The following is a 71,553-nucleotide window of genomic DNA, read 5'->3' as shown; positions in this document are numbered from 1 at the left end:
CGTGGGCGTTCCGCAAGGCCGTGTACCGCATCCAGCACCAGCGCCGGCGCGGCGGCACGACGCTGCACGTCCCCGCGGGCACCTGGCTCACCGGCAGCTTCAACCTCACCAGCCACATGACGCTCTTCCTCGCCAGAGGCGCCGTGCTCAAGGCCACCCAGGTGCGTAGTAGCCTAGTAGGTAGTACGAGCCATTGCCACCGTGTGCAATGGATGTGTCGATTTCGAGTTCGTTGACGAAAGTGATGTGTGCAATGCATGGGCGGCCGCGCGCGCAGGACACGAGGAGGTGGCCGCTGATGGAGCCGCTGCCGTCGTACGGCCGGGGCAGGGAGCTGCCGGGGCCGAGGTACGCCAGCTTCATCCACGGCAACGGCCTCCGCGACGTCGTCATTACAGGTGACCTGAGCCTCCCTTGCTCGCTCGGCTACCTCCTCTGCTTACTGCGCTGTTGCTTACTGTGTGCCCGTGAGTATCTGGGAGGACAAAGGCAGACAGACACCAGGTCTCCTCATCGGAGAAGACCGAATCCTGCAGACCTGCACAAACAAATTTGCCATGCTACTGACATAGTGTGTACCGCGCGTCCACGCAAAAGGTTCACAAGGCAGCATGAGAGTTCGTGACAACAAAACTGAAGCTTACTCCTATCGAGGAGAAGTTACAAACATCTAGGGTTTTTAAAACTAAAATGCGCACTGCATGAAACTGGGCGGATTAGGTAGCACAAGTTCAGATGGGAGATGTCTTGTGGTATGGTACCCCTGATTAAATTATTTACTACTGGATCACAGTCACAGACAGCACTTTTGTCAGTGGCTTGTTAAATTATTTACTACCGGATCAAAGTCACACCCTGTTCGTTTGATCGTATCAGCCATGCTTATCAGCCATGATACAGTGTTTTTCTCTTACAACGAAACAACATCAGCCGATTTATAAGTTACACCGAATATGTGTAAGCTTCAAGCCCATACTATAGTACTGGCAGACAGCAGAGCCTAAATTAATTGTACTATCATGGTGCCATGCTGAATTGTTAACTCGCACCAATTCTGAGAACTGAAATGGTCAAGTTAATTCACTATCATCTGGGATTGTGATTCCGCCCCTTTTTCTCATTATTTTTAGGTGACAAGGGAGTCATCGACGGGCAAGGTGAGGTGTGGTGGAACATGTGGAGGCGGAGGACTCTTGAGCACACAAGGCCAAACCTTGTGGAGTTCATGCATTCCACCGGCATTCACATCTCCAACGTCGTTCTCAAGAACTCACCGTTCTGGAACATCCATCCTGTTTACTGCGAGTAAGCGCACTTTCTACTACCTGAAAATATTTACTTGTGGTGACTTAATTTCAGCTTTTACTGTCAGTGTGGTTCTGGAAACAGAATTTCTATTCAGCCAGCCTTGCACGAAAATTCCACGAGCAAACAAAATTGGAATTTTGAATAAAGTCCATGGCCAAAAATCAAGAATCCTGAACCATTGCTACCAAAATTGGACGATGTTCGGTTCCAATCCATACTACCTTTTGGTAAAATAGAGAAGAAACACTGATGCTATGCATGCATTTCTTCTTTCAGCAATGTGGTTGTAACCAACATGATGATCTTGGCGCCACATGACTCCCCAAACACAGACGGAATCGATCCAGGTAAGCTACGCATCTACAGCTCCTGTCTGTGGCACATGCTCAAAGAAACTTGCATGGTGCCTAAGCCGGCATGACAATTCAGACGACGACAGCAACACTGAAGTTCCTGGTGCATGCAGACTCTAGCTCCAACGTGTGCATCGAGGACTCGTACATATCCACCGGCGACGACCTGGTGGCGATCAAGAGCGGGTGGGACGAGTACGGGATCGCGTACGGACGCCCGAGCTCGGGCATCACGATCCGGCGCGTGCGGGGCTCGTCCCCGTTCAGCGGCATCGCCATCGGCAGCGAGGCCTCCGGCGGGGTGCGCGACGTCCTGGTGGAGGACTGCAGCATCTTCGACAGCGGCTACGGCATCCACATCAAGACCAACGTCGGCCGCGGAGGCTACATCCGGAACGTCACCGTCGACAACGTGCGCATGAGCGGCGTGCGCGAAGGGGTCCGCATCGCCGGCGACGTCGGCGACCACCCCGACGCGCACTTCAGCCAGCTCGCCGTGCCGCTGGTGGACGCCGTGCGCATCAGGAACGTGTGGGGCGTCAACGTCCAGCACCCGGGGTCCCTGGAGGGCATCAGGAGCTCGCCATTCACGCGGATCTGCCTCTCCAATGTGAAGCTCTTCGGGTGGCGGAACGACGCGGCCTGGAGGTGCAGGGACGTGCGCGGCGCCGCGCTCGGGGTGCAGCCGTCACCCTGCGCCGAGCTCGCCACCAGCTTCGCGTCCGCGGGCTCGTCATGCAGCTAATTAGTGATGCCTAGCTAAGTGCTGACGATGGGTGTGCTTTTAAGTTTGGGCTTTGTTTTACTTGTCTGTGAGACTGATGTCTGTCTGTCTCTCCGTGCCTCACTGGATTACTTTAGGCTTCCTCTGCTAATCGTTCAGAATGCTTAATTAACTGCGGTGTGTGCTTAATCCTAGTACAAATATCTGTGGTACACTGATGGCAATATTGTTCTGAATGATAAAGTACATCATTGGTGTGAGCTTGGGATCAAATTTGGGTATTGAAGGTGCACCTTGCTTCTTTGTTTAATTCTGTTCATGAGGATTATTCAAGTCCTTGAATGGTTAATATTTTCACGAGGGGTGTGCTCAAACCACTTTCAAGTTTGAGATTAAAGGCGGGTGCGTTTGGCACCGTGAATCCTTTCCAATTCTTACAAGAATCGGTAGAATCATGGCCAAACAACATAGAAACAAAAAGATTCAGCTCTGAACGGTTTGGAACGATTCACGATACGCCGCCTACCGATGTGAGACTGTCTCCAATGGATGACCCATATGGAGACCCAAACCCAAAATGAGTCATGGATGGTACTGTATTAGCCTCCAACAGAATACCTATATACGATACCTATTTTGGGTTACAGCAGAGGCACAATCCAAATATGAGTATCATCTCTCATGGAGACTCATTTATAGAAAGAGTTCTCTTTTGAGTCCTGTTGCTGGAGATGACAAAAAATGGGTATTAAATCCTTTGCCCGTAGCGCTACCCAAACATGGAATGATTCTTGTATTTTGTGTGATGTTGTTGGAGATAGTCTGAGGCGGTGAAATATGGTTTCATAGTGATTGAGATTCTTCCTTTTCACATCGTATTTTTCTTTCAGTTAATCAATTTTAAGTACAAGAAGTTAAAATGGGTTGTATTTATGTTGTTTGTTTGTCAAAAAAAAGTTTGAAACTCTTTTGAAGCATATTTTCATTCATATGATTTTTTATATGAAAAACCATTTTGTGAATCAGAATCCAGCATACATATTCTGATTCATCATTTCAAACGTTTCCTAAGAGAATCTTGATCCAAAACATTTATAGAAGAATTCGAATCCCTACCAAACGGACCTTAAATCTGCAAATTAATAGTTACTAGCAAATATGCCCGTGTGTTGCAACGAGAGAGAAAACTATTATATATTCATGCAAAACGATAATATAAACGGTATATATCTTATGTTTTATGCTTTTATAATTTATTTTTTGATGACCATCATATCCATAATATAAGTTAATGTTGTCAATAAATAACAATGTCCTATTAAACATATATCGAATTAAAATACAACTTGGCATATTTTTTTTCTTCCGTTGCAAAGTGCATAAATATTTAGATATAAATATATCATAACTTTATTTTTTCATACTACCCATATGTTTCTCTGACTCAATATCGACATTTGTAGCCTTTTTGACGCATCATATCAACCTCCGTAACTTTTTTTTATCAATATGCCAAGGATTTGTCTGCCGCCCATGATTATGAGGGAGACCTCTCTTGATTTTTCACACGGCAACCCTCGTCACGAATTACATAAATACATTTGTTTAGATTTCATTAGACAATAACCTGCCCAAAATTTCGGTTGATGAAATAATTAGTTGTACCATTAACTAATCCATATTTTAATAAAAAAAAGTTTTGTTTCTAATCAAAACTATATCAGATGGTGTAAATCTTTCTTCTCAAAACTTAATGAGCAAACAAACATAATAATTGCCCAGAAGTATGGGTTATGTACCGGGTCTTGCCTTGGGCAGGAACCGGACAACTGAAAGCTCTAGTTTGATTTTGGTGAATTGATGAAACCCTAAGTGCTAACTCTTTGCTCTAAGTGATCATGAGATAGGGTAACACATTCCAAGTGATGGAGCAAATGATGATGATCATGAAGATAGTGATGGCCATGGTGATCAAGTGCTGCACTTGGAAAAAAGAAAGAGAAAAACAAAAAGCTCAAGGCAAAGGTATAATTGATAGGAGTTTTTATTTTTAGTGATCGAGACACTTAGCGAGTGTGATCACATTTAGAATAGATAGTCGTACTATTAAGAGGGGTGAAACTCGTCGTGAAATGCGGTTATCAAAGTGCCACTAGATGTTCTAACTCATTGCATATGCATTTAGATTCTAGTTTATGCTAACACCCTTGAAAATATTTGTGAAAATATGCTAACACACGTGCACAAGGTGATACACTTGATGGTTAGCACATTTGAGCAAGGGTAGAGAAGTTGGAGTTTAAAAGGAGTTGATCGCGCTGGTCACAGGTTGACCGAACGCGTCCGGTATTTGGACCCGAGGTGAGCGACTAAGGCAGAGGTGACCGGACTCTGGCGTGCGTCCGTTCAGTAGCGATCTAACACGTCCGGTCATGCTCTGGACCTCTCGGTGTAGTTTTTCGACGTGACCAGACGTTCAATACTTTGAGTGACCTGACGCTGAGCGTCGCGTCCAGTCAGAGGGGGCAACACACGCGAGCGTGTGTGACCTAACGTTGGTTGCATCCAGTCGGCAATATCAGACGTGTTCGGTCGCTTTCGAGCAGCTCTGGGAGCTCTCTGGACTCGACCTAACGTTGCCTCCCCTGCGTCCAATCACTTTCTAACGGTGCGTCCGATTAGTTGTGTCAGAGCGTGACAGAGAGAGCCGTTGGGGCGCCAACAACTAACTCATTTGAAGGGAACACGTGGCTCTCGTGGAGCGACCGGATGTTGCGACCGGACATGTCAGGTCGCCACACCGGACGCATCCAGTCAGTGCGTAGACTGCTCAATAATTGAGCCAATGGCTCTATTGTTTGGGGTGTCTATAAATATCATTTGGCCGGCTTGGACTCACTCGCTTATCCATTTTCATTGACATAGCAACATAGTGATCTCAGCCAAAGCCCTCCCACTCATCTACATCATTGATTCATTATCTTTGTGAGATTGAGAGTAAATCCAATTGCATTGCTTGAGTGATTGCATCTAGAGGCACTTGGTGATTGTGTTTCGCTACGGGATTCGCTTGTTTCTCTTGGTGGTTGCCACCATCTAGACGGCTTGGGGCAGCGAGGATCATCGAGTGGAGGGTGGTGTTTGTCTCTGGCTCCGATACCACTTGAAAGGTCCTAATGGCTAGAGGAGGGGGTGAATAACCTATTAAAAATTCTACAACAACACTTAAGCCAAGTGATTAGTCAATTAAACGGCGAAGTGAGTGTTGCGCTATTCTACTAAAAATGCAAGCTTCTTATCCACAATTCTAGTTGCTATGATATCTAATTCACACAAAGAGGCTATGTCACTACAACTAAGCTAGTGAGCTCTCAAAGACTAACTAAAGAGCCTCACTAACCATTGGACATGACACACACAAGCTCTCTAAACTAATTACACTAAAGAGCTTAGCTACACTAAGAAAGATAAGCACAAGAGTGAGGTAGTGAAGATACACTACCGTGGCAAGAGACAATCAATCAATCACAATGAATACCAATGAAATCCTTAGAGATAATAATGACACAATGATTTATCCCCGAGGTTCACTTGCTTGCTGGCAAGCTACGTCCTCGTTGTAGCGATTCACCCACTTAGAGGTTCATGTGCTAATAGGCATCACACGTCTAACCCACAAACGGGTGCCGCACAACCAACACAAGATGGGGATCCATAAGCTATGAGCAATCCACTAGAGTACCTTTTGGCTCTCCATCGGGGAAAGGTCAAGAACCCCTCACAATCACCACGATCGGAGCCAAAGACAATCACCTTCCTCCGCTCGATGATCCTCGCTGCACCAAGCCGTCTAGGTGGTGAAAACAACCAAGAGAAACAAGCGAAATCCCACAGCGAAACACAATCACCAAGTGCCTCTAGATGCAATCACTCAAACAATGCACTTGGATTCAATCCCAATCTCACAAAGATGATGAATCAATGATGGAGATGAGTGGGAGGGCTTTAACTTAGCTCACTAGGTTGCTATGTCAATGAAAATGGCCAAGAGAGTGTGACAAATGCGCCTAATCTAATGCCTCCTAGGAGTACTCGTCTTCCATTAAACACTAAGTACTCAAGGGAGGACACCAAATTACGCAGCTCCATCGAGCACACCCCAGGGGAGAACCCGAAGATCCACATTTTTCCATTAGGATCACAAATGAGGGAATAAAGCTTACATTATTATTAGCCATTTCTTACATCACTTTTCAAGCAACATCAGAGTATAATATTTATTATTTATAATAGTGAAATATGAACATGTGATCAGAATTATAGCGGAAATAAATATCTATTCATGATATGATGAAGCATTGATATATAAACTATGACAACAGATTATAAAACTTCCATTTGTAAAAACATTTAGGGAGAGTTATAAATAAAAACTATGATCGCAGCGTAAAGGAATCCTCTCTGAGCCCACTAGGAGGAATCCACACACAAGGGTCAGCTCTAGCATCCACCTATCACCTACAACAGAGGGAAATAAAACCCTGAGTACTTAATTGTACTCAGCAAGACTTACCCTACAGGAGGAAAGAAAAAGACTCTAAGGGTATGCAAGGCTATCTGGCTTGTGGGTTTACTGCATCTGCAGAAAGCATTACTAAGTGTGGGGGTATTAACCCCTATACCCTTACGGCTAGGCTTGGGCCAGCCCGAATCAGTGGGTTCGGTCCACCAAAAGACGACGCGTGGCCCGGCCAACCTGATCGGAGTCCCGCGCAAGGAGTCAAGGCAGATTTGGCGATCAAGCAAGATCCTGGTCGGTTAGAATAGGAATCCTTATCCAGCCACATATGGCAGTTGTAACTGGCTAGGATTAGTTTCTAGATCTGTAACCCTGCCCCCCTAGACTATATAAGGCGGGCAGGGGACCCCTCTAAAAAACATCTCTCATTGACATACAGCAATACAATCAGACGCAGGACGTAGGTATTACGCCTTCTTGGCGGCCGAACCTGGATAAAACCTCGTGTCTGTCTTGCGTCACCATCTTGTTTAAGGCTTGCGCATCTGTCTGCCGACAATCTACTACCTTGGGCATACCCCTAGGTAGACTGCTGACCATATTTCATCGACAGTGGCGTGCCAGGTAGGGGGTGTGCGTACTGCTCTCCAAGCAAACAAGATGGTCATCATCTCTAGCCCCATGGCTACGCCAAACGGCCTCATGTTCACCGTTGGCTAGATCACCTGGACCACCGGCTCCGACGACTTCATCGCCATGACCCCGGAGGAGGCGTGGATTCAGTCTGTGCCGACCACTGCTTCACCTGCATCAGCTACGGCTCCGACCACGACGGATACGGCTCCGACCATGATGGATCTGGCTCCGACCACAACACATCTGGCTCCGACCACACCTACACCATCTTCAGCCACGCCGACAACTCATCATCCGCTTCCCCGCTACAAAGGGAAGCAGATCGACAACACCGACCTGCTCGACTCCATCGATCGGGTCAGCACCAAACTCGCTGAAACCCTAGCTCTGGTAAGTATGATTCAAAGTCAACCTAATGAGCAGGTAACCACTCCCCACAATAGATCTACCCGACCTGCTTGGACCAGTCGTCCTGCACGACTTGGTACAGATCTCGTGGTCATATCTACTCCTGAAAGGCGCTCCGCTCGTCGTCGGCTAGCCTTCGCGATGGGTCTCCGGCTCTCTGAGTACGAAGCCTCAACAGAGAACCACCAGGTCTAGCCCTATGGCCTACAAAACGCTACCTCCAGCTATGCGTATAACCTACAACGCCGCTTGGATCTGTGTTTTATGCACCGACCTTGGCCGAAGCCACGCAACTTCGTCAACATGATCCGGATTGAAGATTATCAAGAAGGATCCGTCCACATAGTCCAAGAGGGCGACTCCAGCTCCTCGTCTGGTATTGCATCTAATGCATCTGTCCACACCGAGCTTCAGCATCACAAAGATGAAGGTGTCAAATACGATCTGGATATCCCAGACCATGCCCCAGGGTTCTCACAATTCTCGTCTTTCCCGCCAAGATGAGGGGATTTGATCCATGTTGTCAGCAATGATGAACCGCCAGCAGTTGGCGAAATAGAACAAGAAAGGACTGCATGCGAAGCACACAATATTGACCGGTTTAATTGCCGACAAATCGAAGCCGAAGTAGACCAGGAGGCACGACGCATATGGGTCCAGCCACATGACCTCAATGATGTTTCGATAGGGTGGGGGACAAATAGGTCTTCAGGACTCCAAGCGCCAACATAGCCGTCGCCATGGCGACAATGCAACGGCTACCCAACACCCCGGAAACCCAAGTGGTTCACGATGAAATACAAGCCTATCTGACAGCTGCTATGGCCCGGACCATAGAGATTGTAAACCAAGCCCGGGCTCCATCCGTCTCAGTCGAGTCAAGCCACAGCCGCCAGCACCCAAGTCGCTCACAGCCACTCAACCAACGTGGCTCGCGCAACAACGACCCATCAGACAACTGGCAAGGCAGAAACGGTGGCCATGATGGTGGCCAGGATGACAACCGCCGTCGGGACGACAACCGCCGCGACGTCCGGGACGATAACCGCCGAAACAACCACGACAATCGCTGCGATAACCACGGTCACAGGGCTAATCCAGATGGCAATCGAGATCGCCGCGATGGCAATAACGATCTCCGCCATTACCTCAATGGACGCGATCTGCGCGCTCGCATCAACCAGAGAGCCAACGATCGAGCATCCCACAAAAGTTATCGCCGTATGGAATATGACACTGCCCACGGCCCACTGGGTTTGAAGTAGTTTACTCCACACCTTCGCCAAGTCATATGGCCCAAGAATTTCAAGCTCGAGAAACTTCAGAAGTACGACGGTAAGGAAAACCCCGAATTATGGGTCATGCTCTATGAAACTGCGTGCAGATCAGCCATGGCTGACGAGCACGTCATGTCTAACTATTTCCTAGTCGTTGTTGGCCATGCAGGTCACCAATGGCTGGTTAGCTTGCTGGCAAACTACTTTGACTCTTGGTAGGAGCTCAAGCAAGCCTTCATCGACAACTTCATTGCTACTTGTGAACAACCAGGCAACAAATACGATCTGCAACGGATTCGAGATCGAAAAGATGAGCCACTGCGTGAGTACGTCCGACGTTTCTCGGAGATGCGCATCAAGGTCCCATCAATCTCTGACAACAAGGCAATCGAGGCTTTCATCACTGGCCTCCGCTTCCACGACGCCCTAAGGGACAAGCTCCTTCGCAAGAGATCCAAATCGGTCACAGCGCTCCTGGCCACCGCTAAGAAATATGCGGACGCCGACGACGCTAAAAAGATAATTATTGAAGAAGCAGCAAGGGTTTCACGCTCCGACCACCCCCCACACCGCGACGACTACCACGGCAACCGTGGTCGGAACGACAATTTTGACCGCCGCAACCAGCGCAATGACTCCCACGACCATCGTGACCAACGTAATCAGCGGCGTAACCGCCGTGACGATTATAGGAGCAAGCATGCTCGGGAAGACGACAGCGAGGTCAACACCATTAAAAAGGGTGGTGGACGTCGTAACTACGAAGACGACTACGCCAAAGCATTGAAAGGGCCCTGCCAGCTCCATCCTAAGTCAAACCATACCATGGAGAATTGCCGCGTTCTCAAGTCTATCTACACACATCAACAGGCTCCGGATACATCCGACAAGCCTAACGATATAGGGGAACAACGCAACGAGGATAACAACGACGACGATGCAGACCCTCGTCACAAGTACGTCAAGCCAACCGATCACGTACACACCATCATCGGAGGCAAGGTGTCCATCGAGACCAAACGAGAACGCAAGCTGCTCGCCCGCGCTTGCTTGAACGTTGCCAACACCGACAACCTCCTCACCGATCCGTGGCTCCCTCCGTGGTCTGACCGCGAAATCTCCTTCAGCAGAAACGACCAGTGGGTCGCAATACTTGAGCCAGGGTGTTTTCCCCTGGTCCTCGATCCTTGTATCAACAAGGTTCAGTTCGACAGAGTACTAATCGACGGCGGTAGCTCCATTGATATACTATTCAAGAATAGTCTGCCCACCCTGAAGATAGCTCAGGCGGACCTCAAGTCGTATGAGGCACAGTTCTGGGGTGTTCTCCTCAGATAGAGCTCTACACCTCTCGGGCAGATCACGCTACCTGTGCAGTTTAGGACCTCGGACCACTTCCATACCGACTACGTCAACTTCGTGGTCGCTGACTTCGACGGCACCTACCATGCTATTCTTGGTCGACCGTCGCTCACCAAGTTCATGGCCATACCTCATTACAGGTATCTGGTGCTCAAGATGCCTACCAAGAAAGGAGTTCTAACCCTCTGAGGCAACGTGTACGTAGCTTATACCTGTGAAGACGACAGTTTCAAAATAGCAGAGGCTCACGACCTCTCTATTCGCATGGCCGAGACCATGCACGATGCCAAGAAGACCTCGACCAACCACCTAGAGATCCCGGAGCTCGAGGCTCCATGCAAGAACATCAAGTCCAAGGAGCACAAGGTGATCCAGCTGGTCGATGGTGATCCTAGCAGAACGGCCCTTATCGGGGCCAACCTGGATCCCAAATAGGAAGACGCGCTCGTCAGGTTCCTAAGGAGCAACGTGGATGTGTTCGCATGGAAACCTGCTGACATGCCCAGTGTACCTCGGAATTTGATCGAGCACTCCTTGAATGTCAATGGCAAGGCCAAACCTATCAAGCAGAAGCTACGATGGTTTGCTCGCGACAAAAAGGAGGCGATTAGGGTAGAAGTTACACGGCTTTTGGTAGCTGGATTTATCAAAGAAGTGTATCATCTAGAGTGGTTAGCCAACCCGATTCTTGTACGCAAAAAGAATAATGAATGGAGAATGTGCATTGATTACACTGATCTCAACAAACACTGCCCTAAGGACCCCTTCGGCTTACCTCGCATAGACGAGGTTGTAGATTCAACCGCAGGTTGCGAGCTCCTTTCCTTTCTCGATTGCTACTCTGGTTATCACCAGATCGCTCTAAAAAAGGATGACCAGATCAAGACATCTTTTATCACGCCCTTCGGCGTCTACTGCTACACGACCATGTCGTTCGGGCTCAAGAACGCCGGGGCTACCTACCAACGCGCTATACAAGCTTGCCTCAAAGATGAGATAAAAGACGACCTCGTCGAGGCTTATGTTGATGATATAGTTGTCAAAACCAAGGAAGCTCATACCCTTGTTGACAACCTGGAACGCACCTTTGCAGCCGTTAACACATTCCAGTGGAAGTTAAACCCAAAGAAGTGCATCTTTGGTGTTCCTTCTGGCATACTACTTGGCAATGTCGTCAGTCACGATGGCATACGCCCTAACCCGGAGAAAGTCAAAGTTGTCTTAGACATGAAGCCACCCAAAAAGGTGAAGGATGTTCAGAAGCTTACCGGATGCATGGCCGCCCTCAGCCGTTTCATATCAAGACTAGGTGAAAAAGGATTACCATTCTTTAAACTACTCAAAGCATCCAAAAAGTTTGAGTGGTCAGAGGAAGCAGACGCTGCCTTCACACAGCGGAAACAATACCTTACATCACCTCCGGTCCTCACTGCTCCAAGAGAAGACGAAACACTCCTGCTTTACATTGCGGCTACTAATCGAGTGGTCTCCACGGCCATGGTGGTCGAGCGAGACAAGCCCGGCCACATCTACAAGGTACAGTGACCAATCTATTTCATCAGTGAGGTACTCAATGAGTCTAAGACCAGGTACCCACAGATTCAGAAGTTGATCTACGCCATACTGATAACATCCCGAAAGTTGAAACACTACTTCAACGGATATCGTGTGGTGGTCATGACTGAGTACCCTCTGCGAGACATCATTAGCAACAAGGATGTGAATGGGCGCATCGTCAAATGGGCAATGGAGCTATGCCCTTTCTCCTTGGAGTTTGCAAGCCGCACTACAATCAAGTCTCAGGCACTCGTCGATTTCATCGTCGAGTGGACAGACTTAAGCATGCCTGCCTCTCCCGGATCCGACGAGTATTGGACGATGTACTTTGACGACTCTCTCAACATTGACGGTGCGAGAGCAGGAGTCCTTTTCGTGTCACCATCCAAGGAGCAGCTCTGGTACGTCCTCAGGATTTATTTCCCAACATCTAATAATGTCGCCGAGTACGAAGCATGCCTACATGGTTTGCGCATTGCGGTTGAGCTTGGCGTTAAACGTCTCTACGTCTATGGAGACTCTGCTCTAGTCATCAACCAGCTCAACAAGGACTAGGACACAACCAGCGAAAAGATGGATGCATACTGCAAATCGATCAGAAAGCTGGAAGGCAGGTTCTATGGCATCGAGTACATACACGTGGTCCGGGACAAGAATCAAGCAGCGGATGCACTATCAAAGTTAGGATCATCCTGAGCTAAAATCCCACATGGCGTATTCATCTAAGACCTGCTCATGCCTTCCATCGAAGAGGAAGATTCCATGGCAGACAAGCCTCCAGACCAGCAATTAGTGGCTACGGTTCCGGCATCAAGTACCGCCGAGCCGCCTCCGACCACTCATAAGCCCGACTGGAGAATACCTTTCATCAAGTACCTAACAGATGGCAGCGGTTACACTGATCGGACAGAAAATGAGCGCTTGATGCGTCGCAGTAAGCAATACCTGCTCGTCGATGGCAGGCTATGGCGCAAGAACGCAAAGGAGGAAATCTTGATGAAATGTATAACCTAGGAGGATGGCGAACATCTCCTGGACCAAATCCACTCTAGCTCCTACGGCAACCACGCGGCCTCAAGAACGCTGGTCGGTAAGGCTTTCCGAGCAGGGTTCTATTGGCCGTCAGTAGTAGCCGACGCAGAGAAGCTAGTCCGCCACTGTGAGGGTTGTCAGTTCTTCATCAAGAGAATCCACGTACCAGCACATGAGATCTAGACAATACTGGCCTCTTGGCCCTTCGCATGCTGGGGACTAGATATGATCGGGCCCTTCAAACCGGCTCTAGGGAAGTTTACATGCGTCTTTGTGCTGATCGACAAATTCTCTAAGTGGATAGAATACATGCCTTTGGTACAGGCATCCTCAAAAAAGGCTGTCACGTTCCTCAACCAGGTCATCCACCATTTTGGCATACCCAACAGCATCATCACTGATCTGGGTACTCAGTTCACCGGGAACGCTTTTTAGGACTTCTGCGATGAAAGGAGCATAGTAGTAAAATACGTCTCGGTGGCGCACCCTAGAGCTAATGGACAAGTGGAGCGGGCAAATGGCATGATCTTGGATGCATTGAAGAAGAGGATGTATAGAGAAAATGACAAAGCTCCTGAAAGATGGCTCAAAGAGTTACCAGCAGTGGTCTGGGGCCTCAGAACTCAGCCCAATAGAAACACCGGCGTCTCACCATACTTTATGGTTTACGGCACTGAGACAGTCCTCCCACCAGATATAGCTTTCAGATCAGCACGGGTAGAGAATTTCAACAAAGGCAAGGTCAATGAAGTACGGGAGCTAGAAGTGAATAGCGCAGAAGAGAAGCGGCTCGATTCTTGTGTACGTACGGCCAAATACCTTGCTGTTTTACGCAGGTATTACAACAAGAACGTTAAAGAGCAGTTCTTTGTGGTCGGGGACCTGGTCCTGAAGTGGAAGACGAACCAGGCTGGTGTCCATAAACTCGCTACCCCATGGGAGGGGCCCTTCGTGATCAAGGAAGTCACACGACCAACGTCTTACAGGTTAGCTCACCTGGACGGTACGGACGTACCAAACTCGTGGCACATCGACAAGCTTAGACGTTTCTATGCTTAACTACTAAGATATGTACTCCTCTTGTACTTTTGATTTACTTCAATAAAACTATTATGATTTCTTCGACCACTCTAATGTGTCACTTCGAATTTTATGGTTATTCTAACTTAGCCAGTAAAAGCCGACCACCACTCCTTCTATGGTTTTCGGAGCAGGCCCTATCTCTGGTTCCTCCCAACACGTGCATGGGATCCGCTCTCTACATTACGGGTGATCGGTAGGTCCCCCTTGGCTTGACTTGTCTGCGTCTACGTGTGCACAGGTCACGCACCTCACACTCCGACCACATGGCAAACTGGGGCCGCACAAACTTTTTCAGGATGATGTGTCGAGCAAAATGGTACAACTAAACAGAACGTTAACATGTTCTCACTTAGTTACACCAACATGAGTTGCAAGCTTAAATACGTTTTATACAAAGCAAACAAGCTTATGATGATATACAGTTACGCTATTACAAGCTTGCCTGAAGAGGCCTAAGTTTACAATAACACAACTATGTCCTCCTTCTACAGCTCTAAGCCTATTACATTGGCTGGTTGGGGCACGCGGCACCTACTGCTCGCTGCTCCCGATATCCTACTCGAGTCTCGGGGACTCTTGTGCTGGTCGAGCTGAAGGGGATGGCCCTGCCGATGCCTGGCTGGTCGAGACCGCAGGCTTTGTCGGTTGGCTTGCAACTGATGGCGTTCCTAGCTGACTTGTCGATGGCGTACCCTGTACAGGTGCTGTCCTGCCTCCACACAGGTTAATGTCGCCAATTATCTTTGACGATAAGTCTAGCTAGGCCATCCGAAGTTCCTCAGCCTTATCTGGGTTTACCTCCTTCGGGTATCCACCCTCCAGGCGCTTGAGATCGGTCAAGGGGTAGTGGGCATGCACCATGCTTAGCACATGTGCACCCGTGTACTCACCCGCCTCCTTCATGAACTCTTGGAACCATCCCCATGCTTTTATGCATCTCTCGACCAGTCCGAGCTGGGGCATCCTTGGCTCTTCTTCTGTGAGCGCCGGGTCGATAAGGTCGAGGACAGGCAAAATACCAGTTGCCACTTCCTGGCACCGGTTCTTCCATGTGTCCTGATCCTCGGTGGTCTCTAGGCATCGTGCCTTCCAGCCATCACGCTCTTTCATCACGGCTTCTACATGTTTCTTGGCATTGACTTTTAAAACTGCAAACCGTACAAGACATCAAAATGTAATGGCACGACAAGATAAGGTGGGCAACAGTATGAGAAAGGTGGTCTGGAATACTTACTTCTTAGTTCCTCCTTCATCTTGGTTGTGCGGTCCTAGAGTTGAGACTGGTCGTGCGCCAGTTTCTCGTTGTCCTCCTTCAGGCAACCACACTCGGCGGCTATTACTACCAACAATGCAACAATACATGTCATGCACTTGCTATGATAAAATGAAAACTTACTTGTTTTTTCCTGCTCTTTGTTACTGAGCTGGCCGACCAGGTTCTAGTTTTGTGCCTCTTGCTCTGTCCTCTCCTGGTCGGCAGCTTCAAGTTGGCAGCACAAGCATTCCACCTCGGTCGCCAGTTCTCTCTTGTTGGCCGTGATTCCCTCAATCTGGTCGAAGCACCTCTTTCGGTACTTTGCGGTCTTCATCAAGTCCTGCATATAAACAAGCTAAGTCAAACAGTTCAACTACATAGCAGGGTCAAGTGGTCAAGCCAAACATACCTGGACTTCTGTCACCAGATGTTTTGCCGCTCGTTCAACTTTTAGGGTCTCTTCGACCTCTAGGATTTCCTCATGCATAACCCACTCATCGTTTCGCCAGCGCGACACATATACATGTTGTCGCTTGTCTTGGGGGAGGCCCAGGATCTCTTCTACTTCATCCTCTTTGGCCTCTTGTTTAGGGGGCGGCGCTGGTCTAGAGTCTGTAGTCTCTGCGACCACTATGGCTTTCCCACGAGCCATAGCATCGGCAAGCGTGCTCTGTGCCAACTCCGGTTGCTGCTCCTTGGCTTGGTCTGGTTCCCTTGGCGCCAAGGTATCCACCTCAGCAGGGTTAGTGCTTGGAGCACTTGTACTTGGCTTGGCTCTCTTCTCGACCAACTGCTCGGGGACTATCGTCTGGCCGCTCGTCTGCTGAGGTTCCGGTGGAATTTCTTCTACAGGTTCCTCCATAGCTGGCTGCTGAGCAGTTCTTTTCGCCAGTACTGGCGAAGCCATGCCACACCTGGCTAGCTGGTCGAGATTTTCGGTGGACGCCGACCTAATATACCAGAGAAAAGTTCAGAAGACAATAGTATTCAATGCAAATTATAAGCATACATCAAGGTTACAGATACTTACAGCTTGGAAGCACGGAATGACATGGCAAAAGAGCGTCTCTTCGACCGCGCCTGCTCCATGTGCTCGGTGGTTTCCACCAGGTCTTTTTCCATGACCGGTACTAGCGCCGGGGTTTGGTGCTCGACACTTCCTCCGCTTGTCCTCTATGTCATAGTGGTCGGTGATGCGATCACTGCTGGCACAGAGGAGCCACCCTACTCTGTCGACTCCATTTGTCTCCTCCTTTTTCGAGGGATGAGTCGGAAGATGTCCGCATCCTCTGTTTCATTGTCTGAAAGGGGGAAGATGGCCTGACGATGTTTGTTGGCCACCGGATGCTTGCCAGCAGCCCTGGCCGTTGCCTCCTCCCCAACCCCGAGTACCGCCCAGTCGATGTCTTCGGTCCTAGCACTGGTCTGGGCGGTTGGGCCGGCAACTTGCGGCCAATCCACACCAGGGGGTGGAGACACGAACACTGCTGCCCGGTCACGACCATTGCTCTGGGAAACATAAAGGATTCAACATAGTCAAATTTTGTTACAACATAACTCCGCAGGTACAAGGAAGTATCATTTACCTTTGGGGGAGGTCGGGCTAGCTTGAAGGCATGCTCGATGTCGCTTAACCTGACATAATTGGGATCAGCTAAGTTGAATAGCTCCCCAATCCTGGCCTTGACTTCGATCTTGTCAAGCGCCTCTTTCCTGGTCCTCGTTGGATCTGTGCTCCCCTAGTATTCGTATCTAGGATGCACCCTCTTCTGGCAGGGCTAGATCCTTCAGCTGATGAAGTTCCTGACCACGCTTGGACCATCCAGCTTTCCCCACGGGATCATCCTGAGCAGTTCTACGATCTGCTCCAAGTTCTCAAGCTTCTCCGACCAGCTGTTCTTCTTCTCCGGAATCAACCCCATGTCGCATAGGGTGATCGTGTTTGGCTCTTCGCGGATGTAGAACCACTTCTTGTACCATTCATCCAGTGAGGTGTTCCAGGGGCAGTGCAAGTACTGGGCCTTCATACCATCATGAAGATTGAGGTATACGCCTCCGGCTATCTTTAAGCCGCCGCTCCCTTTCTTCCACAGACAGAACAGATGGCGAAAGAGGTTGAAATGGGGCTGGAAGCCACTATAGGCTTCGCAAAGATGGATGAAGGTGGAGACAAGAAGAATCGAGTTGGGATGCAGATTGCAAATCCCAATCTCATAATACAAGCAGAGCCCCTGAAGGAAAGGGTGAACTAGAACCCCAAAACCCCGCTTGAAGAAATCCTCAAAAACCACAATCTCACCTGGTTGTGGATCGGGGAAGCTTTCTCCTTCCGGTGCACGCCATCCTGCGAGTGCCTTGTTGTGGAGCACTCCCATGGCGATGAGGTCTTCGATGGTCTATTCATTGCTCCTAGACTTCCACCACTCCTTTGCCATGACTCCGCTTTTCTTCTAGGCATCTCTCTTCGCCATTAATCTGCCCTTGCTAAAGGGGTGGATGCAGTGGAGGGGGGATTGGTGATGATTTTTGGAGGAATAGGGTTCGGCAAGAGGAAGAAGAAGGTTGCGGCGGCGAATGACAATGGGGATTGGTAAAAAGTAACTTACCAGTTCTATATTATAAATAACCAAGAGCTCTGTCATTTCGTCCGCCCGAGATTCTTGGGAGACGTGTGCACACGCCGTAGATGGTTGTTTTCACAACCTCGAGATCTACGCCAATAAACGCGCCCCTTCGTTACCAGTGTACTCTTCGTTGGTAATGTGAGAGGGCCCACACTAACGCACCTCCATATAGGTGACAAGCGACTGTTTGCCAGAAAGAGCAAGAAAAAAGAGTGGCATGTTATATCCATCTACTTTTTTGACCAGACGTGTCAGATTAGACTTGACAGAGTAAGGAGATAAATAAATACACCAAATAATAATACATGCGGCGTTTGCTTTTTCGCTGCATGTCTTGTGCTCAATGATGGACCAGACCACTGCCGTGATTGAGGACTACCTAGACCACTGCCGTGCTCGGGGACTACCTAGACCACTGCCGTGCTCGGGGACTGCCTAGACCACTGCCGTGCTCGGGGACTGCTCCGACCACTGCCGTGCTCAGGGACTGCTCTGGCTACTAATGTGCTCGGGGACTGTCCTGGCCACTACTCAGAGATCGCTTTCCTTGGCTACATGTGATTTGTACTCACATATAGTTGAGAGACATTTATTTAGACCTTGCTACAAGGCTCATACTTCACCTTCCAGCAAGCTCGGGGACTACATCGGTACGATGCACCTGCCGGTGCATCTCGTATTGCCTGCACGACGATTGGATTCTTAGTTTTGATAGAAATTCTTTTAGACCCTGGCACCACATGCCTGCGTCACCTACTACCAGGCTCGGGGACTAAGTGGGCACACTTCACCTTGCGGTGAACGTGTTTATTTAATCGACCCTTATGCTTTGACTGATTGTAAGGATTACTATCGTGCTCGGGGATTGTCCCGACTACTGCTCGGAGACCGTTTTTCTCGGCTACATGTGATTTGTACTCACATACAGTTGAGAGACATCTATTTAGACCTTGCTACAAGGCTCATACTTCGCCTTCTAGCAAGCCCGGGGACAACATCAGTACGATGCACCTACCAGTGCATCTCGTATCGCATGTACGACAATTGGGTCCTCAACTTAACTGGTAATTCTTTTTAGACCCTGGCACCATGTGCCTACATCACCTACTGCTAGGCTCGGGGACTAAGTGGGCACACTTCACCTTGTGGTGAATGTGTTTGCTTTTTCGACCACTACATCTCTGATGATCAAGGATGCTACGCTTCAAGATTCACTTACATTTCTTTTCAGAAATACAAGTGGGCACACTTCACAGGATGGAAATCTTTTTCTTTTTTCTTAGAAGCACCATACATTCTTCGGACAACCTACTTCTACGGCGACAATGGTGGTCAGAGATGTCAAGGACTCAAGCCTTACTTGTCGGAGAAGGTAAAAATGGCGTGTCGTAGCATAATACATGGTGCTCGGGGACTAGCTGTGGGGGTATTAACCCCTATACCCTTATGGCTAGGCTTGGGCCAGCCCAGATCAGTGGGTCCGGTCCACCAAAAGACGACGCGTGGCTCGGCCAACCTGATCGAAGTCCTGCGCAAGGAGTCAAGGTAGATTTGGCGATCAAGCAAGATCCTGGTTGGTTAGAATAGGAATCCTTATCCAGCCACATATGGCAGTTGTAACTGGCTAGGATTAGTTTCCAGATCTATAACCCTACCCCCTAGACTATATAAGGCGGGAAGGGGACCCCTCTAAAAAACATCTCTCATTAACATATAGCAATACAATCAGACGCAGGACGTAGGTATTACACCTTCTTGACGGCCGAACCTGGATAAAACCTCGTGTCTGTCTTGCGTCACCATCTTGTTTAAGGCTTACGCATCTGTCTGCCAATAATCTACTACCTTGGGCATACCCCTAGGTAGACTGCCGACCATATTTCGTCGACACTAAGCGTGCGTCCTTCTATTCAATTTTATTAGCATTCAGTATTAGTTCATTAACTAACCATTCTATGTAAGCACATGTGCTACTTTCAAGCAGGTGGCAAGCAATCAGATTTCCTTTTACTATCTTTCATCTTCTAGTTCTTACTATGGTGCTAGATTGTAGATAAGTCATAATGACACGGCAGCAATCCGCGAATCAATGAGCCCAGCTGGGTACCCCGAAACACATGCCCCACTTGTACCCCAGGCACAAGTAGGACCAATCCACTACCCTCCTGTCATGAGGTCCAGGTCCCCATCCAAACTTGGACTCCAAGCCCCCGCCCCTAAGTCCTGGACTCAGTGCGGTGCTAGGACCTCCACCTAAAAACCACCCTGAAAGTCGGTCCAGAAAGAGCCGGAACCCATGACAAGAGAATAACAAGCCTTCCCTGCGCCCATACACAAGTATGTGCTCAGGATAATAAGTCTGTGACCTGCCTAGAGTCCAATGCAATGGCCGGTCCTTAACCGACACAGACAGGAAAAAAGTATAACCAAGCTATGCCCTGTTAGCCGCAGGACACAACCCATTACACCCACCATTACCCAAATCATATCCCTGCCCAGTCTCCATTTTTCAATCACATATATATTCCAAGTGATAATAATATAGTAACAACAATAATATATTTCCTATCTATCGCGAGTGACAGGCAATCACTCGACTTCTACTGGAGTCCTGTAGCATAGCAATCTACACGATCTTGTCATTCTAGTAAGACTCATAGGATAAAGATACATTTATGCAAGTGGGTTTCATTCCACTCCTTAAAACTTAGTGCACAAATATAATTTAAAGTGCAAAAAAGTAGGGATTACGCATCGGGGCTTGCCTGGGTAAAATATGACAAAAAGTTAGCATTCCATCTTGGCGACACGATCTCCAAGAGTACCATTTCACCAGCAACTCCCGATGACTCCACAATCCATCAACGTTCCTATTATGGTATGCAATGCGATGCAGAGATTATGCAACAGTTAATTAACAAGGCAACAACAACTCTTAAAGCAGAGTACATACTACGAACTAACAAACTTGCTCTAATGACTAACGTTCTAATCTACGCATCAACATCATCAAGAAATGTGTCATTTCCCAACGAGCGTTTTAGTTATACAATTCCAAGGTGTTTCGTTATTCCATTCTATCGATTTAATCTTTATTCGAAATAGGACATCATTATCTATCTAGCAAACTAATTATTCTGGAGCTATAGAAATTACAGTGAGCAGATAATAATATTAATACTTTACTGTAAAATTTTTAGGGTCAACACTATCACCATTTCCCCACAAAAATTCCCAAAAGTTCACATTTTAACAATATTAAACATTTTAAAATGATTAGAGCAACCTTAAAAATAGCACCAACTAGACGAACCAATACGCTAATAGATAGATCATGATTTTAGGAACTCAACGAAATTTGTTCCATAATTTTTGGACTCCTAAATAATTTTATCTTTAAATAACAAAATCAGCTCAGAATTTATTTTAGGAAATCTTCACTAATTCATTGGAAAAACAAAAAGAACACCGCGGCCCACTCAGCCCACGGCGAGCGCGGCCTCAGCGTGGCCCACAACCGGCGAGCGCGGCCCAGGTGCGTGCGGCACAAGGCGGGCAGACAGGCCATAGCCTAGGCAGGGGCAGGGCGCGCGCGTGGGCGCGAGGGGCCCAGGCGCAGCGACGATAGGCCGGCCTAGACGGGGCATGTGACCAGCGGCCCAGGCGGAACAATCAGCGGCCCAGCGACCGAAAGCGGCCAGCCCACGCGTGGACGAGCCCAGCGCGATGGCAAACTTGCATGAGGCCCCCTGAGTTTTCCTCAAATCAACCCATAATACCAAAGCACTATTCATGTGAGTCACGTATTTTACACGTAGAACCCTATCTTAGTTTCTATTCACCTTTCTCACCTTTTCTCCCTCCCCAAAAGAATAGCACAGAACAGAGGAGCACCAGATGGCGGTCAATCCCGACCGGGGAAGGCACGACGGTGGAGGGAAACCTGCCGATGAGGTGCACGGGAGCCCGCGAGATGTCAAGCTAGCCGCGGCAAGACCTGAGCCAGCCCTCGATAGCTTGCCGTGTGAATCGTGGTGGCGGGCATGCTAGCTACTATGGCGCGGGCCAGGCGGGCGGCGGCATGGGGCATCCAGGCACGGGTGGCTACTCAACGGTGGTGTGTGTACGCGGGGAGGAGTGCACGGGCAAGGCGGTGGCAGCCATGACCTGACGATGGGCAAGGCAGCCAGGCAGCGTGAGATGACGCAGCAATAGTGGCTGCGGCGCTGTGGGGGTGCAGCGGGGCCAGAAAAGGAGCACAGAAGGGCGGCGCTGGCAGGGCGGCTACTCAGCACCATGCAGGCATGGCGCGCTCGCGCACGCGATGGTGGCGGTGGAAGCGGCCATGGTGGGGCACGATGGTGGCGCGGCCACGGCAGGTGCTGTGGGGTAGCGAAAGGAGCCACAGGGTGTGAGGAAGACTGAGGCGAGGTGGAGCCACGTGCGGGCTTCGGTGAGAGGGAGGAGAGCGGCGGCATGGGGGTTGACGCAGCGCGGACACGAGGCAAGCGGCCACGACCGTGAAGTCGCACCGGCACTCAGCCTCGTCGACCCACGTGAGGAGCCCGTCCACGGACACGGCGGCCAGGGACGCGCGTACAGATGTAGCTCGAGCGCGTCCTAGCGCGGCAGTGGCAGCAGTAGCTTGGCCTCGGCGTGGACAAGAAGGAGTACAGGGAGAGGGAACAGCGGGGCGTGGGCACGACAGAGCAATAGCACGGTAAGGACGGTGCTGCATGTGCTCCTCTAGAAACAACGTGCACTACTGATCAAGCGATGGGGAGGGACGAAGCAACGAGAACAGCGATAGCAGCTTGGTGAGTAGGTGGGATGAACGGTCGAAAGCGAGCAGGGAGGGAGAAAGCAGCTCAGAAATTTCCTTTAAGACGCTCCCGAGCAAGGACGCGAGGGAGCACACTGCAGCCGAACACATGGGCATCGCGTGGCTTTGCTGGTTGTGTGCCTACGCGTGAGATGACGCGGCGCGGATGTGAACAGCGATACGTTGTTGGCAACTCCAAAAGATCTAAACCCTATTGACTTCCACCAGTAACATTTCACGCGATAACTCATACTTCATACCATGCCATGGAACAAAATATTAGGGTGTTATGTTATTATTTTGCGCAAAACAAATCACCACAAACAACGCTTTAAAATATAATTTCCGATTTTTACCATTGACACGAGAAGCTAGTCTTTAAATTTTAAATTCAATTTTTGAGCCGGCAAAAACCCTAGTTAACAATATTCGTTCTCCAAAACCAAAGTTGTGTTTTTCCTCTACACAACTTGTACTTCAATTTTTACTTAAGTACCAATTACAAGTCATACTCTATTTTTGTTTATAAAAAATGTTTTTCGTGCCAAACGATTAAAACTACCCATCTATTTCCTTGTCGGGATTTTTATTAACACCTATATACGAGTTTTAACTCTAACACCCGAGAAACCAGCCTTGATAATTTCTCTTAGGCCTTAATCTAGGTGCTAAGCAAGCTCGTAACACCAGAGGTGTTAAAGAGAGTGAGCTAGAGCTGGCCATAGGGCTTAAATAGAAGCCCACATGAAATAGAACCGTTGGGCTCCTCACTGCCTGCTTTCATGGGGCGACCAGACACGCATGTCCAACTAACCGGATGCACGGTCTCCAGCATCCGATCGCTAGATGTCGTCCATGTGTCCCCCGCGTTCAACGTCATCAGCATGATCTCCACGGTCAGATTCACCCACGCCAGCGCCCAAGTGATGACCGACGCATAGCTGACAAGACCGGATGTGCCGGTGCCAGCCCTGCCCGCGCACACGTGCCCATGCCACCAAGCACTGACCGGACACACCGGTCACTTCACCTGACACTGCGCCACCTCACATTAGATCACTTCTAGAGAGGGTCTAGAGCATCAAAAACATGACCGAACGTGTCCGCTGGACCCTGACCGGACGCAGGCCAGCGTCCGGTCCTCACACACCACGTGCACCACCTTACATCAGTGTACGTCAGCCTTCACCAATTATCCTTATTGGAAGTCTAAGATGACAACATACATCAAGTCAAACAATAGAAAGGTGTGAAAGGTGGTAGAGACCAAGATTGAGATAGCCGATCCAGAGACTCCCACCGTCGTCGAAGAGGTGCTTCTCCAAAACAATGGCATTACTCTTAGTGCCATTCATGATGCATTAGAAGAGGGAACATTTGAGCAAATCAAGAACATTGAGATGGCTCATGAGGCATGGAAGAAGTTAGAGGAATCATTTGAGGGCACACAAGCGGTGAAGGGTGCCAAGGCATATATCCTTAAGGAGAAGTTTGCTAGCTTTAAGATGAAGGAAGATGAGAGTGTGCCAGAGATGTTCCATAGGCGTTAAGTGCTTGTCAATGATCTCAAAGCACTTGAAGAAGAGGTGAAGGACAAGGACTTCTCCCATAAGTTCTTCAGATGCTTGCCATCAAGGTTTGGCACATTCGTCACTATTCTAGTGAGGAGTGGTTTGAACACCAGGACACCAAACCTAGTGTTGGGTGATGTGATGACCGATGACACATATAGAGATGATGAGAAGGAAGAGAAGAAGGAGAAGAAAGATGAGAAGAAGGATGAGAAGAAGAAGAGTGTGGTATTCAAGGCCACATCATCCAAGGGCAAGGGAAAGCAAGAATCAGCAAGTGAAGATGAAGACTCAAGCTTTGATGAGTTTGATGATGAGAAGATGGCTCTCTTTGTGTAGAGATTTGGCAAATTTATGGTGAAGAAGGGCTATCATGCTAGAAGGAAGAAGTCATCATCCAAGAGCAAGGATGAAGCAAGAAGGCGCTTCAAGTGTAGTAGCAAAGATCATCTTGTTGCTTAATGCCCCTACAATAGTGAAAATAAAGATGATGATAAAGGTAAGAAGAAGGATAAGAAGGAGAAGAAGGACAAGATGACCTTCAAGAAGAAGAAAGGTGGTTCATATGTGGTCACTTGGGATAGTGATGCTTTCTCAAGTGATGATGATGATGTGATGATGACAAGACCACCAAGAAAAAGGCCCTTGCAAGCATTGCCATAAATGAGAAGCCTTATCTCTTTGACACTCCATCGACTTGCTTTATGAACAAGGCCACTAAGGTACAAACTTATAATGATGGATGTGATGAGGAACATGATAATGAAAGTGAAAGTGATGATGATGATGAACCCACTAAAGATGAACTAATTGACATGTTAGAAGATGCTAAAGAATATTTTGACATCAAGAGAAGGGAATGCAAAGGCTTGCGTAAGGAACTAAAAGCCCTTAAGCAAGCCTTTGATGAGCTCAATGCATCTCATGAGAGTCTAAAGGAAGAACATGAGGAGGCTCACAAAAAGCTTGAAAAAGCTCATTCCACTCTTGTTGACCAAAATGAGAGGGTAATTGTAACATGTGACATAGGCTTAACATGTGACATAATTGATGAATCATTCTATAAGCCTATTGTTGTTGTTCCCACTAACCCTTCTTATAGCACATCCACTTCTACCTCATCTAGTAGTGATGGTTTCACTTATGATGCCTCACTAATGGTTGAGAATGAGACCCTCAAGAAGGAGGTAAATAAGCTCACTCGCGCCTTAGGCAATGCCTATGGTGGTGAGGCCGCTTGCTAAAGTGCTTTGGTAGCCAAAGGTTTTCTCTCAACAAATAGGTATTGGGCTATACCCCCAAGAAAGGCAAGGCAGCATTTGCTCCTCACAAGACTAGTTTTATGAAGAACAATGGTCGGTTTTTGCAATAGATGTAAACAAGTTGGGCATGTAGAGCAATATTGTAAGAATAAGAACAAGCAACCAAATGTATCCTCAATTAAGTTTGATTCTTGTTACGTGCTTATCAAGGGTGTAAATAGAGTGAAGGTTAAGTTTGTTGGTACACCAATTGTGGGCTCAAAAAAGAAAGTCATTTGAGTGCCAAAGAGCTTAGTAACTAACCTTCAAGGACCCAAGCAAGTTTGGGTACCTAAAAAGAATTGATTTTATTTTGTAGGTCAATTATAAAGCCAAAGGAAGGCATTGTGTTCTTGATAGTGGGTGCACTCAACACATGACCAGTGGTGCAAGAATGTTCAACTCAATCAACACCAATGATAGCAATGTGTATGATAGTATCATATTTGGTGACAATGGCAAATGCAAGGTAAAAGGGCTTGATAAGATTGCAGTATCCAATGACTTGAGCATATCTAATGTGTTGCTAGTAGAGAGCTTCAACTTCAATTTGCTATCCATGGCTCAATTGTGTGATCTTGGATTCAAATGCATATTTGGAGTAGATGATGTAGAGATCATAAGTGTAGATGGCTCTAATTTGATCTTTAAAGGTTTAGATATGAGAATCTATACTTGGTTGATTTCAATACTAGTGAAGCTCAATTGTCAACATGCTTGTTCACTAAGTCTAGCATAGGTTGATTATGGCATAGAAGGCTTGGTCATGTTGGAATGAAATAATTGAATAGATTGATTAAGCATGATCTAGTTAGAGGCTTGAAAGATGTGGTATTTGAGAAGGACAAACTTTGTAGCTCTTGTCAAGCCAACAAACAAGTTGAAAACACCCATCCTAAGAAGAGCATAATGAGCACTAGCAATTCTTTTTAGTAGACAAGAGTGATGTGTTTGCAACATTCAAATTATTTTTCAAGGGCATACACAATAAGTTTGAGACAACCATCAAGAGAGTTAAAAGTGACAATGATAGTGAGTTCAAGAACACTAGAATTGATGAGTTATGTGATGATTTTAGAATTAGACATCAATTCTCAACCAAGTACACTCGACAATCAAATGGCCTTGTTGAGAGGAAGAATAGAACCTTGATTGACATGGCAAGATCAATGTTGAGTGAGTATAATGTGAGTCAATCCTTTTGGGCCAAAGCAATCAACATGGCTTGCTATTATAGCACCACCTCTATTGTCAACCCATGATGGAGAAGACACCATATGAGCTGTTGAATGGTAGAAAGGCCAACATTGTATATTTTTGGGTCTTTGGTTGTAAATGCTACATATTGAATAAAGACACTAGATTGGGTAAGTTTGACTAGAAATGTGATGAAGGATTCTTGCTTGGTTATTTCACGACAAGCAAAGCATATAGAGTTTGAAATTTGGCTAGTGGTACTCTTGAGGAAGTTCATGATGTAGAATTTGATGAAACCAAGGGTTCCCAAGATGAGAATGAGAATCTTGATAATGTTAGAGGCATTCAACTTTCAAATGCCATAAAGAACATGGATATTGGTGAATTAAGGCCTAGACAAGTGATTGATGATGAAGATGATCAAGTGCAAGTGCTCTCTAACTCAAATGTGCAAGATGATACAAATCAAGCAAGTACAAGTGGCACTCATGATAATGTGCAAGATCAAGTGGCTACCTCATCATCTCAAGTGGATCAATCAACTAGCCAAGCAAGTGCAAGCAATCAAGTTCCAATACTCCAACCAACCAATATTGCAAGAGATCATCCATTGGACACTATAATTGGAGATATTTCTAGAGGTGTACAAACAAGATTAAGATTTGCTTCATTTTGTAAGCACTTCTTATTTGTGTTATCCATTGAACCAAAGAAGATAGATGAAGCATTATTGGATGTTGATTGGGTAAATGCCATGCATGAAGAATTGAACAACTTCACTAGAAATCAAGTATGGGAATTAGTTGAGTGACCAAAGAACCACAATGTGATTGGAACCAAATGGATCTTTAGAAATGAGCAAGATCAAGATGGTATAGTAGTAAGGAACAAAGCAATATTAGTAGCACAAGGATATGCTCAAGTTGAAGGTCTTGACTTTGGAGAAACATATGCCCCAGTTGCTAGATTGGAAGCAATTAGAATCTTGCTAGCCTATGCTTGTGCCCGCAACATCAAGCTCTATCAAATGGATGTCAAGAGTGCATTTCTCAATGGTTACATCAATGAAGAAGTGTATGTTGAGCAACCTCCCGGTTTTGAAGATGACAAGAAGCCCAACCATATGTACAAGTTGAAGAAGGCATTGTATGGATTGAAACAAGCACCTAGAGCATGGTATGAGAGGTTGAGGGACTTCCTACTCTATAAAGGGTTCATCATGGGAAAGGTTGACACCACTCTTTTCACCGAGAAGATTGGCAAGGACTTGTTTATGTTCTAAATCTATGTTGATGATATTATGTTTGGATCAACCAATCAAGACTTTTGTGAAGAGTTTGGGAAGATGATGGCTAATGAGTTTGAGATATCCATGATTGGAGAGTTGAGTTACTTCCTTGGTTTTCAAATCAAGCAATTGAAGAATGGTACATTCGTGAGTCAAGACAAGTATATCAAATACATGCTCAAGAAGTTTGGCATGAATGAAAGCAAAGCCATTAGTACACTAATGGGAACAAATAGAAATTTAGATAGTGATGCAAGTGGCAACATGGTGGATCAAAAGTTGTATTGCTCTATGATTGGAAGCCTACTCTATGTGACCGCATCAAGGCCGGATGTCATGTTTAGTTTGTGCATGTGTGCAAGATTCCAAGCCTCACCGATAGAAATTTATTTGAAGGCTACAAAGAGAATATTGAGGTACTTAAAGTATACATAAAATGTTGGTTTGTGGTATCCCAAAGGAACAAAGTTTGAGTTAGTTGATTATTCTGACTCGGATTATGCGGGATGCAAGGTTGAAAGGAAGAGCACATCGAGCACTTGTCGATTGTTGGGAAGATCACTTGTTTCATGGTCATAAAAAAAGCAAAATAGTTGTGCATTATCAACCGCCGAAGCCAAATACATATCCGCCGGTAGTTGTTGTGCACAAATTCTTTGGATGAAGGCCACCTTGAATGACTTTAGAATCAAGTTCAAGAACGTGCCATTGCTATGTGACAATGAAAGTACAATCAAGCTAACCAACAATCTAGTTCAACATGCAAGAACAAAGCACATTGATGTCCGCCGCCATTTCATAAGAGATCATCAACAAAAATAGGACATTTCAATTGAGAGTGTGGGCACCAAAGATCAACTTGCCAACATATTTACCAAGCCACTTGATGAGAAAAGGTTTTGCAAGCTAAGGAATGAGTTGAACATATTGAATTTCTCAAATATGTGTTGATGCACCCCCACTTACATGACATGCCTCTCCTTCGAGCAATCCAAGATAAAAGTTGATTGGCATGCATGCATACATCCTTTGCTAAGGACATGTTTAGTGCATCTAGTCATTCCTCATGTTTTAGAGGCTCATTCATGAAAATTAAATGAATTTGATGCTTGTATGGTACTACTATTGCTTCTATGCTTGACTTGATCTAGAGGTAGCATATGACATGTTTATGGGCTTATGAACCTAGTGTTTGATCTAGAAAATGAGCTATAAGTGTTTAACTCAACATGGTCAAGATATCCCTTGAAATGAGGTGTGAAGAAGCTTGTCCTTGGATCAAACCGAGTTAAATATTTTTTACAAGTGTTCTAGATTGAACCAAATTTGGGAAAATAATCCTCACCCCATTGATTGACATTGATAATCTTAAACTATCTAAAATTGAACCTTTGTGGTCATTGATGATAAAGGGGGAGAAGTAACTCACAAAGATAGGGGGAGAGAAACAAAAATAAGTAAAAGTTGACAAAGGGGGAGAAATATGAAAATAAGGGGATCAATTAAAATTTAAGCACATAAGTAGGGGGAGCAAGCTCATAAACTTGAATGTTGCATTTGAATGTGCATTTCATATGTTTGTTTGCATGGCACAAGTTTTAAATTAAATTTCCACGCTTGTGTGGTGTATGCTAGTTGTAGGTTTGATTGATAAAATGAAACACTAGCATGCATAGGATGAAAGTTAGATATGCCTTGCTTTGTTTTCACAAGTGGTACTAGAGCCTTTCATATAATGTTGATCTCATGAGATATCTAGTGTTTGTTTTTGCAAGTGGTATCTAACTAACCATGGTGCTAAGGATGGTATATTGGCACACTCCGATTGGTATCACGCTTCAAAGATCCATCTCTTATACCTTAGCATCATTTGGTTGACATTACTCTCCCACAACTCTAATTCATGCATATGTGCAAGCTTTAATTCAAACTCTTAGCACGTATGTAGGGGGAGCAAATGCTACCAATTTGAATTCATGAAACTTGTACAAATCCTTTTACATATGGTAAATATGCTTAGGCAAGCAACATGAATTCAATTGAATTTCAATTCATATCTTTGTGAAAGGATTGTCATCAATTATAAAAAAAAGGGGGATATTGAAATCTCTAGTTTGGTTTTGGTGAATTGATGAAACTCTAAGTGCTAACCCTTTGCTCTAAGTGATCATGAGATAGGGTAACATATTCCAAGTGGTGGAGCAAATGATGATGATCATGAAGATAGTGATGGCCATGGTGATCAAGTGCTCGGACTTGGAAAAGAAGAAAGAGAAAAATAAAAAACTCAAGGTAAAGTTATAATTGATATGAGCTTTTATTGGTGATCGAGTCACTTAGCGAGTGTGATCACATTTCAGATAGATAGTCGTACTATTAAGAGGGGTGAAACTCATTGTGAAATACGGTTATCAAAGTGCCACTAGATGTTCTAACTCATTGCATATGCATTTAGATTCTAGTGAGTGCTAACACCCTTAAAAATGTTTATGAAAATATGCTAACACACGTGCACAAGGTGATACACTTGGTGGTTAGCACATTTGAGCAAGGGTGGAGAAGTTGGAGTTGAAAATGAGTTGATCGCGCTGGTCACAGGGTGACCAGACACGTGCGACTTTGGGACCGGACGCGTCCGGTGTGTTACCTAGGCTCGGGCTTGTGTTGCAAACGTGACCGAACACGTCCGGAATTGGGACCAGACATGTCCGGTATTTGGACCCAAGGTGAGCGACTAAGGCAGAGGTGACTGAACTCTGGCGTGTGTCCATTCAATAGTGATCTGACGTGTCCGGTCATGCTCTGGACCTCTCGGTGTATTTTTCGACATGACTGGACGCTCAGTACTTCGAGTGACCTAACGCAGAGCGTCGCCTCCGGTCAGAGAGGGCAGCACGCGCGAGGGTGTGTGACTTGACGCTGGCTGTGTCCGGTTGGCAGTACCGGACGCGTCCTGTCGCTTTCGAGCAGCTCTGAGAGCTCTCTGGACTCGACCTGACACTGCCTCTCCTGCGTCCCATCACTTTCTAACGGTGCTTTCGATCAGTAGTGTCAGAGTGTGACAGAGAGAGCCGTTGGGGTGCCAACGGCTAACTCATTTGAAGGGGACATGTGGCTCTCACGGAGCGACCAGATGCTATGACCGGACGTGTCCGGTCACCACACCGGACGCGTCCGGTCAGTGCCCAGACTGCCCAATAATTGAGCCAACGGCTCTATTGTTTGGGGTGTCAATAAATATCGTTTGACTGGCTTGGGCTAACTCTCTTGGCCATTTTTATTGACATAGCGACCTAGTGAGCTAAGCCAAAGCGTATGTCTTGTCTAGTGGTTAGTGAGGTTTTTTAGTTAGTCTTTGAGAGCTCACTAACTTAGTGGTAGTGACTTAGCCTCTTGTGTGATTTAGAGATCATAGATAACTAGAATTATGGATAGGAGGCTTGCATTTTGAGTAGACTAGCGCAACACTCTCTTCGCTTCATAATTGTCTAACCACTTGTCTTAAGTGTTGTTGTAGAAATTTTTATAGGCTATTCACCCCCCTTTAGCCATTAGGACCTTACAACAATAGAAAGTTAGTAATGGCTTTAGGAACACCAATGACGAGGACTTCCTCCTCGTACTCCTTAGCCACCTCCGCGTATTCCGGGTTTGCTTCTAGCACGTCTCAATCATCGCTAAACCTATATGCATGCAACATATGCAAGGATGATTTAACGCACCTATAGAAAAAGCACAACCTAAGAAGATTCATAACATCTATGGATAGATCACATTTTTATGAAGCTAATAAAATTGGTTTGGTATTTTTTGATTTTTTTATGATTTTTTGCGAATTTTATAAGATCTCTGTTTTTATAGTTAAAGAGATAAACGAAAGAAATGGAAAAAAAGAGGTTTGCATGGGTTTGGTCCAGCCCACAATGAAGCCGGCCCAACTTACAGGATTAAGCCCAAGCCGAAAAAGAAGTCCACCATGAGAGACCCACTTAGTTCTAGACATTTTGTATCAGGAACGCTGATATATTTTTAAAACTATTAATGTCCTTCCACTTTTTCTTTACATCTACACCCTCGTATTTCTTTTTATTCTCTACTCTACTTCTAATCTATGTTCGGTTAACGCAAATAGAAAAGAAATCGGCATACAGAGTACAGGACACGGGTGAGAGTGAGACCGAGCCGGATTTGGGCAGACCGGACGAAAAAAGTATGTCAGAAATTTTACTTGTTTAGTATTAGGTATAGAAACAATAAGTGACGCCCCCTAATCACTCTTTTTTCTGGTTTCATGATACTTATCCATTTGTCAAAACTCTTCGTCAGTTGCCTATTTAGGAAAACAAGAGGGTCATGCAAATGCAATTCCCTACAGCCGGCATCTCGACGGCAGAGTGAACACGCCACGGCGACGCCGCCGTAGGTCTCTCATCAGTTCTGCCGTGCGGTGGTGATTAAACAAACTCTTAAATAATATACTCTTATCCCATTGATTATTCATCATTCAGATAAAGCAACACATGTCTAACAAGACCATGATCGCTTGTCCACTGTTTGTTAATTAAATTTGTTCTTACAAAGTTGACCAAACTGCAGCATTATTGACTCTCTAAATCCTACTGACAAAGCCTCAAGGCGAAGACTATAAATTTCACGAAAATGTATGTTCGTTCATGGTAACATTCCACACGAGGAATCAGCTTCGTACACTCTAGTAAACGTTCACGGCGATCACCATGTCCATGCTCAACATGTACCCGAGGCTCCAGCTCCAGGCGAGCTCCGTTGTCGACGACGCTGATGACAACGACGACGTCGACCGCCACGGCGCCTCCTTCGGCTATGGCATCGCCGTCGTCTGTGTGACCATCTTCGTGTTCAGCGTGCTCGTCTCGTCGTCCTTCAGCGTCTGGAAGGCGTGCGCCTCCGCCGCCCTGACCGCGCTGCTGCTCATCGTCGCCGGCTGCTTCGCGCCCAAGAGGTGGTTCCACCACCGGAGCCAGCGGCCGGGCGCGAGCACGGAGCTCGTTGTCACCGTCACAGCCGGCGGCGCCGCCCGCCCGGGCTTCCCGTGCCCTCAAGTGAATGTGCCGCCGGCGTTCGCGTTCGAGTGCCCGGCGCTCGAGGCGGGTGGCGGGGGTGAGCGTGAGCCGGCGCCGCCCGCCGCGAGCTGCGTGGTGTGTTCTGTGTGCCTCGAGGACGTGCGCGGCGGCGAGATGGTGCGGCGGCTGCCAGCCTGCATGCATATTTTCCACGTGGGGTGCATTGACATGTGGTTGCACTCGCACCGGACGTGCCCGATGTGCCGGTGCGTGATCTCGCCGGTGGCTGCAGTGACACCTAAAGCTTCAGCAGAAGAGGCACCGGAGTCTTCGGATGACGATCATGACTTGCCGCCTGTGTAACTAGTAGTGACTTGCAACTGCATGTACATAGTGGTAGTTGCTCTTGAAAACGGTAGGCCTGATAATTTTGTGTAAACAGGATCGTCAAGGATCACAAAGATAGCACACGCTATATTTGAATCTCTTCTGTTTCTTCTGTGTTTTTTCCATGATCCTTTTTTCTAATTAAGTTTTAGACATGTGTGCAAAAATTTCTCCTAGGAAATTATGACCATTTCCTTTTCCTTGAAAGTTTTATTGCTTTTTCTTTGGGTAAAATGTTTTGCTACAGTATGCGTTTAAACTTTTTGAATTTTTTTCTGAATTATTTTTTATGAAATAATTTCTGAAACTTTTTTTGTTATTTTTTTGGTGCACGTGTTTCATTAAGGGTATATAGAATGAAAACAAACATTACTAGAAGTTTAGAAAGCTCAGACTGACGAAGTTTAAACGAATCTGTTTCTAAAAGAATCCATAAAGAAACTCTACTAACAAATGCTAGTTTATGAATATGACCCAAGGATAAGGGAAAATAGGGGGACGGGGTGGAGATTGTGCCGCAATTCAAAAAGGAATGGGCTAAATTGTCTTTTGTCTAGAAAGGTTGCCCGGTTACAAAGGCCTGCAAGTGTGAATTAGCAGGCCTCGGGCCAGTCTCAGTAGGAGTATCATGTGAATTTCATTTGCATTAAATAGGTTGTCACATAGGCATTTTGATGACATGATAGTATATTTAAGAAGAAAGAGAAAAAAATGAGTTTTATCTCGATGAAATTGTCTTGGCACGATTACCAACTCTCTATGAGTCATGAAATTAAATCCCTATAAAACTATAGAATGAAACTTTATATCAAGAGATGGTGTTTCATCCAAGTTTCATTTCATTTTATATATGACACAACAGTTTTGGAAACAACGACATGAAACTATCCACCGAGACTCGCATTATGTCCTGCTGAAAATATATAGCTCAAGGTCATTGCAATTTTAACCTTGGTTTTTTTTGAGTTTGTGATTATCCTTAGTCTTTGAATTCGAAGCCACCATTCAGCCTTGTGTTTAGACTCTGTTAGTTTAATGCTGAATAAATAAATTAAATAAAATAAAAATAAAAATAAAATAAATAAATGATGGTAGTAACCCTAAATCTTATCCTAACCCTCTTGGCTTTTGCTGATGGTTATTAAATTTTGCTTAAATTTGAAATATTTGCAAATTTTGTTATAAAATTATTTAGAATGTTGTCTAGATATCTAATGTCAAAATAGAGGTTAAAGTCATAGAGTACTCAAAACCTAGGGGCAAATTCATATGGGAAAACTAATCTTTTTTATCGAACTTACATTGTCAACTCTTCTAAACGGAATAGGGGTGAAATCTGTGTTTGTTTTAAAAAAAGTAGAGGCAAAATCACAAAGTTAAATAAATGAGGACAAAAGCAGAATTAGACTTCAAAATGAGGATAAGAACACAAGAGCCACAAATATATATGCCTGCTAAAGCTCGAGCTGGTCAAGGATTACCCAAAAGTCAGCTTGTTTGGCTTCTTTTTTTAGCCGGAACAATATTTTTCTCTCACAACAATTCAGCTAGAACAGTGTTTTCAGCCAGTTTCAGCCAAAATTCAGCAAGCCGAACGGGGCCTAAATATGCATCAGTTCAAGAATTTTGAAAACTCATAAGTATGTGCTTCAAATAGGGTTTTCAAGATTCCACCTAATGAGGATTTTGCACCAAATGGGTAAGATAAAATCCTATTGAAAACACTATTGAAACACGTACTTATAAGTTTTCAATTTTTTTTGGGGTGATGCACATCCATAGTCCATCTAAAGATTTACATTGTATCGAAAGTTGAGATGAAAAATTATTTTCTAAAAGTTCATAGGAAATAACAAATTTTAGGTGCATATGTACTAGAATACAAAATCATAGGATTTCTGTCCTCTAGTGCACATGCACATGAATTTTGTTGCTTCACATGATTTTTTTTCTAGACTGAATTTGTGTCTCACCTTTTATACAATGTACATCTATAGATGCACTATTAGTATGCATTATTAAAAAAATGAAAACTTATAAGTATGTCTGTTAATGGGGTATGGATGCACCGAACAAGGAGTTTACAACCAAATATTTACTGTCTAAATAATCGGTGCAAACTTCTCATTCGATCCCTATTGAAACACATACTTACAAGCTTTCATTTTTTTTGAAATGATGCACATCCATAGCGCTTCTATAGATGTATATTGTATGAAAATTGAGATGCAAAGTCATTTTTAAAAAATTCATATGAAAATAATCTAGGTGCATATGTACCTGGATATTTACCTCCGTTTAGTTTAGTTAAAGAAAAACATTGCGTTTCGTCGTATCCTTAGATTGTTCTTTTTTTTTTAAGAAACCAGACAAGAGAGCTGCCGATTATATTAAAAAGGAGAAACCTAGACTAGACAATACAACGAAGTAACAACGGTACCCAACGACAAGCTAAAGGCAAGACGACGAAGACAACCACTACAACAACAAAAAAGCAAGCATCCCAAAGCAACCACCAAGGTTAACAACCACAACGACGACAAAAACTGACAGCAATAGGAAAAAGGCTCGACAAAACAACATAGTCTACCACGTGGCAAGCGCGGAGAGCACCGCTCAAAAAAAAAAAACAATGCAGTCTAGCGAAAAGGCAAGGAGATCCCCGCTACAACAACCTCCCAGAAAGCACAACCTTCTGTACGCATGAGCGACTCACGGTGACAACAATTTTTTTTTGTGCATTCTGCATATTGTTGGATTGCATTCTCATTGAGCTTCCCATCGTTCCTAATAATCCCTAAGTTTTTTAGAACTTTGTTGTTGGCAAGACGGGTGCTTCGTGGAACCAATGATTTGTCATAAGATTTGCGTCGGCGTCTCATCGCTGGTGTCATTTTTTAGGAAACCATCGCTGGTGTCATTGGTGGTGGTGCATGTACAGGAGGGCCTCTACAATCTTCGATCTCCAAGTCGATGGTGTCCATGTCCTCCTTTGGTGGATCATCTGGTGCATTTGGCTCTTCTGCCTTCATCTCATCAATAGACTGAGTGGGCCCATCTGCCGCGGTGATAGCAACAATAGGGTCCTCAACTGTCCTTTCTGTGTCTATCTCAACTTCGTCTTCGTCGGATGTATCCTTAGATTGTTCTCGAGCTCCTGGCTTTCTGGGTAGCATACTGCAGCTGCACAGGATACTACTGCTACTCTGCTGTCATTATGTGAAGATATATTGGAATCGCAAACAGTAGTGTTATTTTTGTTTTGTTAGTTCCTAACAAAATCTGGGGTCCTTCTCGGTTGCATCTTTTTTTACAAGAAGAGGCAGGCCTGTTGCCTTCAGTTTCCACCACACGGCAAGTCGGCATTGCGTGTATTCATCGGCGAACATTCCCCGTCGCTGTTAACAATCATTTACCATCCCAGTCTGATCTTCCACGACAAAAAAAGAGCAGGCGGCGGGCGCCTGAAACCGTACCAGAATTGACGCCTCAATCCTCCGTCCCCCGTCAAACAACCACCGTATTTCTCTGCCGCGCAGCCGGCGCTCTCCACAGTAGAATGAATGCCACGCCGCGCGCTACTAATCCACGACCTCCAGCAACCAGCGACCCGATACCTATAAATTTCTTCCCTCCGCGAGCTACACGGCACGGCAAACGACTTGTGCAGCAGCGCAGTCGGCACTCGGCAACAAGCGACAAGCCCATACGGAGTGAGGACAGAGGAGTGCGCATAGCTAGGACACGCGTGTGTGTGCCTACCTCAACAAGCCGAGTTTGCTGAGCATGCCGACCCTGCTCTCCGCGAGGTCCCGCGGCAACAACCGCGGCGGCGAGGCGGCCGACGCCGACGGTGGGGCTGGTGGAAACCGCGCGTGCTATGGCATCGCGGCGTGCTCGGTGGCGCTGCTCCTGTTCTGCGCCCTGGCCGTCTCCGTCAGCCTCTGGATGGCGTTCACGTTCGGCGGACTCGCCCTGGTCGCCTTCGGCGCCGCCGGCTGCCTCGCACGGGGGGCCAACCGCAGCAGCGACGGCGTGAGCGCCCAGAGAGAGGCAGCAGCAGCAGCAGGAGCCGCACCGAGGACGCAACGCAGGTTCGGGCTGCCCAAGGCCGCGATCAATGCGCTGCCGACGTTCGCCTACGAGCTTAGCCTTATTAGAGGCGCCGACGGCGCCGAGGGCGAGGGCGGCGACCTCGAGTCCGGGACGGAGGCGGCAGGCGGCGAGCCGTGCTCGGTGTGCCTCGAGGACGTCCAGGCCGGCGAGATGGTGCGGCAGCTGCCGGCGTGCAAGCACCTGTTCCACGTCGGGTGCATCGACATGTGGCTGCACTCGCACCGGACGTGCCCAGTGTGCCGGTGCAACCTCTTGACACCGCCGAGGAAAGTCGCTGCCAAAGCGGCGCCCGCGCCCACAGCTGAGGCTGCGGAACCGCCGGCTGACGAAGCCCTGCCACCAGTGTAGGTGTCTGTGTTTTGTCATACTACCATTCTAGAGATGACAAAAGAATCTCTGCACATAGCACACGTAAGCACCTTGCACGTCATAAACTAGTTGAAATGTAACTCTCGCAAAAAAAAAGGTAGAAATAAGTAGCTATTTTTTATTCTTTTCCCCGATAATAACTGTAGATGATCCTGTCTATACAACTATGTTCCATAATATATGTAGAACAGAGACTGAAAGAAGTATATGTATAAAGTTTGACGGATGACATTTCAGCTATGTATAAAGTTTGACAGCTGACATTTCAACTATGTTCCATAATTTGCACCTCTTTCATTTGGAGTGCTACAAATCATCCTCAAAGAGAAAAAAAATCTATGATACTACCTCCGTTTTCTTTTATACAAGGTAATAAATAGTGGGCGGTAGTGGCCGCAATTGCAGACGCAATGGCGGTCTACGAGGTAGCGCTCTTAACTTTGTGATCGCAATTCTGAATAGCGGGCGATATTGCGGGCCACAATTGCACGTAGCAGGCGGCAATAGCGTGGAAACAAATAACCCTAACCAGCCCAGCCCTACGACTCACCCCCCCCCCCCCCCAACTCACACACTCGCGCATCAGATGTAAAAAAAACATCAAATTTTCATCTTACTTTCTTATTGAATACTAACCTTTGCAAGATTTTGTGATTATATTGATACAGAACTTGCAATTTTCAACCATGAGGCCGATGATGTTGTTGCTTCTGACAATGACAATGAGTGATAGCCTTGTGAACTATGGCTGATAAGTCATAATATGTTTGTTTGCAAACTCTTAATGTGATGATTTAATGCATGGAACACAATGTTTGTTTTCTTAATTTAAGTATGTGAGTCATGAGTTCTTTGAGTGGAACTAAGTGTCTATTTATACTCATTATTCATGATATATGTACTTAAAATTATATGAGATATCAGGTGTCGCTATTGGAACTTATCGTCCGCAATATCGTCTGCTATCCATAATCCGCTACGTCGACGTCAATCCGCTATCAACCCACTATACGCTATTTATTACATTGCTTTTATAATATGCAGTTTGACATGATACGGTCTCTTCAATTACACTTTAACTATTTTTTGTTTTATATTATATTATTTATGCTTATAAATCTATGGTAATTGGATAGTACATTTGATTACAAATCTAACTATATCAAGTTTGTATTATAACAGTTAAAAATTGTTAGCTAATTAAACTACTTGTTAACGATTTTAAAGTTAAATCTCGATATGCATGTGCACTTTATAAAAGAATATGGAGGGAGTATCAATCAAATAAAGATTAAGGGTGTGTTTGTGGGTGAGTGGAAACTATGGTGGGTTGGAGGTGTGGGACCGAGGGGGTGGGGATACCATTGTAGATCTGAAGACGAGCCAGCGGTATGGGAAGACTAATTTGCCCATGGATACGTCGGGGCATAGGATATAATGGAGAAAAGGTTCTGAGTTTGGGTTGAAACGATGTTTTTTTTAGGGAAACAGGAGGGGTTGCCCCTACTGCCTTTATTAAGCTTTATTAAAGTGAATCCTAATACAAGAGGTTCAAGAAACAAAGAAGGAAACAAAGAAAATAAGAAAAATTACACAAAAGCTTCTAGCCATTGACTAATGAGAGGTTGGTATGCTGCTTTTGCTCTAAGGATAACTTGAGCAAATTCCTTTTTGAAGATTGTCCTGCAGCGCTGCAAAGAAGGTTGAATGCCTTTGAAAATGAGATCATTACAGACTGACCAGATGAACCAACATATTGTTTTTTTGACGGTAAAGGACCAACATATTGTTACTAGAATTTCCATGAAGAAAGGCAGATGCAACTGGCTAACTTACTCGTCTCTATTGATACATGCTCGGCAAAGGTCTGCCGGTAGATTTTCAAAACAAATAAAGATAGAAAAACATGAAGGGTTTTTTCTTTTGAAATATGGATCGGAGTCATACAAGTACAACGTACTTCTACGCTAGCTTTGAAAAACTTGTAAAATCAACCGACCATCGAGTTATTAATTGTATCCATGTTTTTATTTTCCGAAAAAAAACTATATCTCTAGTGCATCTCTACATGATGAGTAATATCGCAGTCAGTATTTGGCGTGAGAAGATCTGCTTGATTATGCTGACAGGTTATCAGAAAGCAAAAGGACCAAATCAAGCTAGCTCTGTTGACTTTATTTGCACGACAACATATCCACTTCACATGATCAACACACAATACTTCTCAAAGCAAGCAGATCGAAACATACAACAATAGGTTGAACATCCATGGCTAGAGCCTAGAGACACACCTACAACCGTACAACGATCTACAGCAGTAGGCTAGAGAGACAGACACGTACGACGACTGTAAGCTGAAGGGAGAAGAAGCATGATACTGACATAAAGCGAACCGAGGGCAGCACCACCTGACCACCAGAGCTAGCTAGCTAGCTGGCCGAGTACGTACGTGGCTGCCACAGAACTAGTTGTTCATCACCTTCTCCTTCTCGGCCTCCTCGCGTTGGGAGCGGTGGCCATGGCCAAACCTTTTCTTGATGGCCTTCCTCCACCGCTTCGCCATGTTTTCCTCCTCCTCGTCATCATCGTCCTTGTTGTTGTTCTTGATCTGATGCGACAGCTTGTTCTTCTTCTTCTTCACCGATTCGTCCTCGACGTGGTGGTGACGACCGTGGATGCGCTTCTTCGTGTTCTCCTCCTCCTTGTCCTCGTCATCGCTTTGCCGGAGGTGCTTCTTTGCCTGCTTCTCCTTCTTCCCCTTGTTGTCGCCGTCGTGGTGCTTCTTTGTTTTCTTCTTCCCCTCTTTCTTCTTGTTTGCCTTCTCCTTTTCCTCCTCATCCTCGTCCTTGTCTTCGTCACTGTCCGGGTGCGACCGATCTGGGTCTGGCTCCGCAACGGGCTCCACCGGCGATCGATCTGGGTCTGGCTCCGCGACGGACTCCACCGGCGACCGATCTGGATCTGGCTCCGCAACGGGCTCCACTGGCGACCGATCCGGGTCTGGCTCCGCAACGCTGGATGGCAGGCGGAGGAGTCCCTCCGCATCCTCCTGAACTGCGTGCACCTTGGCGGGGACGACGGCGCTGTACGAGGACGAGGCGTTCGTGGCGGAGTCGGCTTGGAGGGCGTCACAGTGAGAGACGACGATGAGGGAGGAGAGGAGGAAGGCCATGGTGGCCGACACGCCCAGGGCCATGGTAGGCGTGCTTGCGGCAGTTCCAGCCACGGGGAATGGAAATATGGAATGCGATTGTGGACTGGATAAGGATGCAGAGATGAAGAGGACCGAGCTGAGGCCTCGAGGGAGCAGGGAGGCAGTGTGGGTCCCACATACATACGTGGGCCTAGTTTCGCGACTCGGTTGCAGATGGGTCAAAGTCAAACGGCTTGCTTACTGGCTGCAACAGTTCCACTAAAAAAAAACTGGTTGCAACAATTGCCGATTCCTTTTCGATCTCCACCCCAATCCTTTAAAAAAACACACACGCCAACTACTAGGCACTGACTGAATAGAAGTACATACCGCTAGAGCATGCCCTCATCACCACATACGGCCTTCACCTGTGGAAAACTGGAAACCCGGTAGGCTGCAGCTAAGGATGAAAACGGAACGGAAATATCCCGAACCGAACCGCATCGTTTTTTTATATTTAATCCGATCGAATCCGTATTTTCTTGTCCGACTTTACCGTTTTCGCTTTCGCATTTCAGATGTTTCGTATTTCAAATGTAAAAGTAGAAAACGGTTTAGACATTTTTCCGACCGTTTTCTACTTTTCTACTTTTAATTTGAAATATTCCGAATTGAAAATTCGGTTTAAACCGAATTTGGCCAACTGCACAGGTCATACAGCCCAATTACAGGTTGTTCACCACGCAGCTGTGTTCTTTCTACTGGTGGCCAGCTGCCCTCTCTTATAGACGGCGCTCAGCCTCGTCTCTCTTCACCTCATGAGATGGTGCTAAATGTCAGGAAACCGGCAGCATCTACACGAAAGCCCACCTAGGCCATAGCCCATCAAGCTCATCGGTTTAACCCCCACCTGCAAAGTCAATCATTTGATAGTTTTTGCATCAGCCGAATAAATCTTTGTTACTCAAAAGAAAAATCTGAATAAATCTTTAAAATAAAATACTACATCTATTCTAAAAAGATTAATAAAATTATTCTGACTCAGTTCGAGTTCATGTTTCTATAATATGCACTTGTTAATTATTATATGCACTTGAACTTGATCATGTATGCACTTAGTCATGCACTTGGTCTACGGGTCGGTATTCCGTATTGAGTTTTCGTATACCGACCGTGTTCGATATAATTCCGCTCGAATTGTTTCGTTTTCGAAATTCTTGATATTCCGTAAGTTCGTGTTCGTTTTCGTGTTCGGTTTGTCCGCTTTCGTTTTCGTTTTCGTATTCAAATGTAAAAGTAGAAAACGGTTGAGGAGTTCTCCGTTCGATTCCGTCCGTTTTCATCCTTAGCTGCAGCTAGTGCACTGTCTGTGTGCTCATCACCACGTACGACCTGTGCCCTGTTCAGCTTAAATCCGGTTTATTCATTTTTTTTCAGCTATAATAGTGTTTTTCTCTCACAACATTTCAGTTAGAACAGTATTTTTCAGCCAATTTTAGCTAAATTTCAGCAAGCCGAACGTGATTAACGACTAAGCAGGTGCCGACGACAGCGACCGGCCGGCCGGCCTGATCATCGGTTTCTTTATACAAGTATCTACCTCTACACCTTCGTTCATTCATCGGACCAACGAAAATTAGACGAAGAAACAAGTTTATTGGCCAAGGATGCGTGGTAGTACGCGAGTGGCTACGTTCTTGTTAATTTGTTACTAGTTCCTTCGAAGCCAAGTTATCAATGCCAATGTCATGCTTGCTTGCATGGCTAATTAATGGTGCTTGTCCAAATATTCTGTTCCACAAATGATTTCTATAGGGGATGAGAAAACATCATTTCCGATGTTGAGAGATGGTTGTTACATCACATTGAAAAAAAAATACATACCCTTTTACCTTCCTTCACACGTGGGGACCCACATGTAAGTGACTCATTTTTCCTTTGTTGGTCCTGGATGCCTCTTTCTCCCTTCCCTCTTTTCTCAATTATTAAGAGGGGAGCTCTAATGCGAATATGGTTATCTAGTGTCACTAGGTGTTGATTTACATGCATATACATTAGACCTAGTGACATGGTGAGTAGCAAGCGAAAATGCAATATGAAAAATACTAACTCAATCCTTACTCCTTAGATGTTTGGCAAAACAATTGAGAGTGGACATGCTTGCTAAGAGGGGAACGAAAGGCACTCGGTGGTGCTACATTGCACTCACCAGAGTGCTCTAGTGCTGCACCAGTGGTGCCACCGGAGTGCTAGACCTGTGCGTTGACTTGAGTTATTTTCAGGCGCCAACACCTTGCATTTTTGGTGCCCCACTAGAGTGCTTCACATTGCTATTTGGTGTGAACTTAACTGAGTGTGGGGTTGTTCAAAAATCCTCACCAGAGACGTCCGGTGGCCTCACCGGAGGTTCCACCGGATTGTTCTACCAGAGAGGGTGTAAAATGGGACTTTGAGCACTAATGTTCACCAGAGTCGTCCCGTGCATCACCGAAGGTGGCAATGGACCTTCAATTCAAAGAGCCTGCTTTCAAGGTTTGGCAGCCAGAGTTCATTGGAGCTATCCAGTGCTTCATCGGACTCATCATCGGAGTACCCATACAAGGCAATGACTAGTTTTTGAGCCATTGAAAACTAGTCGTTGGAGCCCTCTGGTGTGAACTCCGGTGCACCACCGAATGTCTCTGATGAGCCCGCAACAGCTGTTTGAAGAGGGTAATGGTTGGCTCTTGGTGTGGGGCTATAAATAGGACTTGTGGTCGGGCTTGGCCATGCTCTTGCAACCCCAAGCTGATGCCCACACCCTTGAGAGCTTGAGTTGCATTGAATCACATTTGGGTGAGATTGGAGAGGCTCTAGTGCATTTGCATCGTCGATTTGCTTCTCATGGCGCTAGTTGAGCGTGGCGGCATTGATTGTTCTTGTTACTCTTGGTGATTGCCTCACCTAGCTGGCTTCGAGCTTGAAGGATCGTTGAGGGGCTTGTGGTGATTGTTGCCGCCTCGGATCAAGCAATTGTAAGGGGCTCTTGTGCTCATCCCCAGAAGAGATTGCGAAGAGCAACTCTAGTGGAATGCTCGTGGCTAGTTGGAGTGCTTCTTGTGTTTGATTCTTGCAGAACCCGTGTTGTGGATCTCGCTTGAGTCGCTAGTTAGCGCATTAATTACCACATTAAGACTCGCCACAACGAGGATGTAGGTTACCGGCAAGCAACTGGACCTCTAGGATAAATTGATTGTCCCCCTCTTGCCCGGTTCGGTATAAAGCTTCACACTTGTTCATTGCATTCATAACTTGCTTAAGTGAAATAGAGCTACTGCAAGTAGTGGCTTTTAGGGCTTGCTATTTTACTAACCACCTTGCTCTAGTGTTTTTGTATTTGTAGAGAAATTGTTATAGGCTATTCACCCCCTTAAGACATTTGGATCCTTTTAGTGCAGACATTGGAGGCTATGCATAACGGCTACGCGACTTTGAGGCTTTGGCTGTTTGGGCCTCAAAACCATAGGCACAATTGTTTTGCGGTTTGTGCCTCAAAACCTAGAAGAGGCTTAGGTCAACATGTGGCATCATAGGAGAGCTTGCATTGAGGCAAAGTAACTTCATGAAGGGCACATGGTTGTCTAATGCATGGAACTCAAATAGGACCATTTCACCCTCGGTGGCTAGGTGGTTCAATTCTAAACCTATAGACACTCTTGGAATTGTGTAATGGCCCCATAAATAAGAGATATGGCTGCCCAAGACACATGGTTCTTGAATTTATGACGTGATTTAAATGTTAAGAGCTCTCTAAAATTCTATAGGAGGATAAACTCTTTTTTTCAAGAAGAAGAACCTCTATTAACTGCACTGGGAAGAACACAAGCCGACCATAGGAGATATTATAGGACACGTTTGATTTTTGGCATTTCGCTCCTATACTCCTAGTTTCCTACTTATCCCCCAACAAATTAAACTTGATGGTTTCTGGTGGTGTTGATGCGGGACGCGAGAGAAGTATGCAGTATGCTGCTAGGATGGGCTGAAAAGGCTAGGATTATATTCTAGGAAAGGAAGTGGGGTGGTGAGATGACATTCAAACGGACCTTTCTATAAATCTAAATAGTTAATTAGATTATTGCATTTATTTATTGGTCTTTTTTTGCGATGAACCTTTATATTACTCAGAAAAGTTATTACATTTCTGAGCAAGTATATGTTGCACACACGCACACAGGCGTTCCAAACCTTAAACAACTCTCTTCGTGTCGAAGTTCATGGGCACTACCATGCATATATATGTTCTCTCTTCGTGTGGATCACTCTCCACTCTGGTAATTTCATCCTCCACCGCTTCATCGATAATGAAGCATATCTCAGTCTGGTGGCAATTTTTATCTTCTATGTAGTATAGGCTCAACGCTCATCATGATTGGTTAGTTGTTTTTTTTTGGATAAAGAAAATATTAGAAAGTATCAACTGCTTCAATGTTTAATTAATCGCAAATAACAGTGGTACAAGCTTCAGTATTCTTTTGCGTGACCTAAGCATCACTACTAGATTCAGGTTCAAAGGTCAAATTGCACTCGGAGAAGCCTTTGTCGAGTGCGGCACTCGGTAAATAACACATGGCAAAAAATTGATCGGCAAAGACCTTTTTGTCGAGTGTCTTTTATCGGACACTCGGCAAAGGCTTTGCCGAGAGCCCCGGGGGCACTCGGCAAAGAAGAGCGACCGTCACGGCGCCGGCCCCGTTGACAGTGGCTTTGCCGAGTGCCAACCCTGCAGGCACTCGGCAAAGATTTTTTTTTATTTTTTTTTAAAAAAAAATTCTTTCCCGAGTGCCCCCTGGCCGACGCTCGACAAAGTTTGAATTTTTTTTTTAAAAAAAATCTTTGCCGAGTGCCCTCTTTTCGGCACTCGGCAAAGTTTGAATTTTTTTTTTTAAAAAAATTCTTTGCCGAGAGCCCTCTGGCCGGCACTCGATAAAGTTTGAATTTTTTATAAAAAAAATCTTTGCCGAGTGCCCTCTTGCCGGCACTCAGCAAAGTTTGATTTTTTTTTAAATTCTTTGCCGAATGTCCTCTGGTCGACACTCGGCAAAGTTTGATTTTTTTTTAATTCTTTGCCGAGGCAAAGCTGGAAAATGGTTTTCCGAGCGCTCATTTTTCCAGTTTTGCCGAGTGCTGTGACCATGGCACTCGGCAACGGGGTCCTTTGCCGAGTGCAACACTCGGCAAAGTGACCCAAAACGGCAATTTTTAATTTTTTTTACATTATATCATGACAAATAAATTCATACAAACATATATCACACATATATCTCATCCATCACATATATATCTCATCCATCCACACATTCATCCGCACATATCACATCCATCACAATATATATCACATATATAATAATAAGTGCTCAAGTCCATCTAAATAAATCCACAAGTCCATCAAAGTTCACAAGTGCATCACAAATATATCACAAGTCCATCACCAAGTGAACAACAAATGAAAAAATACAACGTGCACTCATCTCGGCCACTGCGACTGTGGTGAAGGTCCATCATTCGAAGGTGCATGAGATGGATTATTCGAACCACCGTCAGATGAAGACTGCACAAAGGAGAAAAGATTGCATGTGAGACAAGATTATTTGGATAGCTAATCTAGGAAGGCAGAGGCCATACAAGCAAAGCACAAGCGAAAGTAAAAAACTTTCATACTCACAGGAATAGCTGCAGCTGCAGGACGCGGAGGCGGAGGTGGAACCAATAGCCCAACTGGCAGAGAGAAGCCCACACGTTGCCTAAGTCCTTGTAGGAACTCCGTAATGTCCGTCAGCCTCTGCGCCTGGGCCTGCCGCTCGGCCCGCTCGGCCTCCCGCTTGGCTCGCTCGGCCTCCAGCTGGGCCACCATCCTCTGGTGCTCGGCCTCCAGCTCATGACGTTGCCTCATTTCTTGTTCCAGCCGGGCCTGTAATATTTCACGCCAATGTTTCAGTAATGCAAAGCTAATTAAGGTGTGTAAAGATCAATGTATGACAAGTAAAACAGGAATAACCTTGAGTGCGTCGACCTGGTGTTGTGCAGCAGTCAGCCGTGTGCGAATGGCCGGGCTCTCGCTCGTGCTCCGTGCTCGGATCTCGGAGAGAGAGGGAGTAGAGGCCGTGTCGATGACGCCGTCGCCAAGCTAGAACCGCCCATACTTCTTGCCTTGCCCCGCCCTCATGACGGCCTCTCCATCGAAGTCCTGGGTGCTCGGATCGTGGTCTGACCCGTGGAGCGACCTCGCCACCTCAGTGTACTCACTGATGCGAGAGTGGACGCTCAGGTTCGTGTATGCCTCGGGTGGGTCCTTCAGGTTGAAGGAGACGTCGGACGTCGCCTTGCCCTTGTGGGCCATACACCATGCCTGGAAGTCCAAGCAAGTCTGGCCACTATGTGACGCCGACTGCGAGAAAGGCATCACGATGATTAGAAATCAGGAAGAACTGAGCATCACAATAGATAAATGAATTCTGCGTACCCATGCTTGTTTGTATCCGGCGAGGCTGCGGCTGCCTTAATGGTGTGTTGGACCTTGCATCTATAAACGATGGTCCCAGGCATCCTTGTGCATCTTGAGGTACTCCTCCGTGAACCACCTCTCCACCATCATCGCCCAGCACTTGAGATACGCTTGGCACCACTAGGGAATCATCTACACGTCATCAAGTATTAGACATATAAGAAGATCAAATTAAACCAACTTAATCTCAAAACGAATCAATATTGATGTTCTTCATTTACCTCAAGGTACTGCTCCCGGGTCAGCTGCATCTCTCTTGCGTCTTTCTTGGTTTTCCTCTCTCCAAGCTTCGACCCGTAGTAGGTTACGATGGCCTAGATGCACACCTCGTGATGCATGTCAGTGACAAGTTTTTTACAGGCTTTGGTAGTCACCTGCTCCACCCTGGCCTCAAATCTCTCCTCGCATCTGTAATAAGTCTGCATACAAAAGCGATGTATCCATTCATTATTTCAAGAAAAGTCCAATGAATGTGACGTATTGAGCAATGTTGTGCGAGGGAGACTTACCCAAAACTCTGCCTTCACCCGCGCCGCCTTGTTGGGGTACTCCGCATCGGTGGCGACGGCGTAGTGGTCAAACGAGTAGGCTGGCTCCATCTTCGATGCGTACGTGACAATGCCGGGGAAGTGTTGCCTACACAAAAAACCTAGGATGTCGTTGACTAGCCGTGCGCAACCACCTGACACAACCACCCAGTTCCTGCACAAGTGATTAAGAAAAATTATTAGTTTTTTTCATCATATCATATGAAGTAGTGGTGATAACATATAAAGTTACTTACTTTTGCCCTTCGGGGCGAATCACTGGGCGTTGGTGAGGAAGCCGAACCTATGGGAGGCTCGCGGGACCTCGCAAGTAGACACTCAAAGAGGAGTCAGAGGAAGTGGAACCCGTGCGTGCCGCCTCCAACTCATCGTCCTCGTGCGGCCCCTCCTCCTCGTCCGTCTGCTGAACCAGCTCATCATCCGACTCATCCACGGGTGCCACCTCCTCCTCCGGCTCCTCCTCACGTGGCATGGGAGGAGACGGCCCCCTCCTGTGTCTGGCGGTCCTCCTCCTCCTCCTGTCCGATCCCTCTGCCGCCCCCTCCGCCTCCTCCTGCAGCCGGCGTGGTCTTTGGTAAATCAAGTTCATGGACCTATGATGGTCGCCCGCCATCTTTGTTCAATCACCTGTAATAAAAAAGAAAAACAAGACGTATTTAGAAATAGGTGCAAAAATGAACAAAACATAATTACAAAAAACATAGTATTACATGTATTAGAAATAATCTTCATGATTGAGATTATCTGGATCATAGGTCTCGTCATCACTATCAACATTGTCCAACTCATCAACACTATCCGAAGGAGGAATGTTATCTTCATTGTCATTGCCTAAACGTAATCGCTCAAGAATTTGTATATCCTTTAGATTTCGCACCTTGTCTCCAGCGTCCTCGTCATTATCCCTTTCATTGTCTGCTTCCATTCCTATCTCTTTGGTTAAGTCTATGTCAAACCTCCCTTGTAGGCTCTCTTCTTGATAGACCTCTCCATCATATGTGTTTGGGTTGAAGTTATAATCTTCATCGTTTGGGACAGGTAGTTTACCGTATGGCGATACCTTGTGCACAATAGACCAACCCTTAAGATGCTCAACGTCTTTGCATGCATATGACGTATAATAAACCTGGACGGCCTGTTGAACCACAATGTAGACATCTTTTCCTGGATAGACAGAATCCTATCGAATCTCGACTAGCCCAAGCTTAGGGGTCCGTCTCGTTACTTTAGGATGAAACCAGTGGCATTTGAATATGACAGGAGTAAGAGGTTTGGAACCATAGAATGATAGTTCATAGATTTCTTTAATTCTTCCATAATAGTTGAGTCCATCAGTGTCGGGCGTAACAACTCTGTTGTTTGTGGTTTTTCGATTGGGCTGACTCTGCTCGTAGCTTGCTGTGTGAAAACGATATCCATTCATGTCATAACCGGTAAATGACTTGACCCTAACGGCACAGCCGTTTGCAACCTGTCTCAGCTCGTCACTTATAGGCGCATCAGTTTGGGCTTTCTGTTTGAACCAATAAATGAAATCAGGGCTCCCTGGTCCCGCACCCTATGAAAGAAGGGTATCATTTTCTTGCGGGGTAGGTTGCCTTGATCCATGCCAGGATTGACGAAGAAGTTCCCTGTACCAACGAGAAACAAGGGGGTTGGACGAAGAAACAAGGACATACGGCAAAATAAAACAAGTTCATTCAGAACTTACCCAATGAACGGCTGCACCTCGACAAGGTTGGTCAACACATATAGCATGATACTACGCCACTCTTCATTTTTCAATTGCTTAGTGGTCGATGCACTTGCGTTTTCGAGTTGCCCTTGGAAAAGGCTGAGGTTCGATTCATTTTTGCCAGCATTGTACCGAGGGGGTGGATTATAAACGCTAGGAAGTTTCTTAGTGTAGTATTTCTCTGTGAAGTTTGACACCTCTTCTAGAATGTATGCCTCTGCAATGGAAGCCTCAATTTTGGTTTTATTTCTACATTTTTTGTGAAGAGTCTTCAGACATCTCTCGATTGGATAGCACCAATGGTTCTGCACGGGCTCCCCCATCCGTGCCTCATACAGGAGGTGCACAATCAAATGCTGCATTGGCAAGAAGAAGCCGGGTGGAAAGATCTTCTCCAACTTACAGAGCAACACGGGTGCTGCTTTTTCCAAGTCATCAATGATAGTCTGAGAGAGCTCCTTGGCACAAAGCTGGCGGAATAAGTAGCTCAACTCTGCCAGCACTTGCCAGACATGCTCCGGGACATAGCCTAGAACCATCGCCGGAAGAAGCCGCTGAATCCATATGTGGTAGTCATGACTCTTCATTCCATTGACTCGCAGAGTGCCTAAGTTCACTCCCCTCTTTAAATTCGCTGCATACCCATCAGGGAACATTAGCGTCTTGATCCATTCAAGTACTTCCCTCCTTTGGTCCTTTTTCAAGATGAAATCAGCCTTAGGCCTTCTCCAGGTCTTGCCACGACTAGGAGGCTGCATCTCTTGATTTGGTCTATCGCACAACGTTGCCAGGTCCACTCTAGCCTTAGGGTTGTCCTTAGACTTTTCAGTGTCCATGAGTGTTGCCCAAAGTGCCTCGGCGATATTCTTTTCAGTGTGCATTACATCAATGTTATGTGGAAGAAGAAGGTCATCGAAATAGGGGAGCCTCGTCATGCCCGAGATATGAGTCCACATATGTTGCTCACCATATCCCACAAAACCACCTTCTTCATTGGGCACGAGAGCATCTATTTGAGCATGAACCTCGACACCAGTCATCATCCACGATGCAGGGTTTGTCACTTTGACACCTTTCGTAAAGTTCTTGATGTCTTGTCTGAATGGATGATCAAGAGGTAGGAATTGACAATGTCTGTCGAACGACGAATACTTGCCACCCTTCTGCAACCAAATAAACCTCACACCTTCCTTGCATATTGGGCATGGGAACTTCCCGTGAACACACCAGGCACAGAATATCCCATACGCCAGGAAGTCATGCAGGGAGTAGTGGTACCAAACGTGCATTTTGAAGAGCTCGATCGTATGTCCATACCCCTTCGTCCCAAGCATGGACCAATTCATCAAACACGGGCTCCATGAACACACCCATATTACTCCCTGGGTGTCCAGGAATTATCAACGACAAGAATACGTTATATCATTGAAATGAGACACTGGGGGGAGATTAAGGGGGATAACGAAGATGGGCCAACATGTGTATGGGGCAGCCATCATTCCATAAGGATTGAACCCATCTGTTACCAGCGCGACACGTACATTACGAGCCTCATCTGCTTTGTCATGATGTTTGTCATTAAAGCGGATCTAAGCTTCACCATCGGATGGATGTACCATCTTGTCAAGATTGTACCATTTGTCATTTTTGTGCCATGTCATCTGTTTCGCGGATTCCTTGGTCATGTATAGCTGTTGGATCCTCGGTAGGAACGGAAGGTACCGTAGGATTTTTACGGGGATCGTAAGTTGACTCTTCTGGCCATCATCAGAGTCTACCTCCAGGTACCTAGAGGATTTACACTTTGGACAGAACTTTGCATGCTCGTGTTCTTTCCTAAATAGGACGCACCCCTTCGGACAAGCATGTATCTGCTCATACGGCATCTTAAGTGCACGAAGGAGTTTCTGTGACTCGTACATGCTCTTTGGCAGAATGTGGCCCTCCGGAAGCAGGGTGCCAATCACGGCCAACATCTTATCAAAGCTAGGTCCACTCAAGTTTAACTCGGACTTCAACCCCATTAAGCATCCAATGGCATCCAGTTGAGACACCGTTGACCGATCGTGAAGGGGTTTCTGTGCCGAGTCCATCATGTCGTAGAACGCCTGTGTGGCTGCCTCCATCTCCTCCTTCTCACGTCCCTCATCGAACTATCCTTGGTAAAAGTCATCTAACATGTCTGCTACCCCGGCATCAGCATCAAAAGCCTCCACCCGTGGTCTCACCACCTCCTCTCTCATATGATGGGCTTCACCATGGTGGACCCACCAGGTGTAGTCTGGCGTAAATCCATTCTTCACAATATGTTTACCCATTTCCACCTTGTTTACCCTTCTCCTGTTTCCACATTTGCTGCAGGGACACAAAACTAGGCAATGTCCTTTTAGCAGCCTTGCCAAATGCACTGTTCAAGAAAGCATCGGTCTTGTTCATCCATTTCGTGGTGTAATCACTCTGACTTCTCCATCCCGTGTACATCCACTGGCGGTCATCCATCCTCTAACATATGTATCAGTGAGTAATGTAACCATCAATTGCATCTACATGGTGTTCCTACTGTCTAATAGGTGAGGATAGGTCCTAATCCCACCCACGAATGCGTAGATGAGGTTAGTTTCCATGCTCTACTCCAATCTAAGACAGAATTTCGGTAGCACCTCCCTGCTATTCTCTAGATACACGTCCTGCCAAAGAAGAGTGTGTATCTAGAGAACAACAGGGAGGTGATGCCGAAACTCTGTCTCGGACCAAAGCATACCATGGAAACTAACCCATCTACGCATCCACGGGCTGTCCAAAAAATGTGGACAATCCAAAACAGATACGATCATAGATATGCAAAGATCTGCATACCTCCAACCGTATCTCTTTCGAACGGGAGATGCCTAACTGGGTTACGCGGTCTGCGACCATGATACGGAAAGAGGGGTTATACCTAGGGTGGTGGTGGAGTCAGGCTAGCGGGGCCGTGGAGGGTCGGTGCAGTGGCGAGGCGACGCGGTGCAGGCAGACCGGCACGGCGACGGGAACTCTGACTCGGCTCCGACGGGCTCTTCTCTACAAAAATGGAACAAAATACTGTCATTTAAAAAAAATCGACAGAACCTCCCCTGCACGGTGAGGTTTCCAAAACCTACAAAAAACAACGGCACGATGGCCGACAAGCACATATGTCTCAAGAGAAGCCATGTAGTTTGGATATCAATCCATGCAGAAGAATATATCCAAGTAGTACCACTACTTCTACTACTACTTCCACTATTGCTACTACTACTACCACTAGTTCCACTACTACTACTACCACTATTGCTACAACTACTACCACTAGTTCTACTACTACTACTACCACTACTTCTACTACTACTACCACTAATTCTACTACTACTACCACTAGTTGTACAACTACTACCACTACTTCTAATACTACTACTACCACTAGCACTACTAGTACAACTAATACTACTACAACTATCACTACCACGGCAACAACAAGAGAGAAGGCATACCTGACAGGCGCCGGGGGTAGGGGCGGGTGGCGTTGGGGTCGGAGTCGGGGTCGCCGGAGTCGGGCATGGGCGGCGTCGGGGCAGGCGGTCCACGGGGCGCGGCCGGGGGCAGGGCGTGGGCGCGCGGGCAGGCAGGCGCGCGGGCGGTGGCGGCGCAGGTGAGCAGGCGGTGGTGCGTGCGTGTGTCGTGTGTGCGGGGTGCGTGGCCGGCCCAGGGGTTAAATCCCCCCTTTGCCGAGTGCCCCCGATCTGGCACTCGGCAAAGGGTTTTTTAATTTTTTTAACCGCTCTTTACCGAGTGTCGCCTGGCCTAGCACTCGGCAAAGAAGGTTTTTTTAAAAAAAATTCATGTGGAGATGTCCTGGTTTGTAAGCATCGTACGTGATAACGTGCACCAAACGTTCTCAATTTTTTTATCATAGCCTCCACATACGATATCACGACATCTCAACAAGTTTCATAATTTTTGGACTTCGTTTGCTTTTTATAGAATTTAAAAATATTTCGCACGTAAGTTCGCGATCATGTTTCGTGAACAAGATGTCCGAAATTTCAGATCCGTTCCTGGATATGGCCTCATACTACGCTCAGTAACATGACTATCACTTTTTGAATCATTAAATTCTATTATTCGTACCACGTGTAGTTCAAATTTATATTTTTTGAAAAAATTCAAGTAAACGAAATAAAGTAACTAAATATATGAAAAAGCCACAAAAAATCCCTAAATTCTAACTAGGAGTTCCTGGTATTTTAAAAGGGTTGCACAAAAAATTTGGAGGCAAAAAAAAAAACTTTGCCGAGTGCCGGGGCATGGCACTCGGCAAAGGGGTCTTTGCCGAGTGCCAAGAATAAGGCACTCGGCAAAGAGGGTTTTGAATTTTTTTTTAAATTTCCTCTTTGCCGAGTGCCAAAAAAAAGAAATGTCTTTGTCGAGCGCCGTGTCAAGGGCACTCGGCAAAGTATTTTCCAAAAAAAAAATCTTTGTCGAGTGCCAGATCTGGGACACTCGGCAAAGAATTTTTTTAAAAAAAATCTTCTTTGCCGAATGCCTAACAGCAGGCACTCGGCAAAGAAGGACGTGGCCGAACACCGTTACGCGGGGCAGCCTATGCCGAGTGCCGCACTTTTACCGAGAGCCTGGCACTCGGCAAAGAAGTCCTTTGCCGAGAGCCTTTTTTGTCGAGTGCCTGGCACTCGGCAAAGAGCTCTTTGCCGAGTGCAATTCTGAGTGCGGCACTTTGCCGAGTGTTCGATTTTTGACACTCGACAAAGATCCCGTTTCCAGCGGTGCATGTTGCATCTTTCAAATACTCAACGACAAAGTTTTCTCGTCGTACATACGGTCACAGATCAGAATCAGATTGATTAGTTGTTTTGTCGAGCTCAAATTGCGCATGCAGTGACGTACGGCACTAGAACAGGGATATGCACTGATGATCGATGAAGCATGGGGCGTCAAACCACCACGCATGTGAAGATTGAGTGCATGATGATACGTTCCATATATACTGATGTAATAAATAGATATAATAAACGGAGAAGTCCTCCATCAGCGGCACATGTGTCGTGATCGTTGGAGACTTGGAGCACTGCTGTACGGCACCGACTTGGTGGCCTGGCCATCGATGACAAGCGATCCCGAATCACGAGCACGATGTTATTGTACTCCACTTCGGAAACACTCCTCTTTGAAATTAAAACCCCTCCAAGCATGCTCCGCTCCCAATTGAAAGGCAAAAGAGTCTGAGGAAGGCGCCCATCTCACTTGTGCGGACACTATCAAATCTGAAGGCAAGTGTCGTAGGCATATGAACTAGTATCCGTCTCAAAATCAGTGTCGTTTTCATTTTTTTCATATCAAACTTTTTAAAGTTTAACTAGATTTATAAAAAATATTAGCAACATTTGTATATTTAATAAATTTATTATAAAAGTATATTTAATAATTAATCTAATAATATTTATTTTGCATAAAAAAATAATAATAATTTCTTGTTTATATATTTGGTTAAAATTAAAAGTGTTTGACTTATCGAGAAATGAAAAGGCCCAAATAAAAGAGAGTTTGTTTAGTAACATGTAATTTTGCCATTGTTTAAACATATATGAATTATCTTTTTAATTATTTGTCAAATATTGTTGCCTAAAAATTAAGGCACCTGAAATATAACAACTCTCTTAGTTCATTGGCCAGTGGTATGCTAAAGCGGTAATTAGGCATGTCGAAGCGCTGGTAGCAGCAAACATCAAGCATCAGAGAGTTGACAGGAGATGGGGTTTCAAAATTCAAAACTCGCAGCAATAAACAACTAAAACCACTGCGTATTATTGAATATATCACGATCTCTGGAAAAACAAAATGCATATGCGTGCATAGAATCACATGAAACAACACCATGTCAAGCACACAAGCAGGTACTACGTACTGTCATACAAGTGCGTAATAATTAAGACGACACACCGTGGATAGATAGATAGAAGAAACACACTAGTAGTATAACACAGCAGGATGCCGGATGGTAATCAGAAGCAAAGCAGCCATGACCGTGAGTGGACGGATCGCTCGAACGAGACAGCTCTAGAGCCGGTTCATGAGGCCCTTGATCCAAGCCATCACACCGCTCTGCTCGTCTCCACCCGCCTGCTTCTCGGCCTCCTCGGCATGGCGGTGCCTGTGGTCGTGGTGGAAGAAGCGGCGGCCGTGGCCGTGGCCGAACCTCCTCTTCATGATCGCCTTCCTGAACCGCCGGACCATCTCTTCCACCTGTTCATCCTCCTCGTCGCTGTCCTCGCCGTGCTCAGCGTCACGGAGCCGCTTCCTCATCATATTCTTCTCCTCATCCTCTTCGTCGTGATGCTGATGGTGGACGAAGTGGAACCGCTTCCTGTTCATGCCCTCTGGGGCAGCCTCCTCCTCCTCCTCCAGTTCCTGGCCCTCCTCGTCGTGGTGGACGTGGTGGAGACGGTGGCGGCGCATGCCGTGGTGGAAGTGGAAGTGGAACCACCTCCGCAGCATCTCCTTCTTCCACGGCCTGACCGACGCCGCGCGCTGGCCGTCGTGCCCGTCGGCGTCGGCGAAGGACGACGGCTCCCTGCCCACCATCTCCCCCTCTCCGTCACTGTCCGGGAGAGAACGATCCGGGTCCGGCTCGGCCACGGGCTTCACCTCCTCCGCCTCCCTGGCCTCCTCTGCGGCTGCGGGCAAGATGGCAAGGTGGCTCACCGCCTCGCGCTTCTCGCCGTGGCCAGAATAATGGTCATGGAACCTGCGCGGCGCGTCACGGTAGACGCCGTGGTGACGCTTCCACCAGAGGTGGTGGTGGAGGCTGCAAGGGCGGTGGCGGTGGAGCCGGTGGGACGGCAGGCGGAGGAATTCAAAATCATGCCGCTGCTCCGCCGGGACCGGGAGGGCCTCCTCGTCAGTGGCGCTGGCGCCCGCCTCGGCGGGGAGCGTGGGGTTGGACGACAGCCCATTCTCGTCGCTGACGGCGACGGCGGCGGTTGATTCGGGCTCGGCGGCGTGGTCTGCTGCGATTGCAACGGTGCGGCAGTGCGCGACGGCGAGGAGGGAGAGGACGAGGAGGAGGAGGAGCGCGGCGGTGGCCGACGGGCGGGCCATGGTTGCGTGCTCGGGAGGGGAACGCGGTGAGCCGGTGACTGCGACGCGATGCCGGGCGGGGGTCAGCTTCTGCCTTTGTAGGCAAATTGCGGGACCCACAGTGCATGAGGTGGTGATGAGGTGACCGGGGAGCTGAAAGTCAAACGGGCTATTGGAGGAAACACAAATTTCCCAAATAGTGTACACAGGGAAGGCAAACAGTTTTGATGGCAATCAAGGACCCATATATTTTCAAGCGGTTTCCTCATGTTATAGTTGTGTTGAAAATTATTTGTAATCTCGTAAAGTTAAATTTTTTTAAGAATATATTTCAGAAAGAAAAAAACTAATGGTCAATGATATGCATTAAAAACTGTGCAAAGTCAAATATGAGCAGTATTTTTTGTTAATCCAAAGTGCTTTGAGATTTTTGAAAATATGTTATTATTATATTAAGGTTCTATTTGAGTGGGGTTTTTTAGCAGCTTCCGCTCTAACTCTAAATAAATTCATAATAAATGCTAATGCAAGAAATGATTTCACAATAGCTGTCTCCAAGAAAGGAGTCCCCAGTGACCGAGAGAACCAGTTATACCCACCGACCACCGTTGAAAATAAACTGCCCTCCCTACGTTCGGTAGTTCAATTTGCGTATGCAGTGACGTCATCATGGATTGATCTTTGTACCCGAGCATTGATGAACGGTAGCCGAACATTATTCAAATGCGAAGATCGAGATTCGTAATTCGTGTGAATTGGCGACAGATTTGGATAGGCTGATTAGAGCAAAGCTAATAGTGCAGGTTTAATTTACATTTACAGCCTATCTATCAGCCTACCATATGTCTCACTCAAAAAATATTAGTTGTTGTACGTTCTGTTTATATATATATACTTACAGGCCTCGTTCACTTCGCTGAAAAAATAAACCAAAATACTATTCCGACTGATTTGTTGTGAGAGAAAAATATTGTTCCAGCTGAAAAAAAAAATAAGCTGAAAAAGATGAATTATAAGATAAGCGAACATGACAACAGCATCTTTATCCGCTCCTCTTGAGCCTATGGCCCACTATTTCTCTCACAAAGTTTCTTATTCTTTTGCATCAGCTGAATATAAACTTACAGTTCACCCTTCTTCTCCTCCTCTCTCTCCAACTTAGCATTCGGCCTACTAACAATCTTTTATTATACTTGCTTTAAGCTGTCTTTAAACAGCTTCTCTTCTCTTTTCTCCCCCACTCCACATCTACATAAAAGGCCACCTACATCCATTTCCCATACTTGTTTTTATACATGTTGGGATACGAGAAAAACTGCTAGTTATCCAAATTTTACTCCCTAATACCTAGATTAAAATTTAGTACAACTCTAACTAGTTGTTAATTTACTAGTTACCAAAGATGCTAAATTAGCATAAAGCTGACCCAGAACAACAAAAGACGTAATACACTCCCACCTATCACTTTCTATCTTCTCTCTTCCATGTGCAAAGAGTAGTGTAGTATATCTGAGTATGGCTTACCTAAAATTTAGTTGGTATGTAAGGGTTCGTTTGGATTGACTAGAGCTAGTTGCTAACTATGACTAAAAATTAGTCCAACTAAAAATTAGTTGGTGTTGTTTGGATCCATAGCTAAATGTGCCATTTCTTTTTATCTCTTATAATCTCTCACTCACACCTCTCTGTCTCTCTCCCTAAATCTAACCACTTGGCTTCTCCTTGATCTCTCTCCCTCTTGGCCGGCCTACATGCCCCAGCAACAGATGACAGCGCAGCACCAATCCCTCGTCAATCGGCGGTTCTCTTCCTAGCTGGAGCGAGGCAGCTCCTTTTATCCTCTCGGACATCTCGTTCACCGCTCGTAACTCCGCCTCGCACTCGCAGATGCAAACAGAGGCCGACCATGGCGCGAAGCCTGAGCCAGCAGATGTCACGAGCGACGCAAAGCCTAGGGTAGAGGATCCGGTGAGGGAAGTTGTGGCTTGGGAGGACCTCACGACGATGAGGAGGGCAGTGGAATTCGGTAATGAGGAGGGCGAGGATCCGACAGTGGGCTCCTCTCTCAAACACGGTAAAGAAGCCATCGTTCAGCGCTTCAGTAAGAAGAGGGGCACAATCACTATTTTTATGACTAATAATATTAGTTTTAATCTTACTATTGATGTATCTATTTAAACTACTTAAAATTCATCTCTATAGCAATGATCCATGAGTAATTCTATTTTATTCAAAATTCATATATAATATAAAATTTAATTTTAATGCTGTTTCAATTTAGTTTGAGCATTATTTATTTGTTTTTATAAATTATATAAAAATACTCTATTTTATTTGTGTGTTGTTGTACATTATATTATATATACTTTAATCTATTTATTTATTTGCAAACATTTTTATATATTATTGAAACAATTATTTAGTCATAGATTTTAAATTTCATATATTTAATAATTAAAATATTTGTTTGATAAATGAGTTATTTTTAATGAGCTATCTTTGCCAAAGTGTGTTATATACTCATATAATCCCTACTTGTATAACCATATCGTTCTTCCATAACTTTCGATGAAAAATAAAGATGTCTGATATCAATTAAATCAAGTATGGAGTCGGAGCTATCATATTCGTAGATTGTATATTGAAATTCTGCAAATTAACAGTTCTTCGAATACTATCCGTCGATCCATTTCCAACTCTACCTGTGCCCTTTAAAAAACTGCTTTTCCTGGCCAAATTCCTGAACACGGTAGTTTTCCTGGGCTGCTAGAGTGCTACTGCCTGCCTCTAGTGCTTCACACATCAACCCAGCACAACGGCTCGTTCACCCGCCCTGGTTGGCAGCCCACGTGTTCACTGTCTGCTTGGTCGGAACCCATCTGACCTCCGACCAACCTCGCGGGCTCGAGTTTTGTGGTTGTTGGGCTGAACTGCCTCTGAGTGCTTGGTCCATATTTGGGCTTAATTGGACTGTTATCTGCGTGCTCTCATACTGGGCTTAATTGAAGCTTTGCTCATTTCTTTTTTTTTTTGTCCCAACCGACTAACCGTGTCTTCCTCTAAAAAAGCCATCTGTTTCTCTTTGGCTGAAAAGCTTTGCGTGTCCTTGATGAGTTTACCCAATTACCCTTGTAATTAATGACCAAGCAAGTATAAATACAAGGCACAACTGAAGAGGAGCAATTTGCGAGAGAAAGAAGGATCACAGCACGCGGTCCCAATGCGAGAGAGGGAGGGAGGGAGCACGGTGCGCATGCACATGTGTTTTGAGCCAGCTGCATGCTCCACCGTGGAGGACCACGGCTGGTGGTGCAAGGGCCCCTAGTGCAGCGCGTGCTTGCGCGCGAGGGGAGCAGCACCTGTTGCAACATACTGAAAACAAGGTGAAACAATTAAGACATATGTTTGCAACATATGTGTATAACCACTGCAATATATACAACATCCAGATAAAACACTTGCAACATACGTCTGAAACAGGCGAAACATTCAGAACATACACTTGCAACATTGTGTGAAACACATATGCAACATCCAGATAGAAACACTTGCAACTTGCAACATAAAAACACTCTCTGCAAGAGAAGACTGAAACAGACGAAACATTTTGGAACATATTGTTGCAACATATATGTGAAAGCATATGCAACATCCAGATCAAAACGCTTGCAACGTACGTCTAGAAACAGATGAAACAATTTGAATAAACGCTTGCAACATTCCTCTAAAAACACTTGCAACATATGCAACATGTGCAACATCTCTCGATCTACTTTTGCAACATCCATATGAAACGATTGCAACATGCCTCTAAAATGTCTGAAACAATTGAAACGTACATTTGCAACATAGGGCAGATAGGCCTGGGCCGGTCTATTCCGGAAGACGGGGTGGGAGCCGGCAGCGAGCGGCTACGCGTGAGCACCCCCACCACTAGCGCTAAGGCACCGGGCTTGGCTCGGCGGCGACGGTGGGGGATGGGGGCGGGGAGCGCCATGGCCGCCGGGATGGGGGAGAGCCGCGCGTCGGGGTTGGGCATGGCGCGAGCGCGAAAGGGATAAGGATGGGGAGGAGGAAGCGAGGGATAATATTTTTTAACAAATATGCGGGCATGGGTAAAAAGGCGATTGTGCGATCCGTCGGACGTCTGACACATAGCATTTCCATTTCTAGATGCATAGCTAAGTTGTGTATATTGAAAACCTATTAGAATGGAGAGAGTAGTTAATACTTAAATACAAAGAATCACCGGGACTCCGGGAGTAACAATGCTTTTTTAAGGCAAAACAGTAGCCACATGGTGGGTCTGGCATGTGGAAAAACAAATACACAAGTTCTAGCAGAAAATATTAGTCTGGCATGGATAAGAGTGCTTATTATAAAGCAATTCTTGCAATTTTTTTAAGAATTGATTTTTGCATTTTTAGGTGTCAAAATAAAGAAAACCCATCCTAGTGGATCCGTGTGGTAAGGAAAAATGGGTAATCTATTCCTTAACAAAAAAAATTTTGGAGATTATGTAATGCTTACTCTCAAACTTTTTGTTTATACAGTAGTGATATTCTTTGTTTCCCTCTTTATCTTTGGATTCTTATCTAATGACCCAGGACGTAATCCTGGGCGTGAGGAGTAAAAATCCAAAATTTTTTGGAATTGGTACATGTGCGGAAAAACAATGGGCTGCATCTACATGGCAAAACGAATGTGCATGTAATGACAAAAAAGAAAACGAATGCAGATGTAATGTCAAAAAAAATTGAATGTACATGTGGTGGTGAGAGGGAAGAAACAAACTTGTCCACTAATAATAAACACATGAAGCCCCAAATTTTGAATGTTAGCAGATATCACGTACTCGGTACTCCCTCCAAAACTGTCGTTTTTTACTTAAGTCAAAAAAATTATATAAATATTATTTATTTTATTATCATTGAAGATACTTTAATAATAATTTATTTATTTTATTATTTGTATAAAAAATTAAATAAGACGAACGATCAAATAAAAAGTCTAGAAATAAAAAACGACATTTTCAGTGGACTTAGGAGTAGGGCGCGCTTGGTTACCAGTTTCTGAGCAGCCCAGGTTCGTGGGGTGCAGGCGTGCGGTGATTGGATGGCTGCACATGGGAACCTGGCCGGCGACATGCAAACAATCCCGCCGAGACTGGTCCCAGGAAACGAGTCTCGTTTTCGTTTCTTCGGACTTCGGAGCCAGGCTCCAGCGAGCGCGAGAGCGCGCGCCTCGTGACTCGGCTAAGACATAGCAAGCGCAACTACGAGTCAACCAAACAATATCTCTTTGCATCCTAGTTTTGTAGATCAAAGCAACCAAATGACAATGGTCTGCATAGCCACAACCTGTCCAAAGATAGCTAGGATGTATAGATGCGATGCAGGCTACCTGAAGTTCCAAAAAGTTTTCCCAAAAAGTGCTACAGTAGCCATCACATCGAATCTTGCGATACGTGCATGGAGCATTAAATATAGACGAAAAAAACTAATTGCACAGTTAGGTTGGAAATCGCGAGACAAACGTTTTGAGCCTAATTAGTCCATGGTTGAATACTAATTGCCAAATAAAAACGAAAGTGTTACAGTAGCCAAATTCCTAAATTTCGCCTAACTAAACAAGGCCTGAGAAGGAAACCAAACAGACCCATAGTGAACGGACTACATAGCACCTCCTCCCCTCCTCCTCCTTTACTTCTTGGTTCAAAGCTGTATATTTTACAACATTTTCTTTGGGAGATTACAACAGATGCGTATGCATGTCTTATTAAAAAGTACATCAAAAAATCAATGGATAAAACGGCTCTTGGGGAAAAATGTACATTGCATTCACAAGTGGAACTACACATATTGCCTCATTAAAGACGTCTAAAAAAATCTTCATGTAAAAATTCACATCGGAGAAAAGAGTAAAACACTTAACCTTCTTAATCTTATATTTTCAGGAGTTATCTCGACCTTCATGGTCTATGTAAAAACTTAAATGTTTTAGCAAATACGATTTTCTTGACCTTTGTAATATTAGTGATTCAACTTAAAGATAGTTTCAAAAAATAATCCCCCTCACAAAGCCATGCTTTGAATTTATTGTTCAAAACATTGAAATCACACTTTTTATAATTTTGTGCATAATTAATGGTATACAATATCATAATACTATGTATGCCAATGACTTTGCTCAGAATTCTTTTGAGAACTATAAAAATGAGAAAATATGAGCATTATACTTGATGCATCAATGGCAACATCTTAGTTGTGCAATACAAACAAAATTTATCCTTTTATGGTACTAAATCTTTTCAAAGACTTCAATATTCATTGAGGAATGTTGTCAAAAATATATTCATTTAGGAATATATTCACCTTAGACTTCTTAATACTTTATATGTGTTTTAATTTCCATATGTTGCGATTTCTATTCTTCAAGAACTATCGCCCTGTTCGCTTGGCTTATAAGTCGTACTTTTTCAGCCAACAAACAGTATTTTTCTCTCACAACAGATCAGCCAATAGTACTTTCAGCCATGGCTTATCAGCCAAGCGAACATGGCCTATATGGATTTCAAAATCCACTTATTAAATGTATATTCACATTAATGTCATTTATTCTATTTGTCTGAGATATAGCAAGGCATTTGATTATTTTTATTGGGAGATTCAACCTCAAGCTATTTTTTGTCCAAAAGAAATCGTTTTGTGTGTTTTCAGCAATAGGTCGAGCTAGTAATAGGGAAAGAATTAGATAATCTTACTGCATGACAGCCACGATGATGAGCTTTTGTTGGTTTTCACCCTTTCCGGTCCTCTGTACACTTTTCTTTACAAAAGAAGAATTCAAAAGGAATTTGCACACGCAGCTAGAGAACTAAAGAGTGACGTTAAATTATAACTGTACATGAATGGATTTGAGGTTCCTCACAAAACAATCAGCCGATCCCATCCTTAAAAAAAAATTGTAAGCCTCAATTCAATTTTTAATGCCGGCCGCCCCCTCCGTCGTTGATGGTTTAGCCAAAACCCATCACCTTGGGCGCGAATCTCAAGAACCTGGTGAGCGAGTTGGGCAGGAACTTCCTGGCGAAAAGGAAGCAGACGGTGGTGGTCCTGCCGTTGTACGTGCACGTGCTGCCGCCCCTGAGCCACTGGAGGAAGTCGACGGTGACCTCCATCCTCGTGAACCGCGCCGGGTGCGAGCCGCCGTGGGACCAGTCGACCCACGTAAGGCTGCGGTTGGCCCCCGCCGACGACGGCCGCCGGATGTTGAGGAACGTGGGCAGGTAGTGCTCGTCGGCGTAGCAGTTGCGGCGGCAGAAGCGCCGGAAGAGCGGGAAGTAGACGCGGTCGGCGACGACGTCGGCGGCGAGGGCCCGGTCCAGGTCGAACCACTGGGAGCCCTTGCGCCACTGCCAGGGGGCCACGACGGGGCTCATGCGGCGGTGGTAGCGGCCGCGGCCCGTGGCGCCCGGCTGGTCGTAGGACTCGAGGTACACCTTGGTGGAGTTGACGAGGTAGGAGTGCACCGTGGGGAAATCGAACAGCGGGACGTGCGACTCCGACAGCAGCACGAAGCGGGCGTTGGAGTGGTCGTCTAGGAGGGCGTGCGCCAGAAGACGACGCTCCGCCTCCACCATGCTGATCTCGCCCCATTTCACCTCCTGCATTATTATACAAAGCATAATGAACGTGCTAATTAGGACAATTAATTTTCCCTCCATGTGTTCATGCGATGTGCATTTTGTTTCGTAGTACTAACTAGGACAAGAGTCTTGTGACAAAAAAGATATATTGTTGTCTATAATGGCATTTTAATAATGGAGAGTAGTGCACAATTTTCACAAGTATTTTTTTTTATATTTCAATCATAGGTTTTTATATTTTCACAGTTTTGTTTTCATTTACCACCCAGCTGAGACTCGTCACAATACGAGCCGACACCGACAACAATAGCCCTTTCCTGCTTTCCAGATATCAGTATTATGTTATAGAAAAAACGCACATGGCACATCCTCCTCGATCATCCATGCCACTATCACTATATGCCAGCCATAATAAATCAAATCATCCATGGCAGTACGTATTAGGAGGAAAGTTAGGTCCATGCACCGAAAAGGAGTCACAGAGGGTCTACTCTCCACCGGCATGGGATATCCATATCTGCTCGTCTTAGACGGTCTCCGATAAGGAGATTCAAACCCAAAATAGATAGGAAGAGACTTAAAATTAGCCTCCAACAGAGTACATATACGGGAGAGCTATTTTAGGTTGTCTGAGAGGCACAACCCAAATATGAGTATCCTCTCTCCTGAAAACCCATTTACAGAAAAGATTCTCTTTTGGGTCTTGTTGTTGGAGAAGATGCCGAATAAGTATTAAACCTTTTGCCTGTAGCGCTACCCAAAGGACAAATAAGTCTTGTATTTTAGGTGGTGGTGTTGGGATAGCCTTACGCACCGACATGCACGCCAAATGCTCATTTGGCGGCAGGGCTTTATGGGATTTCGGGCTTTCGGCTCCCTGTCACATTAGCTAAGAGCGTTTCCACCAAATCTCTTATCATTTCTCTCATACATACAACCAGCTGTGAGAAATCTTTCAAATGCAACTATTGCATACAAGCAAGGGACCATGGCTTCCTCAGGTTGCCAAAAAGATCTTAATTTCTATCCGGACAAGTGGGACCCATTATCATGTAATCTTCTTCCCCCACCATTGACACGGCCTTTCGTCTTCACACACGGTGCCTCTCCATCTCTCCTCTCTCATATGCACACGGGCCGTCGGCAGGTGGCGGACAACATGCGTAGGGCTGAGCAAAAAACCTCATCGAGGTGGCTCGATGGTTTGTTTAGAAATTGCTCTAACTGAACTCATTTTTCTTTCAAAATAAATGAGTTGATTTTGAGTTTGACTTTCGACTTCGACTCGGCTGGTTAGGCTCGGCTTGAAGTTGAGTCTCAAAAATTTAAGGAAGCATGGTAAATAAGATTATATCAATTTCAAAGAAAGCTAAAAAAATACAGTTGGCTCATTATCCACTCTAAACACACGACCCTCCTCTCCTCTCTTCACACACAAGAGCGGAGGTAGGTTGTGTAGCGCGGCAATGCCACATCTGTTGTGGCAGTAGTTGAAGTGGGACCTAGCAGATAGGAGACCTCTCTATCTCTCATGTCTTTAGGGGAGAGTAGATAGAATTTGAGATATCTCTAAAAAAATATAGGAAAATGAGATCATATAGGAGAGATATATATATTCCATCTCCTATTCAAGGGATATGAAAGATATAGGAGATCTGGTGAAGATGTTTTAAGATACAATTATTTATTGGTTAGATATAGAGCTAGCTATAATATCCCTAGTATTTAATATGGGTATAATAAGAAATAAGCACCCCTATTAACCTCTCCTTGATATTTATAGGAGTAAAATCATGCCTAGAACGTAAGGCTTTTAAAGACGGTTCGAGGACTGCCTTGCAAAATTTTTAGTACGAATTTTTAAGTAGTAGAGATGATAATTTGTTTCTGTTTAGATCCATTAACTGTTAATAGTTTATAGCTAATATTAGCTAGCTAATTATTAGTTGTTTTGTCTAACTAGTAAGATACACCTCCCTCCCTTCCAAATTATAAAAGGTTTTGGCTTTCTATATACATAGCTTGCTATTCACTTAGATATACACGATGTCTAGATACAATAAAAGCAATAATTTAGAATAGTCAAAAAGTCTTTTTTTTAGTCTAAAATGTCTTATAATTTGAAATGAAGGGAGTAGTTGTTAGTTGGCGTCCAACTAACAATTAGCTAAACTATTTTTTTGCGTATAAATTAGCTAAACTATTAGTTGGATCTTTTTGGATCAAATAAGCTAATTATTAGTTGGACACTTATTAACTGTTATATGAGAACGCATTTGTACGCTAGCTATTTTTCTGTTACCATTATTCCGATGCCACACTAGGTGGTATCACCGTGACCATGGTTGGCAAATGCACCTCCGAAGCAGCTGCAGTGGTTTCAAGTGCATGCACAATTAAGGCACACAGCCGCGTCACAAGCAAAAGGGGATTCTAGTAGGGAAGCTTCGACTTTTGTTTGCTTCAGAGTTGAGACACAGTCGAGGACCAATAGGCAATGGTACAAGAAAAAAAAATTCTGCCATCTCGAGTTCTGGACGATGAAAACAACGGCACCGGTCTCGATCTAGGCTTCGAACCCATCGCCGGCCCCCTGTGGAATCCGTGCTTTGCACGTGTGGAAACAAAAATTCCTCCTCGTCGATCGCGCGAGGAGCTATAGAGCCACTTGACAATTGGCAGGAGGACCCTATGGCCTATGCGGGCGCTATGCCTTTGCCGTCGTGGCGTCATCGCCGTTTTGCATGTGTCGATTTCTAAATCATGGCGTACACCTAATCAAGTTAGGATGCTACTTTCCGTCACTGATAGGTCTTTATTCCTCATCCGGAAGTAAGCATCCGGGTCCTTTAGTCAACCGGGACTAAAGGGGGGCCACCGGGACTAAAGGTCCTCCCAACTTTAAAAAAAAATAATGCCTCCCACCACTGCGTCCCGTGAGATTCGAACCCAAGACCTCATGCATTACCTCGTGCGTAGCTTACCACCCCACCTACACAACATATCTAACAATGGATGAGATGCTTCCCTTTTGAACTAACCCATCTGGGGACCTTTAGTCTGGGTTGGTGTTACTAACCGGTACCAACCGGGACTAAAGGTTGAGGACTTTTTAGTCCCGGTTGGTGGCTCCAACCGGAAGTAAAGGTCCACCTTTAGTCCCGGTTGGTGTCTCCAACTGGGACTAAAGGTCCCCTGCCACTGTGCCGAGCGCAGTAGCCGTTGGGCAGGGACCTTTAGTCCCGGTTGGAGACACCAACCGGGACTAAAGGTCTCTCTAGTCCCTGGCGCAAAAAATGCCAGGACTAGAGCCCGTTTTAGCCTCGGATGAAAGGTCTGTTCTCTGCTGGTGCATATGGATCTGGATTCCGGATTGCTCCGTCTAGAGTATTATTAATTATTGTATTAGCAATTAAAATGTGGGTCTAGTCTCTAGTGAGCTGAATTCCATCGCTTTAAGCATTCATTCATCATTTGCAAATGCAAATAGATCATTAAACCATACTTTATAGTACGCGTAATGTGCAAGACGGATGAATGCGATCCATGAGACGATCAGATGGTAATTCAAAATTAAGAATTCATCTATATGCTAGTACCAAAAAAGTTCGTGACAAGGAAATTTCTGCGAATTAAACATGGGAGCAGTGAATGAATTCTATACTGAATTGTAGTAGGCAGCAGTAGTAGTATAGAAGGAATGCAGCGCACGCACCTTGCTGGGGATTCTCCGGCGGTAGAAGGCGGAGGTCTCCGGCGGCTCGGAACCGTCGAACGCCGGGTCGGAGTGCACGTAGACGTTGTAGAGGCCGCGGTGCCCGTCAAAGAATTTCTCCCACAGCGGCGCCATGGGCAGGTCCCAGCGTGTGAGGAACAGGAACGCCACCCTGGGGACCGTCCCGGCCGGCACCTCCCTCGGCGCCGCCGCCGCCCTGGCCATCAGCTCCTCGTCGTCGTCGTCGTCGTCACCGATGCTGCTGCTGCTACCATTGCCACCGGAGGCAGTCGTAGTAACCCGAGGCGCTGCCGGTCCCGGCTTGTCGCCGCCAATACCAGGCGGTGGCGGCGGGGTAGCAGCAGCGCTAGTAGTAATGCCCGCCGCCGGAGGAGCCGGCGGTGGTGGCATGCCCGTGCCAGTGGCCGCGGCCGGCGTCCGAGCGCGGCGGATCGCTGGCGGCACCGCGCCTTCTTGTTTGGGGTGCCAACGCGCTGGCGGCACTGCGCCTTGTTTGGGCTGCGAACGTGCTGCTGGCGGCGGGGTGCGATCCTGGACGGCGTTCCTGGTGGCGGACGGCGGTAAGAAGAGGCCGAGCGCTCCTCCTCCTCCCCGGAGCGCGGCGGAGGCGGCGGACGACGCCGCGTAGGAGGAGGTCATGAGGGACGCGGTGGCGACGACGCCGAGCGTGAAGCCGAGCGCGGCGCAGAGCAGGAGCTTGGTCCTGACGGGCCAGAGCGGCGGGGCGGCCGCCGCCGCCATGGGCAACACATGCTGCTGCTTAAGGTTCTTGGCCGTAGTCATGGCAACTAGCAGTACTACGCGTCAGAGCGCGTCGCTAGTTTCGCGGCGGTTGCTGTGCTGGGAGACGAAGAAATGAGGGCATTGAATTTCAAAGGCGAGACTGCGAGAGACGAGAAGGGCAACCGGTGAGCAGGGGGCTGCCGGTGAGGGTGCCAACTGGGGTTCGGCGACCACGGGATGGGGTATCGATGGCGATGCGATGCGCAGCACACGTGACCCAGTAGTACACGCGCACGTAACGTAATACTACCACTCCCGTCAAATACGTACTAGAGTAATCATTTTTTTAGAGTATTTGTAATAATAATAATAATAATAATAATAATGAAATGATGGGGAATATCATGAGGAGCAGCAACAGCAGGCAGAGGCGGGTAGGTGGAGGCAGGGCACCTCGTCTCAAAGAAGCTTCCAATGTTTCAAAAAAAAGAAGAAGCTTCCGAGGCAGGTGTGGTGTGGGGTCCGCGATGACTTGGTCGCAGGCCACGGCATTCCGTATGTTTGGATTCATCGCTCCTCCCCGTCAATCGTCGTTCGGGTGGTCGCGGTCTCCCGAAGGCCGAAGCCGGCTTTGCATGCCATGACAGTTGACAGGACAGGACGGGGGAGCCGACGTCCACTTTTTTCTGGTCGCGCTGCCATGCCGGTGGCTGGTGGTCAAAACATCCCTCCTGTGCTGTGCGCTCCTATTGCAGAACGAGGCTCTCCTGTATGGCTGTGTGATTCCAAAGCTTTGCCTTTGCGCTAATCCAAGTATCTTGCGCGCAGCTTTGCTTTGCTTTCCCCGTGCGGGCAAAAGCGAGGGAGGAGGAACCTGGACTGGAGGAGGAGGATACAGACGCGCCGGGGCAAGTAATATTCCACGACTACGGTGCACGAAAAGGCCCTGCTTCGCCTCGCCTTCCGTTTGGAGCAAACAACCTTTGTTATCGAGGCAAAAGACAGACACAGTCGCATGCCAGTTCCAGCTGTTGATGATTCCAGCCTAGCCGTTTGGGGAAGGTTGTTAAGCTTTCGGCCATCTGTTTGGACCCATTGGCTATTAATAGCTAGTTACCTGATAGACCGCAACTAATATTAGCTGCTATTAGCTAGTTTTTTCAACTAATGAAATACTCCCTCCATCCCAAATTGTAAGTCATTCCAAGAATCTTGGAGAGTCAAAGTTTTTCAAGTTTGACCAAATTTATATAACAAAATAATAATATTTATCATACCAAGTAAGTATCATTAGATTCTTCATTAGTTATATTTTCATATTATACCTATTTGATGTCATCGATCTTTGTGTTTCTCTCTATAATTTTAGTCAAACTTGAAAAAGTTTGACTCTCCAAGATTCTTGGAATGACTTACAATTTGGGATGGAGGGAGTAGTTGTTAGTTTGGTATTCAGCTAACAATTAGCTAAGCTATTAGGTACACTTTTTTTTTGGATTTAAGGAGCTAATTATTAGCAGCTAACTATTATCACTTTGGATCCAAACGGGACCTTATTCTTCGATCCGTGTCCTAAAGAAACACCTTACTAGTCGTTAGCTTTTGACAAATGCCAAATGCATGCTATACTTTGGGGTTCCTTTGTAGTCTGTTTACGAGACTGGCCTCATCTACTCACCATTTCGTAGCGGTTCTATTCGTTTTTTTTTTTCGTCGGGTGTTCTGCAATTCCGTATCAATACTGAGGACAACATGTTTAAAATTAGGTACCTTAAACATAGCCGCCTAAAAAATAGCTACGAGCGCTTTGTGATCCCCATCTTAGCTTAGCCCGTGTTTGGATCCCATGGTCCAAGATTGCTAAAATGAATTAAAACTTTAATCCTCAACTTTAGTCAACTAAACTTTAGATTAGAGAATAAAAAAGGACCCTCAATAGGTACATTAAATGATTTGTCGAGAGTAGTTATGGCGAGTTTGTTGGGGGAGGAGGGTTGTTGGGTCTATCTGGTCGTCCAACGCTGCTAGCTAGAGCGTTGCCAAGTGACAGCATATGAGGCCATATACTGCACGGCGCAACTGGAGCGACCACACAGGGCCTCGGGCCTCAGAATTAGTAATTAAGCAAGCCTAAGCTCAATTACT

General features: G+C 45.9%; 6 protein-coding genes across 6 annotated transcripts in view; 4 read left to right on the top strand and 2 right to left on the bottom strand.

Moving 5' to 3' along the window:
- The window catches only part of LOC136471626 (probable polygalacturonase), a 3,038-nt gene extending 398 nt beyond the window's left edge, over window positions 1-2,640 (top strand). Inside the window, exons 1-5 of the mRNA XM_066469374.1 lie at window positions 1-161; window positions 278-398; window positions 1,131-1,305; window positions 1,585-1,655; window positions 1,775-2,640. The exon at window positions 1-161 is cut by the window's left edge and continues 398 nt beyond it. Of these exons, the coding sequence (XP_066325471.1) occupies window positions 1-161; window positions 278-398; window positions 1,131-1,305; window positions 1,585-1,655; window positions 1,775-2,406 (1,160 nt within the window). The 3' untranslated portion in view covers window positions 2,407-2,640. The remainder of the gene's footprint in view (window positions 162-277; window positions 399-1,130; window positions 1,306-1,584; window positions 1,656-1,774) is intronic.
- A 19,822-nt stretch (window positions 2,641-22,462) lies between these two features.
- On the top strand, window positions 22,463-24,870 carry LOC136468874 (uncharacterized). Its single transcript, XM_066467282.1, has 2 exons — window positions 22,463-22,517; window positions 24,533-24,870. The coding sequence occupies exons 1-2, from the start codon at window positions 22,463-22,465 to the stop codon at window positions 24,868-24,870; spliced, it is 393 nt and encodes a 130-aa protein (XP_066323379.1).
- An 8,183-nt stretch (window positions 24,871-33,053) lies between these two features.
- Window positions 33,054-33,722, top strand: LOC136468873 (putative RING-H2 finger protein ATL69). Its single transcript, XM_066467281.1, has one exon. The coding sequence runs from the start codon at window positions 33,054-33,056 to the stop codon at window positions 33,720-33,722; it is 669 nt and encodes a 222-aa protein (XP_066323378.1).
- A 3,810-nt stretch (window positions 33,723-37,532) lies between these two features.
- On the top strand, window positions 37,533-38,210 carry LOC136471625 (RING-H2 finger protein ATL39-like). Its single transcript, XM_066469373.1, has one exon. It carries the CDS (start codon window positions 37,533-37,535, stop codon window positions 38,208-38,210), a length of 678 nt encoding a protein of 225 aa, XP_066325470.1.
- Window positions 38,211-56,105: 17,895 nt separating this feature from the next.
- On the bottom strand, window positions 56,106-57,389 carry LOC136471624 (uncharacterized). The gene has a single exon (XM_066469372.1). The coding sequence runs from the start codon at window positions 57,320-57,322 to the stop codon at window positions 56,282-56,284; it is 1,041 nt and encodes a 346-aa protein (XP_066325469.1). The 5' UTR covers window positions 57,323-57,389; the 3' UTR covers window positions 56,106-56,281.
- A 6,858-nt stretch (window positions 57,390-64,247) lies between these two features.
- On the bottom strand, window positions 64,248-69,516 carry LOC136471623 (glycosyltransferase BC10-like). Its single transcript, XM_066469371.1, has 2 exons — window positions 68,665-69,516; window positions 64,248-64,967 (listed from the first exon to the last, which is right to left on the bottom strand). The coding sequence occupies exons 1-2, from the start codon at window positions 69,466-69,468 to the stop codon at window positions 64,320-64,322; spliced, it is 1,452 nt and encodes a 483-aa protein (XP_066325468.1). The 5' UTR covers window positions 69,469-69,516; the 3' UTR covers window positions 64,248-64,319.
- Between the last annotated feature and the right edge of the window lie 2,037 nt (window positions 69,517-71,553).

This window comes from Miscanthus floridulus, chromosome 8, assembly GCF_019320115.1.
Source record: "Miscanthus floridulus cultivar M001 chromosome 8, ASM1932011v1, whole genome shotgun sequence".
Taxonomy (NCBI): Eukaryota; Viridiplantae; Streptophyta; class Magnoliopsida; order Poales; family Poaceae; genus Miscanthus; species Miscanthus floridulus.
Note: the sequence above shows the minus strand (reverse complement) of the source record. Positions and strands in the feature narration are given on the sequence as shown.

Coding starts and splice junctions, on each gene's coding strand:
- LOC136468874 (XM_066467282.1), top strand. CDS start 22,463: ATGGTGGCGGTGGAAGCGGCCATGGTGGGGCACGATGGTGGCGCGGCC. Junction 22,518..24,532: donor TGGTGGCGCGGCCACGGCAG/GTGCTGTGGGGT, acceptor ATGATCTCAAAG/CACTTGAAGAAGAGGTGAAG.
- LOC136468873 (XM_066467281.1), top strand. CDS start 33,054: ATGTCCATGCTCAACATGTACCCGAGGCTCCAGCTCCAGGCGAGCTCC.
- LOC136471625 (XM_066469373.1), top strand. CDS start 37,533: ATGCCGACCCTGCTCTCCGCGAGGTCCCGCGGCAACAACCGCGGCGGC.
- LOC136471624 (XM_066469372.1), bottom strand. CDS start 57,322: ATGGCCCGCCCGTCGGCCACCGCCGCGCTCCTCCTCCTCCTCGTCCTC.
- LOC136471623 (XM_066469371.1), bottom strand. CDS start 69,468: ATGACTACGGCCAAGAACCTTAAGCAGCAGCATGTGTTGCCCATGGCG. Junction 64,968..68,664: donor GCCGGAGAATCCCCAGCAAG/GTGCGTGCGCTG, acceptor ATAATAATGCAG/GAGGTGAAATGGGGCGAGAT.